At 36.6% G+C, this 52,820-nt stretch overlaps 4 protein-coding genes across 6 annotated transcripts; 2 read left to right on the plus strand and 2 right to left on the minus strand.

The window, feature by feature from the left end:
- The first annotated feature begins 1,569 nt into the window (after positions 1-1,569).
- Positions 1,570-29,780, plus strand: LOC107582780 (rho-related GTP-binding protein RhoQ-like). The gene is made up of 5 exons (XM_016268786.1): positions 1,570-2,035; positions 5,845-5,903; positions 25,389-25,553; positions 28,994-29,089; positions 29,246-29,780. Exons 1-5 carry the CDS (start codon positions 1,894-1,896, stop codon positions 29,399-29,401), a joined length of 618 nt encoding a protein of 205 aa, XP_016124272.1. The 5' UTR covers positions 1,570-1,893; the 3' UTR covers positions 29,402-29,780.
- Positions 29,781-29,984: 204 nt separating this feature from the next.
- Positions 29,985-38,212, minus strand: LOC107582779 (phosphatidylinositol-glycan biosynthesis class F protein-like). 3 transcript variants are annotated; one of them, XM_016268782.1, is made up of 6 exons: positions 38,012-38,212; positions 37,536-37,785; positions 37,356-37,447; positions 37,168-37,284; positions 34,208-34,316; positions 29,985-30,253 (listed from the first exon to the last, which is right to left on the minus strand). In XM_016268782.1, exons 2-6 carry the CDS (start codon positions 37,761-37,763, stop codon positions 30,140-30,142), a joined length of 660 nt encoding a protein of 219 aa, XP_016124268.1. In that variant the 5' UTR covers positions 37,764-37,785; positions 38,012-38,212; the 3' UTR covers positions 29,985-30,139. The 3 variants fall into 3 exon arrangements, with proteins under 3 accessions (XP_016124268.1, XP_016124269.1, XP_016124270.1); XM_016268783.1 differs by having other exon boundaries at positions 37,536-37,796; XM_016268784.1 differs by lacking the exon at positions 29,985-30,253 and adding an exon at positions 31,346-31,771.
- A 3,144-nt stretch (positions 38,213-41,356) lies between these two features.
- Positions 41,357-42,788, plus strand: cript (cysteine-rich PDZ-binding protein). Its single transcript, XM_016268787.1, has 5 exons — positions 41,357-41,491; positions 41,779-41,844; positions 41,953-42,007; positions 42,101-42,204; positions 42,305-42,788. The coding sequence occupies exons 1-5, from the start codon at positions 41,476-41,478 to the stop codon at positions 42,367-42,369; spliced, it is 306 nt and encodes a 101-aa protein (XP_016124273.1). The 5' UTR covers positions 41,357-41,475; the 3' UTR covers positions 42,370-42,788.
- Positions 42,789-44,110: 1,322 nt separating this feature from the next.
- On the minus strand, positions 44,111-46,931 carry LOC107582820 (GTP cyclohydrolase 1-like). The gene is made up of 4 exons (XM_016268841.1): positions 46,466-46,931; positions 45,126-45,235; positions 44,833-44,888; positions 44,111-44,165 (listed from the first exon to the last, which is right to left on the minus strand). The coding sequence occupies exons 1-4, from the start codon at positions 46,770-46,772 to the stop codon at positions 44,111-44,113; spliced, it is 528 nt and encodes a 175-aa protein (XP_016124327.1). The 5' UTR covers positions 46,773-46,931.
- Between the last annotated feature and the right edge of the window lie 5,889 nt (positions 46,932-52,820).

A 52,820-nucleotide genomic window follows, 5' to 3' on the forward strand; every position in this document is an offset into this window, starting at 1 on the left:
CCCTTCATAACAACTGGGAGGGGGGTGAATTTTTTTAATAAGTCATCTGTTTAAATTATATTAAGCCTTAAAGTTCTGCATAATTAAGGGCGTGGCCACTTGAGTGACAGGTGAATTGCCGCTGCTGTCACCACTGTCGAGCTAGGTAGGCGTGGCTTCAGCAACCAGCTCCCGCCTTTTTGCCCATTTTCGATTATCCGGGTGTGACGCGCGTGAGGCGCTGCCAAGATGGCGACGGCCGGCTCCGCCCACTTTGAGCTTCAAAAACGCTCCTCGGGAACCTACGAGTGACGTCACGGACACTACGTCCATGTTTTTATACAGTCTATGCTGAAAACCCATTAAGTTATTACAAAATCATATTTGCATCTGGCCGTATTTGCAGCTAGGAAGGATTTTTAATCATGACATCTAAATATATAAGTGTAAGGTCTTCCTGAAAATGTTCTTTAAAAAGTATGAACTATACAATTATTGTGACACGAATCATTAAACTCCCAGTTTAATGACGATAATTTACTTAACACCAGCCAGTTGCCATGGGAGCAATCTAAAAATCTCATTCATTCATTGCTAAATAAATGTTTATTTAATTAAACTACGATGGTAAATATGGTGGTTTTCTTCCAAATACATTTTTTAACACACATAAATATATCAAATGTAACTAAGTAATCTGACAAGAGAATCTGCACAGACACAGTAATGTCAAAGCGAATGGGCGCGCCTGCACCACACCGTTTTATTGGTGCGCGCCCACACAAATCCATATACACAGAGCACAGACGCACACACACACACACACACCCGCTCACTAGGTATGAGGTAATTGTTTGGTCACATGACTCCTGCAGTAGCTGTCAAAAGTGATACAGCAGCGCATCCTTGACCAGCCTGCCCGCTTCCAGCTGATTGGACTGCGATCAGGTATTAGGGATCATCTAGAAAGTGCAGAAACGAAAAAGATGACACTTGTGATTGCAACAAATTATAAACGTATGAAGAAGAATACCAGCTGCTCGCTAATAAAAACCCATTTACCAAGTAAAATCAAATTGTAGTCAAGTATAGGTTTCATCAAAGCCTTGCTGTAAGTATACATTAAAACATCATGCTGCAAAATAGTTGTAATGTTATCAAAGCAGTTAATAAAAAACTGTTTATATAATGTTTAACCTTAACCACAATAATTTAACCCTTAAAAGATTTTGTATAATAAGGGATACAGACATTTGAGAGGATAGTGGGTGACAGTGGACCTAATATTTCTGATAATTAATATTAAGAAGTGAATCTCTACGAACACTGGATTACTGCAAATGTATTGTTTTAGCCCACACATGTTTGGAAAATAGCAATAAAGAATATTTTTCAGAGTTATTTTATGAAGTACTTTTATGTTCCTGCTCTTACAATGGTTAATTAATCTTAGTCTGACTCTCAGGTCCACAGGATGCAGAATGGTATGATGGTTGGTTGATTCAGACACTAAACAACGATAACCGATCTTTATACTTGATCCCTTGATCCAGAGTTATTACCCCGCCTATGTCGCAAGTTAATCCGTGTTGGGCTCAAGAGTCAGAGGAGGTGATACTGGGGTTGGAAAGTAGGGAAAGTGGAACAGCGGTGAGGGCGTATTTTACAGGTTGATGTCTTGACAACGCGAAGTTTGTCGCTTGCTTAAATCTCACGGAAGCGAGTACTGAGAGGAGGAAAACCTCAGGGAATGCCAAATTTGGGAAGCGGGGTGGAGGAAATGGCATTTCAGCTGTTTTTGCTGCCCGAGCGCGGCGCTGCTGCTGCTGGTGGTGACGCCTGAAGGGAGCTTTAATAACGCGGGATATATCTCTAGCAGCTGAAGATGGTGAATTCAAGTGTTTTATTATCGTCATGGTAAACGGAACCGGCAGCATCATGTTGAAATGCGTGGTCGTCGGCGACGGCGCCGTTGGAAAAACTTGTCTGCTGATGAGCTATGCCAACGACGCCTTTCCTGAGGAATATGTGCCCACTGTCTTTGATCATTATGCAGGTAAATATACCAGCATATTACGACATAATGAATATGAATCAATATTTCAGCGTCTATTTGATTTATAAATGTATTTAACATTCATTTAGTGGTATTGACAAGACCTCAGAGTGACTTGCATTGTGTTGCGCTTGTTTCTCTATAATGGAAACCACCTGTGGGCTGAGGATGCAACTGGTGCACACCAGCATCCTTATGGCACGATTCATCACCCTTGATCAGAAATAAACAAATCAGTTCCTCTTTCTTTTGGTCAGAAGTAAATACAATCAGATTGAGGACGTCTTTCACTTCAGAAGTTAAACAAATTGATTTAAAATAGAATATATTGCATTAGAAAAAATAACATACACAAACAAGAAAAATATATTTATATTTACAGACATCTGGAATCCATTTCTGACTTATCTTAATATACATCAGAAACCTGGCACTGGACCCACGCACTTTCCCAACAATAATTTTACAAACATAGATAGAGAAGGGGAACAAGGGGAATGAATATAATATGTGTAGATATACAGTATGCATGTGGATATGTTTATGTATGTGTATATATGTACACATGTACTGATGTATATTATTGATAAAATGTATAGTTTTATTATTACATATTTTATCTCTATTATTATAATAATACCACTGAATATGGTTTATATGTACATATGCAATCTATTCATTTGTTTTCTTTTTACTCCTCCCCTTTCATTCATTCACTTAATTATTTACTCATTTATTTATGTATTTATTATATGTATTTGAATATTAATAATTGAGAATTTTGGGGAAGGGCGGAGGACAACACCGATAAGAAAGCACTAATAAGAAAATACTTAAGAAAATGTTATACTCATATGTGTAATAAGTTTTTATTTTTTATTATTTATTTATTTATTAATTATTATTATTATTATTATTATTATTATTATTCTTCCTGCCTCTGGTCCCCAGTGACATCCTGGTCCGTATTTGGTATGGTGGAGTTTAAATATGGGTGGGAGGAGGTGATGTGGGGCATGGGGCTAGTGTCTCCCCACCGTCTCTCTGAGCTCTTTCTTCCAGGATCTCTCACCTTAGCTGGTTTTGACATGCATGCCTCGCTTTTTAAATGCATCACATATTAGCTAAAATACATGCACACCTAGTAAAATTCTTGGCATGTGTGTATGTATGTGTATGTATGTGTGCGTATATGTGTGTACATATACATATATATTCTATTTAAAAAAAAAGAAAAAGGGAGACACATTCAAAGGGTAAGTGGGACGTGTGGGTGGGCCGGGTCCCTGGCCTGGGCTGCACTACACGTCTCACCATTTTAATGCATCACAAATTAGCTGAGACATATACACATCTATACATTAAAAAACATATGTAAATAAATAAATAACAGACATCTGAGACAACGCGGTTTATTGAAACACAACTGGGACTCTATTGACTCTAATGAGCAATGAAAGAGCAATCACATTGTCCTATGGGTTATGTTGGAGCACAGGAGGAGGACACTGTTTGTGTACAGACGTGAGTGGTAGGAAACTCCTGCAGTGCTGAGAAAGTGTTCACCCACGAGACAAACCCACCCAGCCACTCATGTCTGGGTTTAGTTCCTGTCTCAAAGTCAACGCCCCCTTCCTCTGAAATATCATGTGAGGCTCATCTAAACACGGTTCTTCTTATTCTCTGGCATGATACAAACTGACTCAACTCTTCAAGTAAGTTTCTTTTTATCATGGAAAAACGTTGTAATTAATTGCGTTATCATTTTTTTTCTCTAATATCAGGATATGAGATAAGTTACTTTGAGGGATTTACAATTTTGAAATTGAATACAAATAGCACCACAGTATGGCCAAAGACATTCAATTGGTCATTTTGGTTCAAATCTGAAATACAGGCAGCAAATACAAAAAGAAATGCAGGAGTTTACATGGAAATAACAAAATATGAAAACACAAAAAGACATTAGACAGAATGTTAGAGACTGTATTGTATTGAGTGTGCACCTGTAGTGTACTTACAATTTTTAAAGTATACACTACTTGTGCATAATATTACTAAAATAATACTTATTGCACTTTGTAATACCAAGTTTTATTTTTAAAGTACATTTTAAATCATTTTTCTAACAAACTTTTGTCATGCTTTAAAGAAGTACACTTACTTTGATTTGTTGACTACTATGCTTAAATACATGTAAACTACTTAATTATCATTTTAACTGTAGTATGTTATTATATTACATTTACCCCCAGTTTCACAGACAAGGCTTAAGCCTAGTCCCAGACTAAAATGTAAGTCTGAGCTGTTTCAACTGAAAGAAACTTGCACTGATTGATCTTAAAATATATCAATGCCTTTGTTGTGTCTCAAGAGGGACACCGGTAATGTTTTTTTGTAAGGCACATTTATAAAAAATTACTTAAATTTCCTAATTGAACTATGGCCTAATCCTGGCTTAGTCTAAGCCCTGTCTGTGAAACCAGGCCTTAAAGTGAATTTATTTTAAATGTACTAACTGCAACTTCAACATTGCAAATGTGTAATTAAAATAATATATAAATACAAGACATATGCTTTCATTTCTATGAAACATGTATTTTAGTTTACCATAAATGCTTGTCAGTACACTTGGTAGTACACTTAACCATATTGTAGACAACAGAAGTAATTATGAAATTACATATAAAGATGCAATTAAGTGCTGCTTAAGTAGGGGAAAAAACACTAACAGTTCAGCTAATTGCATTGAATATACATTTAAACAATAATATGTTTACATGTAATGGCAATTAACATGTAATACCGAGTCTGAATTCATTACATTCAATTTACACCTAAGTATATTCTTTTAAAGTATATTATTTCCATAATACTCTTTTTAAAGTATGCTAAAGGTTGGTATTTTTCTGGGATAGACAAAGTACAAAAAAAATATAATCAGAGTTTTGTCAGAGAATCTGAAGAAGAAATAAAAGCACAAAAGGAAAAGGACTATACAAAGATTATTCATAAAAGTGGCACAAGTGGCACTTTTCATTTCTGAACATAAGCAAAAGCGCCTAATAATTTATTAAATATTTATTCATATATAATTTATTACAATTATTAATAATATCATTACTATTATTTGCATCATTCACTGTCCTCCACCCTTTCCTAATCTTAATGAAATCCTTATTATTATTATTGTTGTTGTTATAGTTATCTTTGTCATCATTATCGCTTACAATACTTGTCTCCACTGGTCTTGTCATTTATTTTATTTTTTGTAGTTATACTTGTTATATCTTTTAAATCGTTTAGATACTCAATGATTTGTATGCTTCCTCCCACACACTTACATACAATGACATGCACATGCACATGCACACACACACACTCACAATCACAAGAATACATATACAGGAGTTATCAGTATGATATTGAAATGTTAGCTATCTGGATATATGTTTGTTTGTCCAAGTGATTCTGTATTTGGCACTTGCAAATATTGTCACTTTCCTTAATTGCATAATAAAAAAATAATAATAATAAAAAAAAGAAGTAAACAAATTTGCATTCCTCTCTCACATGTTCAGAAAAAAAAAATTGTGTACATCTTTCACTTCATTAGAAATAAATTTAAAGAAACTGCATCCCTCTTTCACTTGATCAGAAATGAATACTATTTTACATGATTCCTTCACCTTTTCAGAAATAATTAACACGTGAGCAACATCCTTTTCTTACTCTACATGGAAGTGCATTTATTCATGTAATAATTTGAGTTCCATATTTAAACTAATTGTTCGTGATTTTGTTTTCAGTGAGTGTGACGGTTGGGGGAAAACAGTACCTGCTGGGGCTGTATGACACTGCTGGTCAGGTAGGGTTAAAACATTCCTCTCTCATTGGCCTGAGGCTTTTTCATTAGCAATAGTAACTCAATCAATTCAGGCAAAGTACATGGTGGCCTGTTCAGATGCTTTCTGAGTCTTTTTGGCCCTGTATGCATGTGATTTAAAGAGATTATTCATCCAGAAATGAAAATTGTCATAATTTACTTCACCTCATGTCGTTCCAAACCTGTATGGCTTCCGTTCTTCCGTGAAACGCACAATATGAAGATGGCAGGATGATAGTTTCAGTCACCGTTCACTTATGTTGTATCGAAAAAGATGCAATGAAAAGCTGTCAGTCCCTAATTCTGTTGAACCTCTCCTTTAATGTTCCACAGAATAAAGAAAGTCATAAAGTCAGATAAGACAACATGAGTATGAGTGTTAGATTACAGACTTTTCATTTTTGGTTGTACGTCTCTTTAATCACTAAGACACTGCCAAGATCAACAGGTGAGTACACATTAGCATCTCTCAGTGGAAAGATAAACATATGAAGCTAACAGCAATCTGAAAATTTTCCTTCCTCTGTTTTTGCCAAGTTGTTGAAAGTTATCATGAAAGAAGATCTCAAGTTGCCATACATTCCTTGAACATTACTTCTCAGAAGTGGTGTAGTCTAGAGCAGTGTTTCCCAACCTTTTTTTAGTGGCGGCACCCTTTGGAAATTTTAACAAACTTGTGGCACCCTACAAAATTAATTTTGTCACAATATTTGAATTTCTAAATTCAATGTGATAATTTGAAAGTATAGATATTCGGTACAGCAGGGAAGAACTGCAGAATGTCATGTCATACAGATATTTTTTATATTATTTAAAAATCTTGTCCATCAATGGTGGCAATCAGTAGGCTAATTTCTAATGAAGAGACCAATTTATATGACAGATTTTAATGTAGGCTTTTATACATGTGTAAACATTATTTAATTACCATTATAACTAGCTATCTCACAAATTTTTGCTCACTCAGTGTTTTTTTTTATTTTACAGTGGGGTAATTTTGGTGCAGTAGCACGAGATAGCTTGATTTCAAACTTTGAACTGAATAAAAAATGACAAGTAAGCAGTCAGTAATAAAATAAGAACAAATAAAGAAATTAGTAATGATAGCACAAATAAAAAATAACGACAGGCCTTCGAATTAAATAAATAGCTTTTTAGTTTTTCAGGTAGATCTAACAGTAGGGTTAAGATATTGAACTTTTTTTTTTTTTTTTATTATCCAAATAATATTTAATCCTAGAAAGCCATTATTATCAGAACACGTGAGCATAACATAGCGGTTAGCAGATCAATGAATGAGAGGGCAGCGTTACCAGAGTTGCCCATATACCACATCATGTTACAACACAGTAGGGCTATTGCAGACAGAAATATCGATGTTTCCTTTTGGCTCAATTTTTTAGTGGACTTTGCTGTTCCGAGCATGAACGGTATACGAGTGGAGCGACTGAGCGGCGCGGACGCATAGAGCGGGATAATACGCAGAGCGTCACACCACTTGAAAGTGAAACCCAAGCGGTGAACTAATTTTCGGCAGCCGAAATTTCGGTGCATCTCTAATTATTAGCGACATCAGAAATGGATATTATATAATAGTTGCTTTTTTGAACATTTTAGCAATTTAGAAATATTAAAAAAGGATTTTTTACACGGCACCCCTGCTCTCGACAGACGGCAACCCGGTTGGGAAACACTGGTCTAGAGGAATAAGTATCTGGAGGTTTAGCATTATAAATAGGTAGTTTAAAAATTGTGACCTGAAAGGCAAAAGTTGTTTGAAATCTCATACTCCCTCAATTGGTTCTTCTTTTGAATAAATACTTATGTCACAACTGTTGAAGTACTAGATGTACTAATCTGGATTTGATCCAGGTTAGTACACCGCGTCACCATTTTGGTTTCCGCATCAAATTAAGTTTATAAAAGTAATTTTATATACATAAAAAGGCATGTTAAATGCAAGTAAAGAGTCTACTTTCATATTTCAAATAACTTTGTCACTCAGTGTAATGGTCCGGATTTTGATTTTACCATTACATCTTTAAATAAACATAAAATACCAAGTTAAAAAATACATTAGTTGTCTTGGCATTTTCAAGTGTTGGCTGTGTTATATTAAAAGGACTATGTCTTACTGTTTTTTTTTTTTAAGTTACGAAATAACCAGGGAACTTTTGTCCTGAAAATGCAGTTTGTCAGAGGTCATTCAGTGTAACAGGAACAAGAAGCCATTCTGAAATCATGTAAAAAAAACTGATAGTCATTCAGCAGTCTGTGACATCATCAGATGGCACCCTGATGACCATGCACCGTGGTGCTGCAGAAAAGTGAGTTTATTGCTCTTAAATATTTGATCATTCCACCTTTTCATGGTGTGGTATCCGCAGTTACAAAAACAGGTCATTCAGTAGTACAGGGTTCGTACGGTCATGAAAAACGTGGAAAAGTCATGGCCTGGAAAAGTTTTGGAAAAATAAATAAACCCAGAAAGTTTTGGAAAAGTCATTGAAATCTATTTCACAAAACTCTGTCTAATAGAATTGTGTTTAATCAGGTCCTGAATTACTCATTCCCGCAGCTTTTGACTTTAAAATGATGGATATTCACACATTTATTCAATAGCCTATAGCATGTAGGTTTGATGAGTAAATAATCAAACCTACAGACTGAGTCCAGTCCACACAGACTGATCAAATCAGTCATTTGAAAACAGCGTGAGTGATTCAGCTGTACGCGTCTTCTCTTTTTGACTTTCTCTTCAAACGGCTTCACATCGGCGCGTCTTGTCTGCGCTACAAGAGCCGCTGCACGCTGCGATACAAGACTTTCACTCGCGTTTCGGGACAGTTGACAGAATAGTCACTTGCCTAATCGGGTCATTGTTGCATCGTCAGAAAATTGTATTATTTATTTGCACGTCTTTTTAAGCCATTCGGTACTCGCGCGCTCAAGAGGCAGTGCGCAGTCACATCCAAAGTGCGCTCGTGTGTATATGAGTATTGAGTTTGCTACCAAATAAGCTCAGCAGAACCCTGCACGGGCCTCAAACATATGCCCTAGTCCGGCCCTTATCCGACAGATTATCAGAATTACTGGCCCGTGTCTTTTTTCTCTTTCTCTCTTCCCCAATATTCTATTTCCCCTGGAGCATTCATCATGGTAATTACTTGCTGGCGTTTAGCGGCAGGCTTTGCGTGCGCTTTAACATTGAACTCTTCCAGCACTTGCTGTTGCTGGACACTAAACACAGTCTGAGCCACTCTTGACAGTCGCGGTAGCACGGTCTCGTGTTGTTTCCACCAGCGCAGCAAATCTTTGTCATCACCATAATAATTGATGGATATCTAAAATATAAACATAAGGAGGAAGCAAGCCTGATGCCTGGCCCGTGTCTGAGCTATGACGTGAAAATTGTACATACATAAGTTGGGGCCGTTGGGCTCTGGCTGAAATGCAGGGCTCTAAAGCGCAGCTTGTTGCATTTAAGCAACAAAAATACACACAAAATGACACCAAAATGGCCATCCTGGCCACACAGTTAAATAAATGATCATATTCTGTGATGTGAAATGTGGAGTAATGTCTGGCGCAGTTGCAGCTTGTACTTATTACTAAAACAAGAAAGCAAACGAGTAGCATTAATAGTCATTCATTTTAGTTAACATATGCTATGATAATTTGAACAGGTTTTTATTCTTATTGTAAAATAATGGAACATTTAGGTCATGAACATTGTCTCAAAAGTTATGGAAAAGTCATGGAAATGTATTGGTAAAAATGTGTACGAACCCTGGTAGTAGATGTTGTAAATAATTGTGATTAACTTTACTGGTCAAGCTCAGCGTATGATACAGGTGGCCAGTTGCCTATAATATAAGCAGAAGAAGAAGATGTTTTTGTCATGTGGTGTAATGCAAATTCTTGTTACCACACAGTGTCATTCTTTACACCGAATGACAGTATCACTGTAGAAATAACAATTTTACAGGGCTCTACAGTGCGACCATTTCAGTCGCATTTGCGACTGAAAACTACTGCGTGCGACTATAAAAAATTGTTTAGGAGCACCAGTGCGACTGACCCATCATCATCATATTTGTGATTGCGCTCAGGGGAGCTTCAAATGTTTCTACGTGTTTTTGCAGCTTTGAGTAATGTATCACTTGATTGGTAACTTATATTTCTTATTCTCAGAATCAGAATCAGAATCAGAAAGAGCTTTATTGCCAAGTATGTTTGCACATACAAGGAATTTGTTATAGTGTCACAAGCTCCCAGTAAACGGAGACAACAATTACACACAGATAATAAAAATGAGATGTGAATAAAATACACATGCATAAATATAAACCATAATAAATTGTATGTACAGGTGTGCTATAGATGGAATAGGAATAGAATAAAATAAAATAAAGTTGTAGGGATGTAGGGTTTAGGGTGATAAATAAGTATAGGTTTATTGCACATACTGTACTTTAATTGCACAATGGGAGAACATTATCTGTTCATGAGGTAGATTGCCTGGGGAAAGAAACTGTTCTTGTGCCTGGCTGTCCTGGTATTCAGTGCTCTGTAACGCCGACCAGATGGCAAAAGTTCAAAAAGGAGATGGCTTGGATGTGATGGATCCAGAGTGATTTTCTGAGCCCTTTTCCTCACTCTGGATGTATACAGTTCTTGGAGGGTAGGCAGGGGGGCACCAATAATCCTTTCAGCAGTCCGAACCATTCTCTGTAGTCTTCTGATGTCTGATTTTGTAGCTGAACCAAACCAGACAGTTATTGAAGTGCACAGAACAGACTCGATGACGGCTGAGTAGAACTGTTTCAGCAGCTCCTGTGGCAGGTTGAATTTCCTCAGCTGGCGAAGGAAGTACAACCTCTGCTGGGCCTTTTTAACAATGGAGTCAATGTGAGTGTCCCACTTCAGGTCCTGAGAGATGGTGGTGCCCAGGAACCTGAATGACTCCACTGTCGTTACAGTGCTATCCATGATGGTGAGTGGGGGGAGTGCAGGGGGGTTCCTCCTGAAGTCCACGATCATCTCCACTGTTTTGAGGGTGTTCAGCTCCAAGTTGTTAAGACTGCAACAGACAGCCAGCTCTTTAACCTCCTGTCTGTAAGCAGACTCGTCTCCGTCCTTGACAAGACCGATAACTGTAGTGTCATCTGCAAACTTCAAGAGCTTGACAGAGGGGTCTTTAGAGGTGCAGTCGTTGGTGTAGAGCAGTGGGGAGAGGACGCAACCCTGAGGGGTGCCAGTGCTGGTGGTGCGGTTGTTGGATGTGAATTTACCAATTCTCACTAGCTGTTGCCTAACTGTCAAAAAGCTGGTGATCCATTGACAGATGGAGGGTTAGTTTGGTCTGGAGGAGTGTTGGGATGATGGTGTTGAAAGCAGAGCTAAAGTCCACAAACAGGATCCTCACATAAGTCCCTGTTTTGTCCAGATGTTGCAGGATGAAGTGCAGTCCCATATTGACTGCATCATCCACGGACCTGTTTGCTCGGTAAGCAAACTGCAGGGGGTCTAGTAAGGGTCCAGTAATGTCCTTCAGATAAGCCAACACCAGCCTCTCAAATGTCTTCATGACCACAGACGTTAGGGCCACAGATTTGTAGTCATTAAGTCCTGTTATCTTGGGTTTCTTTGGGACGGGGATGATGGTGGAGCGTTTTAAGCAGGCAGGGACTTTGCACAGACCGCAGGTTTTCAGACAGGCTGGTGTCACACCGTCTGTGCCTGGTGCTTTTCTTCTCTTGTTCTTTCTGAAGACCTGGCGCACATCATCCTCACTGATCTGAAACGTAGGAGTGGGGGAGAGGGGGTTGCAGAAGGTGTTGATGGTTGTGTGGAGAGATGTTCAGAGCGGGTGTGGGGTGTTAGACTGGGAGTTTCAAATCTACAGTAAAACTCATTCAGGTCTTCAGCAAGTTGTTGATTGGCCTCAGTGCTGGGGGATGGTGTCTTGTAGTTGGTGATGTCCTTCAGGCCTTTCCACACTGATGCAGGCTCATTCGCAGAAAACTGGTGTTCTAGCTTTTTAGTGTAGTTCCTCTTGGCCACTCAAATCTCCTTCAGTGTGTTTCTGGCCTGATTGTACAAGACTCTGTCCCCCCTTTTGTAGGCATCCTCTTTGGACCGAGCGATATGCATCCTTTATTGTGGAGTAACAATGGTCCAGTATATTACTGTCTCTGGTGGGACATGTAACATGCTGTCTGTATTTTGGCAGTTCACGGGAAAGATTCTACTTGTTCTTATTCTGTCGTTTTAATTAAAAATGTTAAAAAGCTTATAAAATATAATTTTTTAAGAATTTGACAAAAGATGACACTTTTAATAAAGTTAGAGGAATCAAATATCACCTCGTAATGGGAAGGCTACTTTTTGATAACATTTTGGATTATTGATTAGAAGGTGCTCCTAAAATTTTGAACGTGCTCCTAAATTTTTAAAGTTTTTTTTTAAGTTTTAAAAGAAAAGTAAGTGTAGAGCCCTGTTTTAGCATCTTATTTATATTACATATAACAGAGAGAGTTGCTAGGCACTGTAAAAAGCCCAAAAGCTAATAAAGTAAGTGCAGACCCAGTAGCTTGGGTGGCACTGTTAAAGCCTGTTCACACCAAGAACAATAACTATAAAGATAACTATAACAGTAACTATGCTAGGCTCCACAACAATGAACAATAGCACGGTTTGTTAAGAATGCGCTGCAGGTTTATCATCTGCCGCTTTAAATGCTTGAGCTCTTAGAAGTGGATTGGATTCTGATTGGCTGTCAATGCTTTTATCATTCATCAGCTGTTAAAAAAAATCGCTCTGTGATTTCAACAATATCGTTTCTCTGTGCAGTTATCGTTAGTTGTGCTGTGGAATCTGCTATTCTTTTATATTTAGAATGATTTTTTTAAACTATATCTTTATCTTTATCATTATAGTTATCGTACTTGATGTGAATGTGCCTTTAGCAAGGAAAAGAGAAAGATATTGAGGATTGCTGTTGTCAGAATAATAGCTTGCCAATATTTCTGAACAGAGAGTCTCTCCTCACTACAGTATGTCACAAGTTCAAGAGAGGCCACTGAGGGGATTCACCCAAAATACTCATCCGCATAATGTCATTTATGTTGGCAAACATAAGTATTATGTTTAGAATAGAATAGAAAGTATTAATAAATATGGCCGCAAGCAGCCATTTTTGGGGCAGAGCAAGTCAGAAACAAAGTGACAAGCTAAGCAAGCATGGCAGGGGAGCATCAGAACGGTAGAATAAAATGCCATTCAATTCAAGTTTATTTGTACAGTGCTTTTCACGATACAAATCGTTGCAAAGCAACTTTACAGCAAATTAAGTTTCTACAATATTTAGTGGTAGCTTATCAGTGGTGACTGTCAGTCAATGTACATTTGGCAGAAATGTACGGAAAAATCAATTAAAGACGTAATCAAACAGACGATGAACACTATTAACAGCAACTATTATATGATGTAATCAAACTTATAATAAAATGTGGTAGTTCTGTAAGTTGTTTCAGGGTTGGCATCATCTGAGGTCCTCTGAGGGGTTGGCATCATCTCTTCTCAGGTGTTCTGGATCCAGACTGAAGCTTGTGTAAATCCTAGTTACATGGCAAAAACAGAGAAACAAATAGAGACCTAATTAGCGTAGCTGCTGTTCCAGCCAAGCAAAATGTATTTGTTTAACCCAAACTAAAGAATAATAATGTGCATTTGATCAGATATAACTGCAGTACAAGATTATGATATGCATTATTTGAATGCTTGGCCAAAGAGATGTGTCTTTAATCTAGATTTAAACAGAGAGAGTGTGTCTGAACCCCGAACGTTATCAGACTATTCCAGAGTATAGGAGCCAAATGCGAAAAAGCTTTACCTCCTTTAGTGGACTTTGCTATCCTAGGTACTACCAAAAGTCCAGAGTTTTGCGACCTTAGGGAGCGTGATGGATTGTAGCGTGGTAGAAGACTAGTTAGGTATGCAGGAGCTAACCCATTAAGGGCCTTATAGGCAAGTAATAACATTTTGTAACTGATATGGAACTTAATAGGTAGCCAGTGCAGAGACTGTAAAATTGGGGTAATATGATCATATTTTCTTGACTTGGTAAGGTCTTATTATATGCTTATTATATTTCAACATCTGCTTCTGCAGTCATTTACTTACTAATTTGCACTAATTTAAAGGGGTCATATGATGCTGCTAAAAAGAACATTATTTGGTGTATTTGGTGTAATGAAATGTTTATGCGGTTTAAAGTCGCAACGAAGCACACAGCGTCTTCAGGACATGGCTGCAGCGTCAACAATTCTACAGCGAGAATAAACGTTACGCCTTCTTTCTTTGCGTGAATATTTGGGAGGTGTTATGCAAATCTTCCCACATAGTGATGTAGGTATGTTGGGGCGTGTTAGAACGGGCCATTTTAGGTAGGCGTGGTTGACTCTTAACTTTTATAAAGAATATCTCTTTGGTTTTGAGACTTTAGTATTTGCAACTTTACAGATCTTCTTTATGCACCAAGAGCTTGTAACACTTCAAAGAGAAAGGAGAAATTGAAATGGCATCATATGACCCCTTTAATGACACAGTATAATACTAAAGCCATTTCAGTAATGGCAATATTATCGCTCTTTTTGGCAAATCGTCATTCAGAGTAACAAACCATGGTCATAATGGATATATTTATGTAAAAATTAAACAATATACTTATTCTGACCTGTACTTAAAACACTAAAAAGAATGTGATCATACTAAATTTTATTAGCCTATATTTTAAATGACTTTCACTTCCTTACAAAAACTTCTTGCTGACAAATGGGTAAAACCTAGTGGTTTGAAGGTCATTAGCAAAGTATAAAGATTAAAAAAATTATAGTTAATTGGTATTTGAGGACTGCACTGTGATGCTTAAATCTAGTCTTTTATAATGTCATCAAATTATTCATTTTTTAAAAATGCCTAACAAGATTTTTTGGTATATAAATATTGTTACACTGAATGACATTTTAGTGGGTGTCTTCTGTAAATCATACTAAAAAAAGCATTATAGTCATTATTTTTTGTTCAGAAAAATATAAAGTTAAACAGGACACATTCTAATTTATGGGGGAAAAACTACATTTAAAGCTCTATTGCACTTTTATATTTTTGGTGCTTGAAACACCCTTTTCGTCTTTGACCTACGTACTAGATTTGTCATGTTGTCATAGTCTTGTGGCCTACTGCGTCAGTTGTGTTGCTTCACTGCTATTCACAAATCCTCTCCCATGGCATCACTGGATAGTAAAGTCCAATGGATGAAGTATTTACATTTACCAGAAGTAGTAAGTCACCTGGGTACTTATTTTATGAATAATTTGAGTTTGGACACACTAATTTTTTCACATACTGTTTTTCATCAACTAGCCTATATAGTAGGGAAGTATGCATATTTGGATATAGCCAATGTCTAGACTTTAGCTGAGTATATGTGTTGTATTTCAGGCTCTCTCTTGAGGTTGTTCTCATAACACCAAACTATGAGTAGGTACATGTATGAATCTACCAAACTAGTAGCTGTAAATGTAGACTGAACTCTGAGTAGGGCTGCACGATTAATCGAATGCGGTTGTCATGCGCAATTTGTTAGTAATGCCGGTTCTGTAATCATCAGGAAATCATCATCACGTGCTTTCAGATGGAGCAGAATTTACTACATATAGCTGTAGTTCACTGACAAGTTACGCAAAAAAAAATCGTGATTCTGAAATCGAAGAAATCGTTTACGATAATGACAGCTGTTTGCATAGCTTCTCAGTGAACTATGGCTCTGTGAAGTAAATGCTGCTCCATCTGAAAGCATGTGAAAATACCACATTTAATAACATATTTTTTACTCCAAACTCACTTCATAACGTCAGTCGAGTGTTTGAAATAAATCCTTCTGTGAGATGATGTGGCTTCTTACACAGAATAAGACACGCAACATATTTCATAGTATTTAAGCAGTGATAAAGGCATTGCATTATAAATATACTTTATTTTAATGAAAATTATAATAATAAGAACTCCGATAAACCATATATTGCCATAGTCATGTGTTTATTAGTCACGTTGAATCAATGAAAGCAGTTGAATCTTCTGTTTATTCAGCTGCAGCGATAGGCATTTCCTGGATTACTTCTTCGGGGCATATTTGGAGTTTCAGCACGAGAGCGCCCTCTGGCCTTCGGATGGAGATTTACTGCTGATCACAGAACCGTGCTTCACTGAAAGATATGCATGACAATCGCAGCTTCTGTCGAATCGCAATCTCGATTCAATTTCGATTTACCGTGCAGCCCTAACTCTGAGCTTGATGCCTTCTCTCCCAAGGCCAGTAATAAGATGCAGTTTCGAGTGGAGCTGTTAAAAATGTCTGAAAGCTGAATATCTGTCAGCGCTCAGTCTTTGATCTCTGATGAATGATTTATTTATACTATGGATTAAATGTCTAGTGAAACTTTGTTTGCCCTTTCTTTTGAACAGTTGAAGATGACTGATTTCAATTAACATTCCACGGAGTTCCAATAAAGACGTCAGAGCTTTTTTTGCAATGTAAGATTAGCGTGCGTTGTGTTAGTATAGTTTCATTCAGGTATGATATAGAAAACTGTATCCTTATATTTTCCATGCTGTTTGAATGATGATCATGAAACAGACAAACTTATTGCCAGGACTTCAGGGCATACCAAATCCATGAGATCCATGAAATCCACTTTAAAGCTCTTAGTTCTTAAACGTATGGATTAGTTTTTCTGACACGGTTGGCTTTTTTCCATTGAGCGTAGTCATAGAATGTGTGGGCCAGATGTGTGGAAGTGTCACTGAGGGCCAAGTGGTGGGGTTTAGTTTCGAGGCAGTTCAAATACAGAAAACTCTCCCCATGTGCACTCTCTCTCCACAGCTGGCACCAGTTAGTACTGTGCAGAAACGATGACCGATCACTTGATTTAGAGGATTAATTTAGCCAAAGAACAGGAAAGAGGGTTAAATTCAAAGCTGATGTTCAGTGTGGTAGGACAGACTTAAAGAAAAGAAGCAGTTTACCCATAAAGAAAATCTTTTAATCATCCTCATGTTTTAGAAACCTACATGACTGACTTTCTTCTGTGGAACACAAAAGTAGCCTAGATGTTTATAGTGCAATGGCCAAGCAGATTTTCTCTGTCCCATGAAAGTGAATGGTGTTAAGCTGAATTTTGAGTGAATAACAACTTTTATATTTGTTAGTCCCTCACACAAAGCTACCAAATGGACACTCTGAATGTAGTGCAGAGTCATATGGACTACTTTTATGATGATGTATGGTGCTTTTATGGTCATTTTTGGAGCTTGAGCAGCCCCAGGATTGTTGGAAGATCCCAGATAGGAAAAGCATGTCTTGGGCTGGAAATAACCCCCAAATGCTGGTTAGCAGCTTCTAGGAAGAATCTAGGAAAACAACATAAGGCTTTTTTATGGTTATGGTGTTTTTCTCTGTACATGCTCGGGGTCAATTGGAGTACACATACAAACAAGATGCATGAAGTAAGATCAGAATCACCTCCACATTACATGGTGTTTGCCAGGGCACTAAAACTAATTTAAAGGCACCTCTTGAAAATAGTTTCTGAGTTTGTGTTTCAGTTGCCAAACATTTTTTCTTTGAGCCCAAAGTGTTTGATAGAAATCAAATGCGTTCAGAGCAGTGCTTGAAAGATCAGATCAATGAGTATTTTTGAAGACTGAACTAATGAGCTATTTGCACTTTTAGATATCTCACATCTATAATTACATTTTTTTCAGAAGGATTATTGTGTGTTTTGTTGTTCAATTGTTCAATATTCCAATTTATATACTCCATATACATTCCCTTCTGTGTTGACTAGATAATTCTGACCTCATCAGAATTCCCTTTATATGACAAAGGGTGACTTGCCCTTCTCAGGCATGTGTGTTAATGAGTGTGTGCTTCATAGCCATGTGATTTCAAACCTCACTGGGAGAAGAGAAGGGAGCGACAGTTTTCTGGCACACTTTGTGCAGTGAAAAAAGAGTATCAATATTGGAAAAATAGGCAGGTGTTCGTTCTATTTTAGTATGTTAAAAATAGTTTCAAGCCTGTGGTTGCTAAGAAGGAGAGCGTCGCTTGGCTCATAAGCAGATGCATGTCTGTTGGATGTCTTCACTGGCTGTCCGTCTGATTGGTCCTGACATGCTAATTGCCTCAGGAGGAGTCAGAGAGTAAGCTGGCTAATGTCAGTAAAGGGGCACCCTCTCAGATGTTGGCATCTGTCTCACAGCTCCATCTCAACCATCTAATCCTGACCTTTTGTCCTCTACTCTCAGTCCTTTAACTTTTTCTTCCTTCACTGAGGTGATGTTTCAACATAGCTTTGAGTTGACAGGCTCTTAATGAGCCTCAGAGAGGGAACTGGGCCCCAGATGTGAAGTACAGCTGCAGTTTGCATTTATTTTTCAATCCAGGAAACCCTCCCAACCTGGAGTACCCCGACTGCCTTTTGCCCCTTCTGGGGCTCAGGCTACCTCGTGACCAGGCAGACAACTAGAAGGGATTTTTAACCATTAGAATATTAGTTTTTTTAAAGAGCTCACATAAGGAATGTCCTTCCTATTTCTTGGCTGGGGCGGATCTCCCTTCTGAAGATGAATATTCTTCCAAGATTACTTTACCCCATTCAAATGATTCCAATAAATTTCAACTGCTTTGAATTCTATGGAGTCTATTTCTGGATTGAAAAAAAGGACATTGAGTTTGAGCCACACACAAACACACACATATTAATGTCTTTGATTAGTGGAGACAGGACTGAAAAAGCACACAATTTGTAGACTGAATGAAATTTTGTCTTATGATAATTAAGCTTATCATGTAGCAGACACTTTTATCCTATGTAACTTACAAGCAACGACATGTACAAGCAATTTTACTTAGTTAATTGTATACAACATTACTTATATACTATTATAGTATTTATTAATATTTTGAATTAGATTTATTTTATGTAGTTCAGTTTTCATTTTAGTTTAACTTTTAGTAATTTTATGTGCTTTAATTTGTTTTTTTTCCCTAAACTTATTTCATTTAGTTGTCAAGCCAAAGCAACATTTCTAATTTTTGTTTGCGTTTTTTTGCGTTTTAATCTAAAATGTATTTTATATATTTTAATGAAAAGTAGTTTTACTTTAAAACAAAGCTATCATTAAAATAATAGTTTTAGTTAACAATAACAACACTGAATACTGAATTCCAAGAGTAAACCAGAGCTATATAAAAGCTGAAGCAACTACAACTGTAACTACAGAAAAGACGATGAGAAAAGGTTATTTTGTCACAGTTTTGAATCAATTACTTGCAGAACTGGCTGTTTCTTGAAGGTTGTTGCGTTCTCAGCAGATCAGGTGTGGTATGAAGAACGTTCTACCACAGTGGAACAGAGAGAGTGAGGGTCCTTGTGAATAAATGTGTCATTGTGATGGTACCATCAGGCACGGCTCACTCACTGACCTCAGAGGACTTGAGGGAGCATAGACCTGTAGGAGTGTGGTAAATAAAGTAGGAGGATGTCAGTCACAAATGCCAGGTCAGAGCATTGAATTTGATGCTGGCAGTTACAGGGAGCCAGTGGAGTGAGAGCAAATGTGCCACCACATTCTGGATTGTAGCAGCAGACTGATACCAATAACGTCACTGAAATATTGTGAATCCTTACAGACCACATTTGCTCCCACCTCAGGTGTCATTGTCGGGTGGTTTGTTTGTCTTGCTTGGTTAAGAACATGCAGTCCCAGTCCAATTCAGCTCCTGGAGGAAGTGTGAGAGAAAAGACCTGACTGAGCTTCATCTGCGCTGAGTAATCCGCCTGTGTGTGTTTATTCGCTGTGCCGCACAGCAAGCTTCAATTCATCTGCATCGTCTGAGTAAACATATCCATGAATTATTCTCTTTGGATAAAGGCACAGGAGCCTTTCTCTTTCTTCATCTCCTTCCCTTCCTCAAGTCCCCTTCTTACTAAAAACATTCTGAATATAAAACATTCTGTAGAAAATCACCCAGCCATTTCTTTCCCACTTAAATTATTTTTCAACTTGCATAAGTGGACCTTGTGGGTAATTTTAGTTTGCTGGGTTTTTTTTCAGTCTCTCCCTCTGATTCCTGTTGTCTTATGTAAGGAATGAGGTGCTAACAGCAAAGCCACTATCAACTGCAGATTGACCCACTTATTTCACCACAGCAAATCCATACAGATAACGTACCACGTTCACATTCACATACTTATTATGCAGAAGATTGATAAAGAAATATGGACTTCAGAGTGTATAGATACACTCTCTCTCTCTCTCTTACACATACACACACACACACACACCAAAGTTTTTAAATCACAAGAGAGTTTAAATCTGAATTAGGAATACAGGAAGGCATGCATACATGCAGTAAATGGAGAGCAGAGGGGCTCAGGAGATAAATGTTTCATAGGAACAGCAGTGTAAAAACACTTTCTTTCTTTCTCTCTCTACCATATTGAACTCTCTCACCTCATATCTGTGACTGTGGGAATCTTACAGGAGAACTGTACAGACAGACTGATTGGAATCTGATCTGAAAGACAGGGGGCGGGGGAAGAGAAAAGGGCAAGGCAATTGCACTCCGAGTGATGGATGGATGGATGGATGCTTGCTTTATTAGCTCAGTGCTGTAAATTGTGCTGCAATAAAAGCCAGACACAGTCAACAACACTGCTGGAACACAGAACAGTGTAACATAAATTTCAATAGATGCTGCTGATATGAAACGCGTATTATATATTATATGAAATGCATATATTTACACACACTACCAATCAATAATCGATAAGTTTTTTTCTGGAAGGAATTAATACTTTTATTCAGATGCATTAAAGAAATTAAAAGTGAACATAAAGGCATTTTGTAATGTTACTAAAGATTTCCATTTCAAATAAATGCATTTTTTACCTGTCTATTCATCAAAGAATTCTGGAAAAAAATTTTAATCACATTTCCACAAAAATAGTAAGCAGCACAACTGTTTTTAATATTGATAATAATGAGAAATATTTCTTGATCACTAAATCAGCATATTAGAATGATTTCTGAAGGATCATGTGACACTGAAGACTGGAGTAATGATGCTGAAAATTCAGCTCTGCAATCTCTTAAATAAATTACATTTTAAAATGTACTAAAATAGAAAACCGTTATTTTAAATTGTAATAAAATTTCACAATATTATTGTTTTTACAGTACTTTTGATCAAGTAAATGCAGCCGTGGTGAGAATAAGAGACTTCATTCAAAAACATAAAAAAATTATTTAATATAAACAATATTTGCACAATAGCCATATATATATTAGTATAAAATAGTATTTATTTTTAACTGAAGGAGTGTGAATTGAGAACAGGAAGTGATGGGAGGAGAGGTACGGCATCTTGAAATGATTTGAAATGAATTCAAACATGTCATCTATGCTAACCTCTGAGCTGCGACTCCAACACACAAATGTATTTTAAACTGATTGTGTGTGTGTTTGTGTGTTAGGAAGAATGCAGGAACATATAATTCTGATGGCTGTAGCAAGTAAAGTATGGCAGTACAGATAACAAATGTCTGATAGTCCTCCTCCATCCCATATCAGATATTTGCTTTTGTAAGAAACAAAAAGGAGGAGAAGGACAGAGGCAGGAGTTGTCTTGTACAGTACTATGTGTGGAGCAGAGACTGTGTACAATTGACTATATTGTCAGTGTGTTCATACTCCAGGAGAAATGCGTGCATTCAGAGGCTGTCTGTTGTCAGTGGTATCAGCTGGAGGCAGAGCTATATGGTAATGACGGCAGCAGGCAGCAGAGAAGGGTGTTTCCAGGTTCACTGCATTAGACTGCTGTCTCGCTTTTTTTTAGTCCATTTCCCTCAGCTCTCAAAAGAGCAGGGCGCTCACACACACACAGGTATACACACACGGTTTCCACAGAATTGTCACATATTTCATTATTAACAGGCTCTGGATCGTGATAAGCCATCGCAGGGCATTTTCAAGGGAATGAAGCACTAATATAAAAACCTATTTAATCAACTGGTTTTCACAGACCACAATCAAAATGTATTTTAACTTCATTACAAGCCAGTAAAAGCAGCCTGTTTCAGCTCTGCTGACTTTTTATGCTGCAATAGAAACCAATGTTGTGGAAAGTACTTATAATTATGGAAAGCTTGCAGCGTGACAAGCTGCAGTTTCAATGAAATTCTACTACAGTCAAACTACCTTTTAATTATAATTTTCAACATAAATATATGTACACGTGTACCTTGGATACAGTTCTATACATATATAGAAATTATATATATTAAAAATTGCAATACAAGCTTTTGTGTATATTGTCTATATATATATATATATATATATATATATATACACCTTGTGTTTGACAAGGTTGCATTTATTTGTAATATTGTAAAACTTATAGTAATATTGCATAATATTATTACAATTTAAAATGGTAATTTCCTATTTTATTACATTTTAAAATGTAATGTTTTAAAAAGTTATTCCTGTGATGGCAAAGCTGATTTTTCAGCAGCCATTATTATAGTCTTCATGATCGTTGAAGCAATTATTAATACGTTTAGGTGTATTATTTTTTCATATAATAATTATGTATATTAATATATAAAATGTGGTTAGGGTTATAAAATACATTTATTGTATTTTTATTGTGTGCTCTTTGATCCAATGTCATCTTCAACCAGATTGAGCCTTTTTCACAATTTTTTTTTAATTCTGATAGGTGCTGCTAGTGGCTTGAAAATTACACATTTCACCTTTAAGTTAGTAGCATCACTACATTTCAATAGCGACTCCCCAACTCGGACATAAATTTGTGTTGAATGTGTGTTCTCTGGAGGTAGCAGGAGATATGCAGGAGACGTGGGTGGATGATGTGTTGGCTTATTCTACATTCAGTTTTGGCAAAGGACAGCTGTAAATAATACCATCCCTCCCACCCTACCCCCTGTAGAATGTTTGAACAGACCAGAGGATGGGCAGCGAGTGTATTTATAACGCAGCCACCCCACAGGCCCAACACACACTCACACAACACTCTCACTTACACCAGATGCACCTGCTCAACTTTGTTTTGTCAGGTTATGTTGCAACAAATCTTGATTTGTCATGTGGCAGGGACAGGACTGTCTCCCGCCAGCAGAAGCAAACCTTTTTTGGGCTGTAATTCTTAAGGTTATATATCACAGGTTCATATCTGAGCCACAGAACGCCACATTTGACCTTGAAACATTGGCAGTTGCAAGTAAAAACAAATCTTCTTGATGGATGAGCGACTGTCTGGCTGTTTTGTGTGTACTGAGTGTGTGTGTACTTAACGTTGCTCAAAGCGAGCGTTCCTAAACTGTCCTATGACCCATCCTAAAGGCCCTGATATACTTCAAGCTAATTTGAAGAACAAACTGGTGTGGCATCTTTTCAAACAAAATTAGGCCAAAACAAAATTTGTTTGGAGTTTTTTTCAGAAATTCAAAATGGCTTGTCAAAGTAAACTCTCAAAACTGCTATAAGAAACAGAAAAGATTAATTCATTGTTTACCTGGGTCTTCAGTCTATGATTAGCTCACCTCCGCTTATGGGGCTGTCACGTGATGAACGAACGACTCGGGAAAAACCCGAAGACTCGAACCAGGTGAACTACTTGACTAATTCCAGTACAGAACCTATAGGATGTTGCGCATGCGCGACTGAATGAATCACTCCCCGAGATGACTCGTTCTTCCCGAGTCACATTAAAGATTTGTTCAAAATGAACGAATCGTTCAAGAACGACCCAACACTACAAGCTACAGTGTTTGGGGGCAGATCAAGTTGTTCACAGCCGGCCAACATAGAACAAAGGTGGGAATTATGCAAATATCTTACACTTCACTGAAGTGGGATTTGAATTACTGACGACTCGTTTGGCTGTTCAGAATCGTTTCTTTCTTTTGGGAGACAACTTTATTTATCGTGCACTTTCGGCAGATCGTTTACATTCACATTGCAACTACATTATACACTGCATGAAAGGCAATATTTAAAATAGCATAATAGGGTCACTTTAATACCGTAAAGCTGCTTGATTTAAAGCAGTCAATTGTATAAAGTGCTACACAAATAACCATGATGTTCACTAACAGTATACTACTGCTCAGATATTTCTTACAACTTTGCTGTAAGTTTATTGAGGTCTTAAAGGTGAGGTCACATTTAACACAGTTTCACGAGCAAAATCAAGTCATTCCAATTGGAATCCTTGCATTTTGGGGTTTTGCATGAGGGCAAAACAGTTCTCCACACAGATTTCCACTCGTGTTTAAGTTGGTCACTCAAATTCACCATATTGACCAAGAGAAAGCTGCTTGGTTTGAAAGTGACTTCTTTGTGGACTGTGCTACATCTTTGTGCTGATGACAATAGATAATGGACTTTTTTTGGGGGATGTTTTAATCTGACCACACCTCAAGGCTTTAGAAATCCTGAAGAGCTCCAAGTTATGGAAACTGGCAGAAGTACTTTTTCACTCGCAGTCTTCAGTCAGCAGTTGTTAGTAATGTCCCTTGCGGTTCAGATGCAAAGGTGCTCCAAGATGAGAGACGTCATGGTAAATTAAACTCTGAAGCTTAGAAACTCTGGCTCCACATTTCTGAGGTTTCATTTCTGGAAGCCCAGTATGATTCCCTGTCACAAATGAAATGTTTATACTGCAATGCATGGCCAGAGGCACATGCTGTTATAGTTTAGACACACTCTCATTAGAAAGAATAACCATGGATGATTGCATACCAACACACACACTGCCTGTGGAAACACACAAACACACACACACACACATTGGGAAAAAAACAAGTTCCCAAAAATATCAGTCACATGTCCCCTGTAAATCCTGGCTTATCTGTTGTAGCGTCTGGGATTTCTGGTTTCCAGAGGACATGTCTCTGCCTCCGTGCTGCTTTAGAGGATGAATGGGGAGATGGAGGAAACGCTATTGAATAAAATATGGATTTATGGGTCACGTGCCATAATCTAAATCATATTAATCTCTGCTCAATCATTGGGGTCAGCGTAATTTCTGGTTGCTGTTTAAGTGATTGTTGATAATGTTCCATTACAGAGCATTTGTGGACAGTGATTCAATACAGCAGTGGATGCTATTAGTTAAGATTTGTAGAGAAGGAAATTACACTTTCTATTTGAAGTAAACTCATATTAGGGTAGTTTACTGAAGTAAATGCTTCTGATAACAACTTTTGAGTGCATTCCTGATGCGTTTTTGCGTTTTTGACCATTGTTGAACTGATGAGCAGTAAAAAAGGCTCAGTACTTGTTTTTACCCAGTGTTCTCTGCTCTGACAGGAGGACTATGATCGCCTGCGACCCCTGTCCTACCCCATGACAGATGTCTTTCTCATTTGCTTCTCTGTGGTGAATCCAGCCAGCTTCCAGAACGTGAGAGAGGAGTGGGTCCCTGAGCTGCAGGAGTATGCACCCAACGTCCCTTACTTGCTCATTGGTACTCAGGTACGCACACCTGCTGCTACATATGGCAATAATATTCCATATACTGTACACTTTTTGTAATTGAATGTGAAACAGTGCAGAAAATTGCAACAGAAACATTTCAAACACTAGAACGCTACAGTATACTGATGTTTTACTGTGGCTATATTGGTGTCTAGTTATTTTCTTGGAAATATATCTATTAAAATTGTTCATTTTAACTGAATGTGTATACTGCTTGTTTTGTCAAATGTTGTACTCTGTATATGAAGGAATTTGTGAAGGAATATGTATTTATTTTTTACAGGTATTTTACCTGTGTTTTGAATTTTGCACCTTATTGCATTGTGTTTTAAGGTTAACAGGTTAAAGGGATAAGTGTCTGTAAAATTACTGGATAATGTCCTTACAGAAAATTATAAGTATTTTTTATTTATATATAAGAAAATTATCAGTATTTAGTTATTTTTTAAACTGTGCATGTCATCCATGCATACTGAAAATGTCCATACTGTGCACAGTGTGCATATGGCAAAAATGTGTATGAATAGTTTGGTGTGGATGCCCCAGTATTAATGTTCTGTTCAATACAGATAAGCTAATAACTGATAAATGGCGGCCATTACAATTCTATTGTATTTTGTGTAAATAAATATATATAAAAATAAAACACTAAAAACTAATATCAGTTCTTTTAAATGCTGCAAGCTAATTTAGGCATCATAATAATGTAATGTACAATATACAAAATGTATATGCATTTGGAGATTTGCTAAAGATTACATATAACAGTGTTATTAAATTCTTAACAGTGTTATTAAAGTATTATTTTTAATTTTTTTAGATTAACTTATATTGCATATTAAAAATATCCAGTTTTGCTCTTTATACAGTATATATCCAATATCAAACAAGACTGATAAGTTCAAATGTCTCTAATATCGGCCAATAACCAATATGGTATCAATATATTGTACATCCCTAGTATAGGCCTTCTATTCCAAATGTAGCCCAAACTCATTAATTTTTTGTTTTTGTTTTTATTTTTTGTGTGTGGGTGTCAGAATTACTGAAATTTGTGTTTATTTATATTTATCTACAGATATTTATGTTCTGGGAGAATCCATTGTGGTTGTAACTGATGTGTGTTTAAATTGTGGTAATATTATGTCATAACAGTGTTCATAGCATGATATTGTTACTGAAATTATCCAAATGGCTTATAATTGGGGTTTGGCAAATACAATAACCTATGTGTGTTAAGAGTGAGGGTTTGTCATCAGCCCCATCAGTCCAATCAGGTCATGTTTATTGCTGTGTGCATGCTTCCTGTCTTAATCAGACCACAGAGCGAGATGAATACAGATGCAGGGCAATTGATAAAAGAGGAGGCCAGAGAGAGTCAAAGGGAACAAGGACCCCGAACTAGGGCTGCACGTTAAATCAGGATAAAACCGAAATCATGATAGAGCTTAATGCGATTATTAAAGCTGCTGCATGCAAACTCATCTCTGCATCTCTATTTGTGAGTCTGGGCCACTTTAATGTGCTTTTGGGAACGCAGCATGCTCCAAACATCTTCTCATACTTGTAATGAGAAGCTCTTATCAAAAAAAAAAGAGAAGCTTTAAGTGCTCCCTGTGGTTTTCCCTCAAAATAAAAGTTAAGAAATTATGACAGCCACAGTCACAACGACATTTAATCCTTTTTTGGGTATGCAATAAATGAATTTCAAGTATTACATTTTTACTCTCTTTAGGTTTATTTAATGTAAAATTAACCACGGTGAAATATTAAGAGTAATAATTCTTATTTTGTTTTTTAGTAATTTTTAAATTATTTAGTAGTAGCCGTAATAATAATTATTATTTTGTAGAATAATTATTTTTATCATTTTAGAACCATATTTTTATAGCCATAATGATATAGAACCACAATATTTTGACCAAAACGCGCAGTCCTACAAACAAGCACAGCAAACTTGGATTTTTCTTTTTTTCGCAGTGACGATTTTTATAAAAAATTTCAGTTAGATTTACTTTTTCCACCTTGAATCATGTAGCCCTACCCTGAACCCAAAAAAGCTTCACTTCTGCCGTTGACATATTTAAAGGTGACATATCATGAAAATCTGACTTTTCCAGGTTTTAAGTGCTATAATCAGGTCCCCGGTGCATCTACCAACCAATGAAATGTGAAAAAGATTAACCCAATAACTTTGTCTAGGTAAGCCTTTTTCTGCAAGCGTCTGAGAAAACGAGCGCGTCTGATTTCACTCCCTTGGTGACGTGGCAAAGGGATCTCATTATAATATTACCGCCCCTTAATCTGTAAACTTCCACTCAAGGCACCGTAATTTTGATTTCGCAAGTGACAACGGTGTACCAGTTCTAATGCCATGGCGAAAGTTTGAGCAAAACATGCTAACTGTTCTGTCTTTGGCTGCAAAGACTACCACAGAACATTATTTACAGTCCCAGCCTCAGAGGAAACAAGAGAGCAGTGGATTTATTGATTTATTTAGGCTACTGAATATTGCTGCTGCCACACAGATCTAAAATAAACAAGCGATTTATTTCCCAGCTGTTTACCTTCACAGACACAACCGACTGTTTTTGTAACTCGTGTTTTTAACGTAAACTTGTGTGTGAATGAGAACTTAGTTTAGTACTCACATGCTGTGACAGCCGCTTTCTGTCCGTGTGCTTCTGGATGTGTGCACTCAGAAAACCTTATATCTTAAGTTTAAACTCATATGGTTTAAAACGCATGATTTCAGCACGATAAACATGCTAATCAGAACCAAAACAGATGTTTTTAGCAGGTACAGCTGTAAAGGCGCAGCTCTATTCTGGAAAAGGGGGCGGGGAGCAGCAGCTCATTTGCATTTAAAGACACAGACCCGAAAAACAGCTTGTTTCTGCTTCCACTCAAAATAGGCATTTTCAAAATTATATAATGATCTGTGGAGTATTTTGAGCTGAAACTTCACAGACACATTCTGGGGACACCAGAGACTTATATTACGTATTGTAAAAAGGGGCATAATATGTCACCTTTAAAGGAAACCTTTTCAATTTGTGCTCCACATGCCTAATTGGATGATGTGAAGGAAGTACTGCTCTGTGTAGTGGTTTGGTAATACCTCAGTGGATGTATGGAGAGCAGCTGGCAAAAACTCAAACTTAGATGAAGTGGAATTTTAATTGGAAATGGAAGATGGAGACCCTCCTAGACAACTGCAGTGGTGCTTTTTAGGTGAAAGGGGAGTCTGCAGACGCATGCCACCTTCTGGACTTTGAATTTCCTGTTGCCTTCTGCTCTAAAAACAAACCCCATCGTATGGATCTCATCCGTCATCCTCCAAAGAAATGCAGAGAGCACATGTGCTCATACAGTTAACCCCAAACGTTGAGCTTGCTTAACTGTAAATTTGTCTCCGTTTCCCTTTTTGGCTGTAGATTGACCTGCGGGACGACCCCAAGACTATTGCCAAGCTGAACGATTTGAAGGAAAAGCCCATTGTGACAGAACAGGGCCAAAAGCTAGCCAAGGAGGTGAGGAAAATGGATACTTCCTCTTTCTCAAGTACAAAATAAAACTGAAACTTTGTTCTGCGAAAAAACTCCGACATGGGTCAAAAGGAAAGTGAAAAGATTGTCATGACTTACTGGTTTGACCTAAAAAGGTGTCTCATTTCTGTGCCTTTCCAGATTGGTGCCTGCTGTTATGTTGAATGCTCAGCACTGACACAGAAAGGCCTGAAGACTGTGTTCGATGAGGCCATTATAGCCATTCTGGCTCCTAAGAAAGGTGCGCTCAAGCGAAGACTGGGCCCACGCTGCATCAACTGCTGCCTCATCACATGATACACCAGCTCAGGGGCACCAGTGAAAGAAAGCAAGAACTGACAACCAACCAGATTTCAATCTGACTTCTGAACTAAAACATGGTGAACCAATGGGCCCAGTCACCTACGACTGAAATATGAAAAGTCCAAGTTATGGGCGAATGACAAGAAGAACTGACAAAAAGACACATTGTTCAGGGAGAAATGACAAAGGAACACTAAACATTGAGATGGAATACAAAGAAAACGGGCAAAATGATTTATTGAACATTCAAGCACACCGAAAAGATGTCTGAGACACCCTTTCTAATGACTAAGAACAATCAAACCGTATTTCTGTGTCTGGCTCATCAAGCATGAGTTCATTTGAGAGAAGAAACCCAGGCAACCCTAAACAGCACAACCAAACCCATGGGTCATTTACAGAAGTAGGGCTTTTTTTAACTTCAAAAAGGGAAACTCAGCATCTCAATTTGGGTTGCAAAACAGTTGCTTTTTACAAAATGTCTCAAGTCAGAAAAAGAGAGGAATGATCAAATAAATACTGCCATTAGGAGCATAATACAAATTAAATCTCTATTCTACAAAACAACAAAAACAGAAACGACTGATTTTTTTATTGTTGTAAATGTGACCTCAGAGTCAAGCATCATATCTTGGATTTGGAGCAGGTGCTGGGACGGACAGTCGTCTTTTGACCACAGCCTGGATCTCTTTCTCTCTCAGTTCCTGGTGGCCTGTGATTGTGTCCTTTTCCTCACTTGAGCTTGTAGGTGAGCTGTTTGCGATGCCAGTGGATCCAGACAGGAGCAGCGAGGAGGCCAGTCAGAAACCCAGTAGTTGCCCCAAGGGTACAGGAAATGGGCCAAATCTGGACAGAGGTGCCACAAAATGAAGATCAAAACTGTCATTTTGCAGGAGCACAAGTGACTGACTGCAAATTCTACAGAATCACTGTGGTGTTTTACCAACCAAATTTTGTATTCGAGACTGCTTTCTTCCTCTTTCTTTTTTTAACGTTGAGTTTTGAGTGTTATGTATTGGTGGCCTTGCCTCTCAGGTGCGTGCCGACTGCTTTGCATTGTGAATTTTTGCTTCATATGATCAAGGTGATTTCAAATGTTATTTGATTGTTTTTAAATGAATTTCTTGCAGTCCATGCAAATATGTGGAGTGATCTGAGTGGTCTTAAAAGCTTCCAGCACATTGTGAGCAACAAAAAAAGCCTTTATAAATAGTAGATATATGGAATGCAAATTTAAAAATCAAAAGGCACAATGGTTTTATGAGAGAACATAATTAAATATGAAATTGCTGTTGATGCTCAATGCGCAGTGGATAAACAAAATGTAAATTTAATGACTTGCCTAATATTTTGTCTTTTTTTTTTGTCTTGTTGCTTCCTCGTATAGATTTGAATGCCTTATTTCACTGTTGCACATAAAACATTTTAAAATATGCAATTATTTTTCTGTTATATCAACTTGAAGAAAATGTATTATTATATTATACTAAGTGACACAAAAATGATAAGCTACCGTTCAAAAGTTTGGGGTCTGTAAGAATGTTTTGAAAGAAATCTCTTTTGCTCAAAGTCTGCATTTTTATATGATCAAAAATACAGTAAAAACACTAGTATTATGAAATATTATTGCAATAATTCTTATTTAAATTTTTTAATGTACTTCATTCCTGTGATGCAAAGCTGAATTTTCAGCAGTCATTACTACAGTCTTCAGTGTCTTCAGAAATCATTCTAATATGCTGATTTGGTGCAACATTTTTTATTAGCAATATTGAAAACAGCTGAGCTGCCTTTTTTTTGTGGAAAATAAGTTTTTTTGTGAACTGTACAGAAAGTTCAAAATAACAGCATTTATTTGAAATATAATGTAGTTGTCAGATTTGATACAATTCATCCTTTCTGAATAAAATATTTTTTTTTCTAATGACTAACCCCAAACTTTTGAATGATGTGTGTGTATATATAGTAACAAAATATTTAATAAGCGCTATCCATCCTCTTGTCGTCTTTTATACAGAAAATGAGATTTCCTCCCTTCATGCTTGATCTCTAAATGACTGAAGATTTGTGTCTTAGAATGAAAAAAAAAATATCAGCAAAATTGATTATTCAATTATCTCAAGACCATAAAATGGCCTGCAATATTACAAGAAGTGTCATGGCAATGAGAAGGAGTGTGAGTCACACCACTCTTCATTTCTCTAAAGAAAAGCATCTGGATTGAACCACCCCAGAGTTTCCCATCAGTTCACACTCCCATCATCATGTGTTGAGGAATCACTGTACGGCAGCCTCACTCTCCTCCCTACAGCTTCCTCACTCCCACAATGAGTCCGTCTCATCTCTCTGCTCTCGTCTAGACATCTGTGTGTAGAGAGCGTGTCAGAAAGCACACATGGGAGACTTCAGTGTGACATTTTGAGGGCAAAACGAGGGCAAACACTGGCCTCTGATCAATGTCTTTGTACAACACATGAATAATTGAAGTACCAGTGCAGTCCTTCCATGCTTTGAGAACATTACATTTTTCATGAAGATTGGTTCATTCCCAACAAAATCTGTCTATGGCTATCTTGCATGATTTACTGGTTGAGAGGATGTGTATATTGTCTAAAAGGGTTCTCAGTAGTGTTAACTACACATTTGTTTTCTATTTGAAAATGAACCTTCTCATCTGTTTTATATTTTAATATATATTTTTCCCTGTGAAGGCAGAGCTGAGTTTCCTCCAGCTATTATTCCGGGCTTCAGTGTCACATGATCCTTGGAGTTATCATTCTAATATGCTTAGATTTGGTGCTCGGATATTATCAGTTATTATTGGTGCTCAATTATTAATAATGGTTTTTATTATTATCAATGTTGAAAACAATTTTAGCTGCTTAATTTTTTTGTGGAAACCAAGATACCTTTGTTTTCAGGATTCTGATGAACAAAACGTTCAATGAACAGCATTAATTTGATATGGAAATCTTTTGTAAAATTAAAAATGTCTTTACCGTTTACTTTTGATCAATTGAATGCGTTCTTGCTGAATAAAAGTATTAATCTATTTTTTGGTAGTATATCACGATTTTCACAAAAATATTAAGCAGCAAAATATGTTTATAACATTGATACTAATAATAAATGTTTCTTGAGCATCAAATCAGCATATAAAAATAGTTCTGAAGGATCATGTGACACTGAAGACTGGAGTAATGGCTGCTGAAACTTCAGCTTTGTCATCACAGAAATAAATTATATTTCAAAATATATTACAATAGAATATATTTCACAACATTACTGTTTTTACTGTATTTTTGATCAAATAAATACAGCCTTAGTGAGAATAAGAGAACTTTTCCAAAAACATTTTAAAAAGCTTAAATCTTGTGATATTAAAGAAGTAAAAATATGTTATTTTAGTATTTTTACCCATACAATGACAATCAGGGGGGTCCAAAGCAACATTGGACCACATTGGCTTTTATTTTATGGACATAAAAATCTCATTTTGTTTTTTGCAGGAGAAAAATCTGGTTTTTCAATGACAATGAGTGAATGAATTTTATTTTTTGTTAAACTATCCCTTTAAGAAGCTATAAATAAATATATAGAAAATGTTATAAACTGAAAGCATGAACAAAAAACTAAAAGTGTAACCAAACCAAAATATTTACACTGCTATTCAAAAGTTTGGGATCAGTAAGATTTGTAATGTTTTTTTTAAAGAAATCTCATTTGTTCATCATGGCTGCATTTCTTTGACCAAAAAAAGAAAAAATAGTAATATTGTAAAATATTATTACCATTTAATATACTTTAAAATTAGTGCTATCAAACGATTAATCGCATCCAAAATAAAAGTTTTTGTTTACATAATATATGTGTGTGTACTGTGTATATTTATTATGTATATGTAAATACAAGCACATGCATGTATATATTTCAGAAAAATTTTATGTTTATATTAAATATATTTATATATAATATAAAAGAAGATTAATATAAATGTATATACATGTTTTCAAAATATATACTGTATGTGTTTAAATATAAATAATAAATAAACACTGTAGTGCACATATGTAAACAAAAACTTATTTTGGATGTGATTAATCGCGATTAATCGTTTGACAGCACTATTTCAAATATTTATTTCTGTGATGCAAAGCTTAATTTTCATCAGCCATTACTCCAGTCTTCAGTGTCACATGATCCTTCAGAAATCATTCCAATATGCTGATTTATTATCAATGTTGGAAACAGTTGTGCTGCTTAATATTTTTTTGGAACCTGTGATACTTTTTTTCAGGATTATTTGATGAATAAAGTTAAAAAGAACTATCAATTTAACACATCCTTGCTGAATAAAAGCATTCATTTCAACAACAAAAAATTACTGACCCCAAATTTCAAAAACATTTCTCTGGCATCTTCCTTCTTTCTGAGGTTTGCTGCAGCATGCGAGCAAGAGCTTTGAAACAAGGAACCCTCTTCTGAAAATCTGCTGCAACAGCAGAAATCTTCTCTCTACACTGAGCAAATGTATGTAACTTAACAATGCTCTCATTAAGCAACAAAGTTTTGAGGGGCTTTTGGTTTATCAAACAGATATAATGGAGAGTTTTCAGGAAATCATAGGGGGGGGGGGACAGAAGAAATGCACTGGGATGTGACTCAAACCTGCATCACCCAGTTGAGCGCCACTTCTCAATAACACAGAAGCATCTGCATTAATTGACATTCCTTTTCAAATCACTGGAATTTCTGAGACCAGTTGGCATTGCAATACTGCATTAGTCTCATCACACTAACCTGCCAGGGTCTGTCCCAGTCGAGAGGAATAGGGAGAGCTCCCAGCCAGGCCCCAATCACACTACAGCCAGTGGTAATCTGAAGAGAGGTGTCCCACACTGACATCGCCCTGGAAATGGCACATGCTTAACATCATAATATTGCTAATAACAAATTGACCTGAATAAAATACAGACATCACTCAAGGAACCATACCAAAATGTTACCACACTACCGTTCAAAAGTTTGAGGTCAGTAAGATTTTTTTTTAAGAATATACTTTTATTCAGCGAGGATGCATTAAATTGACCAAAAGTGACAGTAAAGAATTTATTATTACAAATAAATAAATAAATGCTATTCTTTTAAATTTTCTATTCATCAAAGTATCTTGAAAAAAGTATCATGGTTTCCACAAAAATATTAAGCGGCACAACTGTTTTTAACACCGATAATAATAAGAAATGTTTCTGAGCACCAAATCAGCATGTTAGAATAATTTCTGAAGGATCATGTGACACTGAAGACTGTAATCATGCTGAAAATTCAGCTTTTCCATTACAGAAATAAATTACATTTTAAAATATATTCAAATAGAAAACAGTTATTTTAAATTGTAATAATATTTATAATATAATATTACTGCTTTTATTTATTTGTATTTTTGATCAAATATATGCAGCTTTGAGGAGCATAAAAGACTTCTTTCAAAAACATGAAAATCTTACCAATCCCAAACGTTTGAACAGTAGAGTATATATAAACATACATACATATATATATATATATATATATATATATATATACACACACACACACACGCACATATACATATATACAGTATATAATAATAATTATTATTAAAAAATGCTGTATGTAGGTTATTAAATATGAGGATGTATACAGTGCAATGATGTAAGATACAAGAGGACTATGAATGTTCGATGAAAACAGACCATGCACAACTGCGTATTTACATCAGAGAGACAAATTTCCTGCAGTGCTTAAAGGGTTAGTTCACCCAAAAATGAAAATTAGCTTGTGTTTTACTCACCCTCGAAGCATCCTAGGTGTATATGACTTTCTTCTTTCAGACAAATCCAGTCGGAGTTATATTAAAAATTGTCCTGGCTATTCCAAGCTCTATCATTGCAGTCAGCGGGTGTTGCAGTTGAACAGTCCACAAGTCGTCAAATAAAGTTCACACATTCATAATAAAACGTGCCGCAGATGGCTCCGGAGGGTGAATAAAAGCCTCCTGTAGCGAATCCATGTGTTTCTTTAAGAAAAATATCCATATTTCAAACGTAATAAACACTTTTCTCTCACTTCCGCTGACTGTCATACACTGAAGCAGTTCCGGCGGATGACGCAGCACGTATGAGCAGCGCACGCGCCTCTGAGATATGCTAGTTTCGCGAGTTTGTTTATAGGAGCAAAGGAAGCACAGTTTCCTTACTTTAGCAAAGGAAAACCAGTCTCCTCTTGGTTTATATCGAAATCCTCCAAACTTTTTTTCTTTGCAATTCCTCGGTTTGTACTTCTAATTCGCATTTATGCTGCGGCGACCGGCGTTTTGTTCTCTCTCCGCATTCGTCACCAATCACGCAACGCCGACGTGCTGCGTCATCCGCCGGAACTGCTTCAGTGTATGACAGTTAGCGGAAGTGAGAGAAAAGTGTTTATTACGTTTGAAATATGGATATTTTTCTTACAAAAACACATGGATTTGCTACAGGGGGCATTTATTCATCCCCCGGAGCCATCTGCGGCACGTTTTATTATGGATGCGCGAGCTTTATTTGACGACTTGTGGACTGTTCAACTGCAACACCCGCTGACTGCAATGATAGAGCTTGGAATAGCCAGGACAATTTTTAATTTAACTCAGACTGGGTTCATCTGAAAGAAGAAAGTCATATACACCTAGAATGCTTCGAGGGTGAGTAAAACACAAGCTAATTTTCATTTTTGGGTGAACTAACCCTTTAAGCAGAGATACTGCAGCTCTATAAACTCACAGTAGCTCTGGCTATCATACCTCTGGAACATCACTAAATTATAGTCCAGACATTCAGTGGTCTTGTTTCAAAACACTTCAGTTAGCCTGAAACATTTAAATGAAGCTAAAATAATACATACAGAGAAGCTTTTTAAAAATTAAATGCTGATATATACAATCAGTAAACAAGATGCAGCTCATGCCCCACCCTACGGCGAAGAAAAAAAACAAGATTTGATCTGAGAGAGCATTAAGCCACACTTAAATCTAGTTACTCACATTTGAGCATTGCAACTGCCATTTTAAATGGATTTTGCATCATTTATTCTAGATATAAGGTGTTCGTCATACAATCCACTGTCTGTGAAACTCTATGAGAACTGTTGCACCCATTCGTCAAAGTTGGACAAGGTCTCCATCTAGTGGATCCCAATACTGCAGCTCTATAAACACACAGTAGCTCTGGCTATCATACCTCTGGAACATCACTAAATTATAGTCCAGACATTCAGTGGTCTTGTTTCAAAACACTTCAGTTAGCCTGAAACATTTAAATGAAGCTAAAATAATACATACAGAGAAGCTTTTTAAAAATTAAATGCTGATATATACAATCAGTAAACAAGATGCAGCTCATGCCCCACCCTACGGCGAAGAAAAAAAACAAGATTTGATCTGAGAGAGCATTAAGCCACACTTAAATCTAGTTACTCACATTTGAGCATTGCAACTGCCATTTTAAATGGATTTTGCATCATTTATTCTAGATATAAGGTGTTCGTCATACAATCCACTGTCTGTGAAACTCTATGAGAACTGTTGCACCCATTCGTCAAAGTTGGACAAGGTCTCCATCTAGTGGATCCCAGCCACTGAGGACTGTATCTGAAACAATCACACACAAACTGCTCACCAAAGCTATTCCAAGGAGCCAGCAATAATTCCAGTGCTTCATGTAGAGAGTTTATCCTGCACTTACCCATCTCTGCTGAAAACCCGGATCCACGCCTGTACATTAGGACCCAGGATACAGAGACATCTCAATGTTGTGAGTGTGGACAGCAGCACAGCCAGAGAAAATGTCTCCAGAGCAGACCTACAATGTGATGTATGACTTATACACTGGTATTTTACATTCAACAAACAAATAAGCAACAGTGTACTTACTCTAGCAAAGGTGCACCGTATAGTACCACCACAGTATGAAAAAAGAGGCATGACAGTAAAAAATACAGACAGGATCTGAACAATCTGTTGAGCTGTCAAAGAAATAAAGGAAACTCAAGTAATTATGAAAGTCATCAATTATGTTTCCGTATAATTGCAGAACATTTTGCCCATCTCTACCTTGTAGCTCAGTGTGTTCTTCTTTGTTGGTGGGCTGATGCCAAGAAGCCAAAAGACTGCAATGTTGACCACAGCAACAGATCCAGCCACACAATGCAGCCAAACCATGTGGGTCCCATAAACAGAGAAGTTTTCCACAAACACAGCAGGCATCACAGTTGCCATGAAGATGGAGGAAGCAACAATGGCATGAGCCGATGCCATGCCCCTGATCTCAACATCCCACATTATGGAGGTTAAGTGGTGCTACCTGATAAAGAACTATGAGATTAAATCAATGGGATGAATGAACGATTGCAACAAAAAAAATAACTACTTCGTTACTTTCGAATTATTTCATATAAGGTCAAATAACACAAACACCGATACGAACCCAACGTAATAATGAGACTGGCGATCTCCAGTTGTGAAAATAAAGGCAAAGGACACTATATTGCACACAGCTAAACTAAATGATTAATTTAACGATTACTTACCAGTGGAGTGGTGTGACTAGTTTACGTTTATATCCACAAATAATTCCTAAATTAATGCTTTACCAGATTCATCGAGCACCTAAATAAATATGTACAAATTACAATCGTACCATTTCTGGACCGAATACCATAAGACTACAAATAAATATAAAAGTCGAACAGTTTATTTACAAAACATGACTGTCGTGTACTTCCGGTAGAATGAAGTCACCAACAATCACTCTCATCTAAACAAAACCTAATAAAAGATTCTAATAATAAAGCAATTTAAACCTCATTATTATTATTATTATTATTATTCACTGTTACGGCACACTATTTTTTGTTTCTCGCTAAATACAACTACATTGAGTGGTATTTGTTAGGACCTTTATTTTGACAACGTATACGTCCCTACACTATGCAGTGTTTCTAGCTGAGTTGTGCCTCAGGACAGACGAGTATTATGGGAGAAATTCTTAGTTATCTGAAGATAACAGGATTATAAAGTAGAATTTAAATTTCATATTCAATCAATCTTTATTACAGACTCAAGGTCCAAATAAAAAAAAAACAAGACAACAGGACAACATGTACAACCCACAGCATCTACCACCACAATAAAAAGTTACAAAGTACAACAATACCAATGTCTCCACAGCTTTGACTGATACCGTGTAGTACTAACCCTTATATTTGATAGACCCACAATAATCTCATTTTTGAAGCATTTAGCCGGCAGATAAATCTATACATAAGATTTCATAACAGTGCTTTAAAAGTGATTACTCTTGCACTCACAAACATTTCACTTGCACTATGCCATCTAAATGAAGTGAAGTGGCCAAGTATGGTGACCCATACTCCAAATGAGTGCTCTGCATTTACCCATCCACTTGAGCGAGTCAAAGTTGTTAGGTTTCTTGGAATGCTTCTAGATTAAAAACTAACATGGAAACAACATATTGAGAAAATAAGGGGGAAAACCAAGAAAATGAACAACCTTTTGAGATGCTTAGCAGGAAAAGACTGGGGTGCAACTAGAACATTAATGTTAAATATCTCAGGCTATTATGAGAGCCTCGTTTGATTATGGATGTACAGCTTATATGTCTGCTGCAGTCACCTTAAGAAGCTGGATGTGGAACAGGCACAAGCATTAAGAACATGTAGTGGAGCTTAGTACAAGTAGAAACAGGAGAGATGCCTTTATGCATAAGGAGACTTAAACTTATGTTAACCTATTGGATTAATTTAGAAGGACATAATAGTTTTCATCCTACAAAAAAACGTTTTAGATGAGTGTTGGGAACACAGTAAATATAATATAAGAAGCTTTGGATGGAAAGGAGAGAATGAAGGGTTATGTAATCTGAAATACAGCTCAACAGTTTGCTATTCAGATATCCCCCCATGGTTATTTGTGATGCCAATAATAGATTTTAATATTCAACAACAAATAAGGGATAATTCTATCCAGATACCTAAAGGTTTATTAGCATAAAATTATATTAAACAGCAATATATGGTAAGTTAATGGTATTCTCTGATGGCTCAAAAGACCCAAAGACAGGACGCACAGGAACAGCAGTATATATTCCTCAACATGATATAGCTATTATAAAAAGAACAACAGATAAATTATCAGTATATACAGTTGAACTTATGGGAGTACTACTAGCTTTAAACTGGATACAGGAAAATAATGTGAATAATGCAATAATTGCATCGGACAGCTGGTCTGCTCTTTTAAGCATTAAAAATCATGCAGATTAGATGTCATTAATGAAATTCATCAAAACATATTCTGTTTACATGAGAAGGGCTTGAACGTTGGCTTTGTTTGGGTTCCTGCTCATGTAGGCGTTGAGGAAAATGAAGCTCTTGATAAGATAGCTATATTGTCATTGAAAAGAAAAACGGTGGATTTAAATGTCCCATTAATTAGAACTGAGGGAAAGAGTATTATAAAATCTCGAATGACAGATACGGGTCGACATCTTTACAATATTCAGGAAAAAGTCGGTGAAACAGAAAAGAAGAGGTTTTGTTCACTCGGCTTAGAATAGGACATACTGGACTGAATCAGACAATATTCAAAATAGGCAAACATCCAACAGGCTTGTGTGAAAATTGTGAGGTAACGGAATCAGTGTTACATGTGTTATTGGAATGTAGGAAATATGAGGAGGGAAGAAGGGAAATGTTTCAAATGCTAAAGAAAGACATTGTAAATGTTAATGTTCAGAAGCTTTTAGAAGGAAGTACTTGGAATGTGGTCATGATTTACCTAAAAAATGCAGGATTGATGGAAAGAATATAATTAGTTCCCTTGTTTGTCATATACTGCTCCACACTCCAGTCTGGTATGTGGCGATAATGCACCTTTAAAATTGGTTGTCAGCCACCAATCTAAAGAAGAAGAAGAAAACCCAAAACCAAGACAGGGGATTATAGTAGGGAATCATGTCATTGAGATTTTTTTTTGTCACCATAAGGTCGCAAAACTCTGGACTTTTGGTAGTACCTAGGATAGCAAAGTCCACTAAAGGAGGTAAAGCTTTTTCGCATTTGGCTCCTAAACTCTGGAATAGCCTTCCTGATAACGTTCAGGGTTCAGACACACTCTCTGTTTAAATCTAGATTAAAGACACATCTCTTTGGCCAAGCATTCAAATAATGCATATCATAATCTTGTACTGCAGTTATATCTGATCAAATGCACATTATTATTCTTTAGTTTGGGTTAAACAAATCAATTTTGCTTGGTTGGAACAGCAGCTACGCTAATTATGTTTGTATTTGTTTCTCTGTTTCTGCTGGGATTGACATCCCGTGGTAACTAAGATTTACACAAGCTTCAGTCTGGATCCAGAACACCTGAGAAGAGATGATGCCAACCCCTCAGAGGACCTCAGATGATGCCAACCCTGAAACAACATACAGAACTACCACATTTTATTATAAGTTTGATTGCATCATATAATAGTTGCTGTTAATAGTGTTCATCGTCTGTTTGATTACATCTTTAGTTGATTTTTCTGTACATTTCTGCCATATGTACATTAACTGACAGTCACCACTGATAAGCTACCACTAAATATTGTAGAAACGTAATTAGCTGTAAAGTTGCTTTGCAATGATTTGTATGGTGAAAAGCGCTGTACAAATAAACTTGACTTGACTTGACCATAATTTGGTTAAATTGACTCATATAAAAGAATATAGTCTTTTTGATTGTTTCATTTATTTATTTGTTTTGTTTTCATTTCTAGTTTATTTTATTTGTTTTGATTGGTTTTTATGGTTTATTTCGTCCTACAAGCAAAATCCTGATCCATACTTTATTCCAATCGGTGGCGGTAATGCACCAGTCAGTTAGGTTGCCAACCGCCAATAAACACCAAAGAAGAAGAAGCTTCATTTTTCACAACAACTGAGAACTATCTAGACGTGTTAGTGACGGTTTTCTGACACATTTGAAGATGGTTTGCGAGAAGTGTGAGTAGTTACATTATAAATCCTGTTGTATATCAAAGGATTATTTGTTTTACTCCAATGTGTCTACGTCATTAATATTGGAGCTCGTGCCATATTCAGTAGCTTTGGCTCGCTAGCAAGATCAGCGAAAGAAACAACAAAACTGTGTGCTATATATATATATGAACGTCGCTTGCAGTTTTTTTTTTTATCTCGACGATGATATCGTCGAACATGAATGTGACGACAATCAAACATGAGATATGTCGGACGTCTGTGAATCACGCATGTTTTGATGTCCTCCGCAGGCGAGAAGAAACTGGGGCGAGTCATCACGCCTGATACCTGGAAAGATGGGGCTAGAAATACAACAGGTAATTGTTTTAAAGGTTTAATAATGTTTTATAGTTGTTACCCTTTTATATGTTTGTATTTATGCTTCGTCAACAAGGAATACTGACCTGAAAAATGTTATATTTCAGAGAGTGGTGGTCGAAAGCTAAATGAAAATAAAATGCTGACTTCAAAAAAAGCCAGGTTTGTCGCATGGAATTTTATGCTTCATCATCATAGTCTTGTAAATATGAGAGTTATGATGACGTGCTGAAAATATGTATACAATTTTGACAGGTTTGATCCTTATGGGAAATCTGGATTTGCCACATGCAGAATATGCAAAAGCTCTGTCCATCAGTCTGGTTCACATTACTGCCAGGGATGTGCTTACAAAAAAGGTGAGACCGATAGTGAGGGATGCTTAGATGCTCTTTTGTTTCTGTCACACATCTATATGTTCTCACCAGTCACCACCCCTCTTTTTTTTTACTTTTGCAGGAATTTGTGCCATGTGTGGGAAGAAGGTTCTTGATACCAAGAACTACAAACAGACCTCAGTTTGATTTAGTGTTTGTTGCTGGAGATCTGTCTTTAGCTGAGAAGGGAATGTTTGTGGATGACTGTGTTGACTCTTCCAAGTGTTGAGAATGATCATTTAAGTTCATAAAAGAGTTAAGTTTGCGGCATGTTGTGGCAATGTTACGAAAGGAGTGCTCTGGTTTATGACTGTATTTAAATGAAAATATGTCAGTGGTATTTTTCTCTTTAATTTTTCTCAACCTTAGAGCAATAGATTGGCTTGTACTGTTTGGGCAATGTAGATGCCTACCTTGAGTACATTTGCTGGGAAACATGTTTTGTAAATGTTCTTATTCATTTGGAAATAATTCCTCATTTTAATACTACCAAACATGATGAGAGTGGTTAGGCCATTTAATACAAATAAGTTCTCCTCATGGCAATTTATTGCCCTTTTTACTTACTTAGCCATTGGTCCTTACCAAAGTCTAGACTTTGACTTTTAAATGTTACCTCTTTCCACAATGAAAAAAAATATATAAATATATCAATCTTGTTTGAAGTGATATTTCCTCTACTGTAGACAGTGACATGCCAATAGAAGACAGCTAAAAGCTCAGTGTACAGTAATGTTTATGGCCTGCTTTCATTTCTTATTATTCTGCCACTGTTTTTTTTTTGTCAGCACTGTTGGAGATGTTTTCTGGAGATCTTGTTTGTTATTTCCTTTTTCAGCGATCATTTGTAATTGCAGTTTTGGATTTCATGTCTCTTGAACCCACATAATAGTATCATAATAGGATTTGTATAGAGAAACTTGTGGAGGCTCTTACAGTATGTGTAATTTATTTAATTTTTTTTGCCACATTTTAAGTGTGAGAAGTCACAACATAAGCAATACTTAGATACTGTATAATATAATTTCCTTAATATCAGTTAAATTAAGAATTGTCTGGGACACCTATTACAACGAAGAGACTGTTTTTACATCTGTAAATATTTCTTGACAAATAAAATTGACAACATTTTGCAGAAATCAGTCATTTGCATAAGAAAGCAGAGACAAATGCATTTCATAATGGTGCTTTATTGTTGTAGTTGACATTTGTTTTCTTACACAATTCAGTTCCATATATTATGTAAAAAAAAAAGTGACAATATCCTAATGGCAATGTTGTTTATTTGTAACCAAATATAAATTATGCCACACAGTAATGTCACAAGAAACCTTTCATTGATAGAACTATCAATTATTCATCATTTTTGCTTATGACATCTTAAATATTCAGAAATATCGGAGTATATGACAAAGTAAATATATCCGAATATGACAAAAATATATATATTTTAAAGTTATATACAAATTAGTTCTAGTATCTTCATTTTGTAAAACATCATATGGTTAGACAAGTATCTGAGGCAATATGTTAATTTAGTAATTGTTAATAACAAAAGTAAGAATAGAAATTACACATAATTCTATCCATTTTAAGGCAGCTGTGTGCATGTTTGGCCATTCAGTGTTAGTTTCTCAAGGTCTTTTGCTCAAAACTAGTAGTTCATGTAACACTGACATCGATATTTTTGTGGAAACCGTGATCAGTTTTTTGAGGATTATTCGATGAATAAAAAAAAGAAAAGTTCGAAAGAACAGAATTTTTTTTTTTTTTTAAATAGAAATCTTTTGTAACATTACAAATGTAACTTTTTTAACAATTTAATGCATTCTTGCTGAATAAAAAAGTATTATTTCTTTTTAAAAAATCGATCTCCCTTTTTTGGTATCTAGATAATAATAGGATAGTTACCTTGAAGTCTGCGACAGTAGATTTCAACAATCCTAAAGAGGGACAAAAATTCATAGTATGTTAAAACACTCCAGCAAAATGTAACACTTACCAAACAGCCAATTTAATATGTAGCTATTTACTTAAGATCAAAGCATGACAATATTAGCAGAATATTCTTGTATGTTTTTCAGTATGTATGTTATATGGTGTTGCTCTGACCCTCTTTCTCATAAACATTTCTCAAATGTATATAACTATAGTGCAAATGGTAAATATTCTAAACAATTTTGTAATAAGATTAGTAATAGATATCAATGGGGTGTGAATGGTGTCTCATGAAGTCTGGTTTATTTTACTCAGGCAAAGGAAACACCAGGCTGTACATGATATTTTGTGAGGATTGCAATGTTAATGGTTCCCACCACCACCCCGCAGTGGAGGTGGGAGTTGAGGGTGATTTCCTCAGCGCCAGAAGTTAGCTAGTCTGGTGTTTTTCAGATGGGACAGGATACTGTGCCAGGCTTTGGATCTAAGCCTCAAGTGAATGGGCTGTGATAACAGAAGAACTCAGCCACTTGTAACTAATACGTTCTCTTTTTCGGACCCACTCTGATGTGAGAACAAGGCCCTTTACCATCCGTCTGAGACTGGCACACTAAATTGTGTGTGTGTGTGTGTGTGTGTGTGTGTGTGTGTATTTGCAAGCTGTATACTTACCTTGCAAGCTTACTGAGGCCAACAACCTTTTTACTTGGCAGATATCCTATGTGAACCTACAGATTAATTCAAATAAGGTCATTTATTTCTTATGTACTTCAGCTCATTGAAAAGAACCTATTGACCTCCCAGCACTCAACAATCTCCCAGGCCCAGACAAATGCATGCATCAATGATCCCTTTACAACCCATGAAACCGCCTTGCCTAACGGTGCAACATCAAGCATAACATAAGAAGTATGAGTGACTAAAAGCATCTTTCATTGAAATTATCAGCAGATACTAAGACATACCTTGCCAAAAAATGGTACTAGATGATGTTCACAAAGTGAAAACATGTCAATATCTTTCACAATAACTAGCTCCTCGTGGTCTTCGTCAAAGATGGCATCATTAAGGACATCTGTGGAACATGATACACATATGTTAATATGTAACATAACTTTAATGGTGTTTTTGCTACTGGACACACAACATTTCAATATGGAAGGGTTTATGAAAGAACTTTGAAAACAATATGCGTTAAAAACCCTCTCATAAATCAGATCAGTTCAGGAGAGAGGCAAATACATAGCAACTTAAATGTGATTCGTTTAAGTAGTCCTTTACACCAATCAGGCTATTGAAGCTGGTGCTTTCAGCATCTGTTGCAGACCAATTGAGCAATTCCAGAATGACGTATAAGTATTTTATACAACACCTCACCAATGTAGTGGAATTGTCAGACACACCACTGGGTAAAACTATTTTATTTATTTATTTATTTAACCAGGGACAATGCACATTAATAGTACATAAATATGTAAAATGCGCCAGATTTAGCCAACACTGGCTACTTTTCATCCATAGTCCCTTTTGTTTAATTGTTTAATAAAATAAACAATTTTGGTATTATGTGACTGCCCAAACATAACCCACTGATAAGCACTATGATGTGATCATAATTTTGGCTACATTCATACCCATAAATGTAACTTATAAAACCCGAGTTTGGTGATGAGCTACGAACTAGACTTAGACTTAAGTCTAAAAATGCTCAGTGGAAACTAAAAATCAGGTCTAAAAAAATAAACAATGGAACTATATATTAAAAGCTAGATAATAACTCAAACTTTCAGTATTAGCATATTTATAACATATGTACGTTCAAGTTTTTTTATATACCCATGTGCTAATAATCCAAAGACTTTCAGAGGGTCTACTTTATCTGTCAGTCATTTTGGGAGCTCTAAATCAACTAGTCACTCTCCACACAATTGTTATGTGACTAGTTTTTGGTGACACACAGCCAGCTATCTTAAAGACTCTTTAAACAAAGCACAGAAGTAGTATATTTCAATTTCTGTGGTATATTTGTGTTGTGTAAAGTCATAATAAAGGAATAAACAGCAGAGTATAAAAAGAGTAATGTAAGAGAAATGAAGAGTAGCCTATCCTAGCTGGATGTGTCAAAGCAGAGTGGCTACTGTTGCTATAGTAACCTCCTCAGACCTCAGGTGAAAGTGATTTCTGTTTGCTAACTTGAAACTTGCTTACTAAAACGTCGTTTGGAAACCCTATATTTGAAAGGAAATATCAGAAATCAGATGAAATTGGATAAAGTACTTATTTTCTGCATAATAATAATACGTACCGTAGATGGTCTCGTGGTAGCCTTTGGTCAGGAACTGCATGGCCTTTGCTGCACGGAGCGGGGTTTTGAGCAGCCCCTGTCGGTCCGTGTTCTCTCCCAGACCTCGCAGGATGGTTGTGTACGCCGCCTCCAGAGCAGGTAACCGCGACTCATCCTCCGCCTCTTTCCGGGATGTCTCGTTTTTGTGCTGCACAGCGACTTTCTTCGTATCGACTGTCAGCTCGCTAAAGCCGTTACGGCAGAGATACTCTGTGACAATTTTGCCATTGCACAAACCGTTCAATTCTGCCGCCTTTTGGTATTCCATTGACTGCACTTATAATTACTATTTAAGAGAGAATAAATTATTAATATAGTTATATATTTAAAAAGCAAAGTCGTAAATGCAATCAGCTGTCTATTCTTTCAGAGCTGCAACCGGTCCCCAGTTAGGTTGTCGTAGTGCTTCTGAGTTGAGATTCAGTTGCAGTGTAAGTCTCGCCCACTCAGCGTGGCATTTATAGGTGCCCTCAACTAACACTGTCCAATTGAACACGTCGGCTTTTAGTGTGAGCACGCGCTCTATTGTGTTTTACACATGTCACACCCTTTTTATGGGGTGTAGTTGAATAATGCGTTACAGTCATGCAAACGGCGTGAACTGATTCGTGATTTGCTTTTCTGAATGTAAAGACATATTTGAGCGTCAGAATTATGACCTCACGTGCTCACACATAAGCTAGACCCCCATACACATCAAATTCCTTGACACTTTTAAATAATAGCCTAATAATAATGAAAATAATAATTGGATTTAATATTGTTGTTGTTAGTGCTGTTTTTGTTGTTGTGAAATATAAATGGTAATGACAAAGAATTCTACTCATTTGAAAGGCATAGTGTACACAATTACACAGACATTGTATGTGACTTCCCATTGATAATGTGTGTACTGTTTTTAGGACATTTTATATTCAAAATCTAACCATCACACAAAACTTTTTTGCATATTAAAATGACATTAAATCATTATTTTGAATGTTTATTAAGTCATATTTTCCTCATATTGCCTTGTGGGCACATTTACTTCCCATGATGTTGGGAAAACCTGATCAAAGTCGTAAGAAAATATATTGAGGAAAGTTTTTAAAGCTGTATTTTTTTTTTCTTATTAATTGAAATCATATGACTGAAAATGTTAGTCATTCCTCATAGCAGCATATCCAAGACTGATTCCTGTGACAAAGCTCATTTTCCCCAAAAGGTCAGTTTTCTTGGGATTTTGGCTTGAAATTCAATCATGTGAAAGTCAGGCGTGGACTGATAAGTTGATGTTGGGATAGTTTACAGTGGGTTATGTTATGAATGTATGCAACTAGACTTTATTTCATACAAAATGAAAAAAAGTAATGAATGAGTTATTGAATGTATGAACAATGAATGATTAACATGTTTGGAATTATGCAATTGTTGGTTACAATGTTCCAGTATACTCAAATGCATTTGCTCAGAAAGTACAAAAGAACACAGAATCCAAGATCATAACCAAAAGGAGATTACTACTTTATGCAATGTACAAAAATAACTCAGCAGCTCCATTGTACCACTATATTGCGTCACCTGACTTTTTTTCTTTTTTCTTGTGAAGGTTCTGGTACAGCTGGCCTTTGAGAGGTGAATTGGAAAGCTGGCTGGCTGACCTAAATTATTATTTGTTCCTTGGAAAAACAATGGAATTCAAAACATGAGCTATCAGTTTCAGGACTTTTGGATGCTGCTTTGTGTGAGTGTTTGCATTGGGGTGTGTTTTGGATAGTTCAATATAAATAAAATATTCAATGATAATGTGTAGTAATGTTTGATGTTTTTACATTATTTAAGGTTTTTACACCAAACATTCAGGAAATGTTACAGTTTAAGTGATATGTGTAACACATACGTCATAGAACACAACACATACAACACAAATCATTTCTACATTTTTAGAATTAGACGTGAAGCACCATCTGGGAGCCAAAATATATAGCTGAGCTAAACCGAAGGACCTGGCTCACTAAAAAGCCAGAGTCCCCATCACCTTCTGCATGCTCTGCTTAACCTGCTTGGACATTGTACAGGGGTTCTGCTGTTCTGCTGTTAACAGGCCTGACGTCACTAGTGTATGACAAGATCAGGATATCTGAGCATGGCATGATTCACAGCATCCATGCAAGTAGATCAAATAAGCCATGTTACCGTAGAGACCAGGCGAACAAGATGCTTGCCCCTCAGGCTTTGTGGACTGTTTATGAACCATGTGCATGAACAGAGGAAGAGATTCTAACTAATTGTTGAAAAAACCTAAGGAACAAGCATGTATTTGTTGGGTTGATATATACTATGTGATGTAGAAAAGCTGTTCCTCTCCATATTGCAAGGTTTTGTCCAATTAATTATTTAACAGCTACATAAACTCTTTTTTAAACATTTAGCAAAAGATAATTGTTTGAACTAAAATTCTGATCATCGTATTTTAGCTCTTGAGTGGACACAATGAAAACAGTGTTATTTTAGTATGATTTACAGTGGGTACGGAAAGTATTCAGACCCCCTTAAATTTTTCACTCTTTGTTATATTGCAGCCATTTGCTAAAATCATTTAAGTTAATTTTTTTCCTCATTAATGTACACACAGCACCCCATATTGACAGAGTTATAGTATTTATTAATATTTTAAAATTAGCTTGTATTTTTACATTTTACATTTTCATTTTACTTTTAGGTTAAGTTTTTGTAAATTATTAGGTCCTTTGTTATTGTTATTAGTTTTTTAGCTTTTAGTTTATTTTTCAGTTTTAGTTTTTGTAATTTAGTACAACTTGTACTTATTTAGCCTATTGATTTTTTTTAATCTAATATTTATATTTTATTTCAGCTGTATTTAAGTATACAAAAAAAGTTTACAGTTTAGTTTTAGTTAACAAAAACAAAACTGACTAAGATACATTAAGGCAAGGGTCAACTATAATAAAGATTTTAAACTTAAAGGTTGAAATGTCTTCTCAGGAAAAGGATATAAGGTACCAAAGTCTACCCTGACAATTATTTCTGTAGTACAATTATAGGTCTCCAACCATCCGTCCATTTTCCAAACTCTTGGCCTATGTGGTCAGAGGTTACTGAAGCCTATCCCAGCATTGCGGACCGTAATCAGGGAAACACCCTGGATGATGGATGTCCATATATTTAATTTTTATTGAGAAGAATGGGTCACTGAAACATGATGTACAAATGAATTTGAATTTACAGACACATGTGAGGCCACACAAGAGATGTTAAAACAGGAAAAGAAATCTGTGCAAATCAGTGTGGAGAGGTTCTTCACGCACAGGAGTATTTATATTTTATTGACGTGAGGAACGAAAGCTGTTTTGATCATGCTTGAGATACAGGCCATATGAGAAACCACATGTCCTTAAACAGAAGCTTCCCTTCACAAGAATGTGTGTTTTATTCAGCGACAGCTACATTCAGCACATGGCGATACAAGTCAAGAATTAAACTGAGGAGATTTTATCAGATAGTGACATTAAAGTTTTTATCAAAAAATTACATTTATTCAAGTCCAAACCTGTATGACTACTTCTTCTGTTGAAATTAAAGGGCTTTTTTTTTTTAAAGAATATCATGGCTAGAGTGAATGTACACTACTTTTCTAAAGTTTGAAGTCAGAAAGAAATTGTTTACTTTTATTCAGAAAGTATGCATTCGTTTGATCAAAAGTGACAGTACTTTTACATTGTTACAAAAATATGTATTTCAAATAAATGCCGTTCCTTTAACGTTTCTATCCATCAAAGAATCCTAAAATATGTATCACTGTTTCCACAAAAAATATTAAGCAGCACTGTTTTCAACATTGATAATAACAAATGCCACTTGAGCACCAAATCAGCATATTAGAATGATTTCTGAAGGATCATGTGACACTAAAGATTGGAGTAATGATGCTGAATATTCAGTTTTGCAATCACAGGAATAAATTACATTTCAAAATATATTAAAATAAAAAACAGATATTTTAAATTGTAATAATATTTCACAAAATTGCTATTTTCATCAAGTAAATGCAGCCTTGGTGAGCACAACAGACCTTCCAAAATAACAAAAAAAATCTAAAATGACAAAACAGCATCATATCACAGTACACTATCACGATCACCAGCTGTCACATCCCAGTCTACTGCCACCACTTCATCAAGGACTTCATTCCCCATAATCCTCTGCCTGGTCTAATCAGCTCTCATTGTTTGCACCTGTGTTTCATTAGCCTTGTTAGCTCACCCTACAAAAGCCCAGTTATCTGTCATTCTTTGCTAAGTTTTGTATGTGTCATTACTGCATTCTATGCCTTGTATCCTGGGCTGCGTTCCAGTCCGGGGGGGTTATGCCCGTCACTGGCAAACTTCTCTTCGTCTCAGTTACTCGGATATATGTTATCGATTACGTTGCATGAGTGCCCACTTCTGGCGGAACCCTTGGAATGGGCTGAACTGGAACATCCTAAACCCTAGATCACTTAGAATCAGCTGTGGAGTTGGTTTATTGTTTACATTTTTTCCCTTATGAATTTGTTTGGTGCAGCATTCTATATGTATATAGATATGTTTGGGCTGTTATAAATGTAAAAAAAAAATCATTTATATATTATAGTTGTTTGGGGTGGGGATAAATTAAACGCGATCTGCGATGACGTCACAATCATGTTGCATTGTGGTCTATGGAGCGGTCTGAAGTGTGCATATGAAGCAGACTCGCTCCCTCTGTCAAAATCGAGGGGTCGAGGGTCTGTCCATATAAACTTCCCTCATCCACTTCGCGAAGAGGAATGCACTTCAAAATGGCAGCGGAGATTCCCCCGAGGGGAAGTGCTTAGGGAAGTTTGTGAGTGCGTGTCTAAAAGTGGAGTGGAAAGCAGCCCTGGTCTTCTGTGTCTTGGTTAGTGATGCAAAGTCCGATTCATTTCCACGAACCAGTTCAAAAAGCCGATTCATCGGTTCCTGACGTCATCAAGCAATAACGTCTCTACGCATTTATTTTCTAACAACTCAGTGCAATGTTGTATCAATGAAAAATTCAAATAAATCATTTGTGTCAACGCATATTGAAACATTCAAAAATAAAGTTATTTGTGTGAAAGCATATTGAAGTGAAGTGAAGCGACATGTGGTGACCCATACTCAGAATTAGTGCTTTGCATTTATCCCATCCAAAGTGCACACACACAGCAGTGAACACACACCCGGAGCAGTGGGCAGCCATTTTTTCTGCCCAATACCACAAGCCATTCAGTCGTGGTATTGAAGGTGAGAGAGAGCTCTGTTCATTCACTCCCCCCACCTACAATCCCTGCCGGTATGAGACTTGAACCCACAACCTTTGGGTTACGAGTCTGACTCTCTAACCATTAGGCCACGATTTCCCACATTTGCTGATTATTGCCATATAATTCACTTAAGTTAATGGTGTTTGTGGTCACAGTTTCATTCGCGGATCCTCAGATACAATTGACTGAGCAATATTGACTAGCCTACAACTTGGATAAGATTCCTAAAAGTTTCGCACCTACAGCACACATTACAGACATTGATGCACAAATGCGGATATGTTCTACTTGTCTACAGTATAAAGAATGAATAAACTCCTTGATTTTGCTTAAGCAACTTTAAATATAATATACATGCACAATAAACTATTGTAAAATGTATTTACATCACTCGACAGCATAGTTCTTCTTTAACACATTTCTAATATATATTATCATTAACAATATTAATATCACCAATAAATATCCATGACCATTTCTTCATATTACATAAATACGGCCCGGCCACCTCGGTCACTGTGCCCCCTCACCTCTGATGCCGTCTCCGTAGTGGGCGCCCTGATTTTAGTCGGTGGGGCAAGGTACTGCCCTGGGAAGGTCTCCCAGGCTGTTAAATACACAGATTAAAAGCGAAATGTTTTCATTTCGGTTCGTTCTTAGCAAAACATTTTTTTTTTCGTTCAGGTTATGCAGAGCGAAATAAGAACGGTGCTGCATTTAGAAAGAATTCTTATTAACTTTGCTATTATTCTTGAATTTTCAAACTGCTAACACTTTGCAGTTTTGAATTATGCCTTTACTGTATGACCAGAAATGAGGGAGTAGTGTATTTGATGTTCCAGCTGTTTGATCGCGCCGGCGCCTCGCGCACACTAAGCTACTGCATTCATTGGATACAGCGCTGCCGTTCACCGTGCTGTTCGGCGCGAGACCCGCTCCACTGAGCCATATTTTTGTTCATTATGATATTTTTCCGTCGTTACTGGAACGCGCGTGAACTACAAAGCCTAT

The sequence above is a fragment of the Sinocyclocheilus grahami genome, unplaced genomic scaffold, assembly GCF_001515645.1.
Source record: "Sinocyclocheilus grahami isolate Dianchi unplaced genomic scaffold, SAMN03320097.WGS_v1.1 scaffold47.1, whole genome shotgun sequence".
In the NCBI taxonomy this organism is placed as follows: domain Eukaryota; kingdom Metazoa; phylum Chordata; class Actinopteri; order Cypriniformes; family Cyprinidae; genus Sinocyclocheilus; species Sinocyclocheilus grahami.

Bases quoted from the DNA above. Each gene is read 5' to 3' on its own strand.
- LOC107582820 (XM_016268841.1), bottom strand. From the start codon at position 46,772: ATGGAATACCAAAAGGCGGCAGAATTGAACGGTTTGTGCAATGGCAAA. The intron at 45,236-46,465 runs GTACGTATTATT...CATGTTCCACAG, and splicing joins CTACCACGAGACCATCTACG to ATGTCCTTAATGATGCCATC. The intron at 44,166-44,832 runs GTAAGTATACAG...GTCCCTCTTTAG, and splicing joins GGCCTCAGTAAGCTTGCAAG to GATTGTTGAAATCTACTGTC.
- cript (XM_016268787.1), top strand. The intron at 41,845-41,952 runs GTAATTGTTTTA...GTTATATTTCAG, and splicing joins TGGGGCTAGAAATACAACAG to AGAGTGGTGGTCGAAAGCTA. The intron at 42,008-42,100 runs GTTTGTCGCATG...CAATTTTGACAG, and splicing joins CTGACTTCAAAAAAAGCCAG to GTTTGATCCTTATGGGAAAT.
- LOC107582780 (XM_016268786.1), top strand. From the start codon at position 1,894: ATGGTAAACGGAACCGGCAGCATCATGTTGAAATGCGTGGTCGTCGGC. The intron at 2,036-5,844 runs GTAAATATACCA...TTTTGTTTTCAG, and splicing joins TGTCTTTGATCATTATGCAG to TGAGTGTGACGGTTGGGGGA. The intron at 5,904-25,388 runs GTAGGGTTAAAA...CTGCTCTGACAG, and splicing joins TGTATGACACTGCTGGTCAG to GAGGACTATGATCGCCTGCG.
- LOC107582779 (XM_016268782.1), bottom strand. From the start codon at position 37,763: ATGTGGGATGTTGAGATCAGGGGCATGGCATCGGCTCATGCCATTGTT. The intron at 37,448-37,535 runs GTAGAGATGGGC...TTTCTTTGACAG, and splicing joins AGAACACACTGAGCTACAAG to CTCAACAGATTGTTCAGATC. The intron at 34,317-37,167 runs GTAAGTGCAGGA...TGCCATTTCCAG, and splicing joins CGGGTTTTCAGCAGAGATGG to GGCGATGTCAGTGTGGGACA.